At 43.9% G+C, this 60,256-nt stretch overlaps 4 protein-coding genes across 7 annotated transcripts; 3 read left to right on the plus strand and 1 right to left on the minus strand.

Annotated features, from left to right (window-relative positions):
- Positions 1-1,030: 1,030 nt before the first annotated feature.
- On the plus strand, positions 1,031-7,638 carry LOC311147205 (uncharacterized protein). Its single transcript, XM_084183843.1, has 6 exons — positions 1,031-1,915; positions 3,076-3,154; positions 3,980-4,701; positions 5,718-6,039; positions 6,135-6,195; positions 6,617-7,638. Exons 1-6 carry the CDS (start codon positions 1,526-1,528, stop codon positions 6,627-6,629), a joined length of 1,587 nt encoding a protein of 528 aa, XP_084039969.1. The 5' UTR covers positions 1,031-1,525; the 3' UTR covers positions 6,630-7,638.
- A 7,936-nt stretch (positions 7,639-15,574) lies between these two features.
- Positions 15,575-42,141, plus strand: LOC311146877 (anoctamin-8-like). 3 transcript variants are annotated; one of them, XM_084183491.1, is made up of 17 exons: positions 15,575-15,777; positions 18,852-18,962; positions 19,602-19,734; positions 20,543-20,681; positions 20,804-20,900; positions 21,003-21,119; positions 21,469-21,596; positions 22,284-22,445; positions 23,441-23,593; positions 25,235-25,361; positions 31,515-31,570; positions 31,904-31,978; positions 32,083-32,754; positions 33,005-33,196; positions 35,150-35,281; positions 40,252-40,362; positions 40,730-42,141. In XM_084183491.1, the coding sequence occupies exons 1-17, from the start codon at positions 15,621-15,623 to the stop codon at positions 41,405-41,407; spliced, it is 3,240 nt and encodes a 1,079-aa protein (XP_084039617.1). In that variant the 5' UTR covers positions 15,575-15,620; the 3' UTR covers positions 41,408-42,141. The 3 variants fall into 3 exon arrangements, with proteins under 3 accessions (XP_084039617.1, XP_084039618.1, XP_084039619.1); XM_084183493.1 differs by lacking the exon at positions 15,575-15,777 and adding an exon at positions 16,470-16,552; XM_084183492.1 differs by lacking the exon at positions 40,252-40,362 and having other exon boundaries at positions 40,730-42,139.
- Positions 42,142-42,361: 220 nt separating this feature from the next.
- On the minus strand, positions 42,362-48,329 carry LOC311146903 (DET1- and DDB1-associated protein 1-like). 2 transcript variants are annotated; one of them, XR_014614727.1, is made up of 6 exons: positions 47,772-48,329; positions 47,266-47,346; positions 46,976-47,027; positions 46,729-46,790; positions 45,805-46,595; positions 42,362-45,442 (listed from the first exon to the last, which is right to left on the minus strand). XR_014614727.1 is itself a non-coding variant. In XM_084183530.1 (5 exons), the coding sequence occupies exons 1-5, from the start codon at positions 47,778-47,780 to the stop codon at positions 46,491-46,493; spliced, it is 309 nt and encodes a 102-aa protein (XP_084039656.1). In that variant the 5' UTR covers positions 47,781-48,329; the 3' UTR covers positions 42,362-46,490. The 2 variants fall into 2 exon arrangements, 1 of the variants encoding a protein (XP_084039656.1); XM_084183530.1 differs by having other exon boundaries at positions 42,362-46,595.
- A 7,852-nt stretch (positions 48,330-56,181) lies between these two features.
- LOC311146588 (protein ABHD8-like) lies at positions 56,182-58,541 on the plus strand (the record flags this gene model as incomplete). Its single annotated transcript, XM_084183107.1, has 4 exons — positions 56,182-56,972; positions 57,391-57,561; positions 57,867-58,083; positions 58,326-58,541. 4 exons carry the CDS (start codon positions 56,182-56,184, stop codon positions 58,539-58,541), a joined length of 1,395 nt encoding a protein of 464 aa, XP_084039233.1.
- Between the last annotated feature and the right edge of the window lie 1,715 nt (positions 58,542-60,256).

Consider the following 60,256-nt stretch of genomic DNA (forward strand, 5'->3'; position numbering starts at 1 on the left):
ACCACCCATACGTAAAAATGTATGCACACATGACTGTAAGTAGCTTTGGATAAAAGCGTCTGCTAAATGGCTTATTATTACATAACTTTTGGTGTCGTGCACCGGAAACCATGTTCATAATGCCATAGAACAGTTGAGTTTTTCTTGGAAATTAGGTCTTTACAATGTGCCATTTTGAGAAAGGTAGTTATGGAGGAAGATAATACATACAGATCAAATCTTCAGAGCAGAGAATATCTTCAGAACAATGATCAGAACAAAGGTTAATGGAGCGTTTACCTGTTAAGAGTGTGAAAATTAATGTACCTAACCACGCCACATACTTGTTAACAGTGGCCTTTCCTGACCTTACAACTAATCAGAGAGAAGATAAAGGTTGACGTAGTGTTTAGATCAACAAAAATTGACGATCATCATATAAGATACAAAAAACAATAGTGTACCTAATACCTAGGTACACTAATACATCTTAGACTGGTAAAGTCTAGGCACACCTTGTTAAATAGGACTGTTATACCTGAAGAATTTTCCTAAAACTTGCCTAAGATTATAATCTCCTTCAGAGCATGTCATTTCAGGACCACTATCTCTTGTCACGTGCTCACATTGTCATTTAGCAGACGCTCTTTTCCAGAGCAACTTACAGCAGCAATTAGGGTTAAGTGCCTTGCTCAAGGGCACATCACCAGATTTTCAGCTAGTCGGCTCCGGGATTCAAACCAGCAACCTTTCGGTTACTGGTCCATAGCTTTTAACCGCTAGGCTACCTGTCAAACAAAAGGGCAGGGGGCTAAGGTTGGGTGAATGTGGTCTGAACCACCTCCTGTGTGTGTGTGTGTGTGTGTGTGTGTGTGTGTGTGTGTGTGTGTGTGTGTGTGTGTGTGTGTGTGTGTGTGTGTGTGTGTGTGTGTGTGTGTGTGTGTGTGTGTGTGTGTGTGTGTGTGTGTGTGTGTGTGTGTGTGTGTGTGTGTGTGTGTGTGTGTGTGTGTGTGTGTGTGTGTGTGTGTGTGATGTTGTGTTTGTGTGATGTTATATACATGTGTGTATGTGTGATGTTATCCTAACCCCTGACATGATGTCCAGGGGTGGAGAGTGGGTCAAGGAAGGAGTTCCCAGAGTGGGAAGTGTGGCGAGGCGTTTATAAACTCCTGACCATGTTTACACCTCAGACACAATCCCGTCTTCTCACACGATATTACGCTCAGCAGAAGAAACGTCTGGAACTTTACTGTTTGGGCTGTCAGTGTGTGCTACCTTAGGTCAGAAGGGGGATACTATCTCCACTACCAGGGTCTGCCTACGATATCTCACATCTTATTGATTTATTTTTCATTTAATTTGGGAAAGAAGAGTTCAGTGCTTGGGGTTTAACGCTCTCTACTTGGTCCTCAAGAAGTGGACCCCATTTGAACCATCTAATTCTGTCTGGGCTTGGCTGTTTCTCAGTAAGGGTGTTCTGTTCTGTTCTGTATTGTACTGTACTGTTCTGTGCTGTTCTGTATTGTGCCTCAGAGGCTTAACAGCCATGTACAACAGCAGCTACTCCCAGGCCAAGTTTGGCTTAGAGAGCAGGAGGAAGATCCAGAAGCCCAGCGGGAAGAGCTGCGGCTACTACATGAGGCTCGTCTTCTTCTTCTCCTCTCTGATCCAGTCCCTCATCATCGTCAGCCTGGTGCTCTTCCTGGTCTACGGGAGCTCCCCAGACGCGGCGGCCGAGAGCCGGGTCCAGGACCTGGAGAAGAGCTTCAGCCACCTCTCCATTGACAACGTCAACCTCCGGCAGCAGGGAAAGAACCTGACGCAGCTCCTGAACGCCACCCTGACTGACAAGATGCGCAACAACAGGGATATGATGAGTCTGCGTCAAGTGGCAAACAGGTCTGGCATGTTCATCGCCAATCTCAAAGGACTAGTGGTAAGAACTGAGACTGGTTTTGTTATCGATGTTCACAGGTCAATGCTAGAGGGGATTTGTGAGGTTGTGTTGGATTTTTAGGCATGCATATTTTGAAATACTTTGGTGGATCTTCAATATGTGGATTTTGAATATTCATTACAATGACAGCAGCACAGTACATACAGTGGGATCCCAATGATTGGTTTACTGAATATTAAAATGCCAGTTTAGCTGTATTAGTGGATAGGAAAACAAAACATGTGCTAAATGATTTGATTTGAGTGTAATTTAACATAAAATAACACATTACATTCAAGTCTGTTATACATATCATATATCATATAAATAATTTCAGATAATTTCAGATAATTTCAGCAAATATACCTGAAAAGGTTAAAACAGTGTTACAACAGTCATAAACATTAACATTTTACATTTTTACATTTTAGTCATTTAGCAGACGCTCTTATCCAGAGCGACTTACAGTTAGTGAATACATATTTTTTTATACTGGCCCCCCGTGGGAATCGAACCCACAACCCTGGCGTTGCAAACGCCATGCTCTATCAACTGAGCTACATCCCAGCCGGCCATTCCCTCCCCTACCCTGGACGACTTGTGCGCCGCCCATGAGTCTCCCGGTCGCGGCCGGCTACGACAGAGCCTGGATTCGAACCAGGATCTCTAGTGGCACAGCTAGCACTGCGATGCAGTGCCTTAGACCACTGCGCCACTCAGGAGTACTACAATCACTAATCACTGTATATTCAGATTTAAGCTTGACTGTTCATCATTTCTAAAAAATATATTTACAAAACGTTTTAGCAACAGTGTCAACAATAATGTGCATGTACAGATGCCGTATCTTAATTTGATCATCCTGTTGTTGGAGAAATGTTCCTGCACAGCAGAAAATGCAAAAGTGTAGTGTGTTCAAGGTTTGAAAAGGATTGAAAAGGATTCTAAAGTTTGTAATTTCCACTTTAAAATGTCAGTCTTGATTTGACCTAATGAAAAATGGATCAACCTCTACAAAATATGTCCATAATAAAAAAATATGCATATAATACACATTTCCTGTTGCTGCAGATCCTAAATCTGTAGGTGAAACTTTCACTCAAATTGTATTTGGCAGACAAAATGTGGTGCTGATGCATATCTGTTGTTAATATCCACAGTATCAGTGTGAAAACGATAAGGGAAGCTGTCAGCATCAACTTAGCATGAACCAATGCCACAGGGCCATGCCACCAAATGGTAAGACAACTGTAAGACAAACAATGTTTTAATTGCTCTGCTCTGCTCTAGTGTTACATACAGTATTCCTGTTCAGTCGTCCACTCAGAATCTCATTCTAATCATTCACAGCTTTCCTAAACCTATCAGCTTCCCACTGGGCACACACTGGTTGAACCAACATTGTTTCCACATCATTTAAAGGAAATTACGTTGAACCAACGTGGAATAGACGTTGAATTGACGTCTGTGCCCAGTGGGTTTCCTAACAGGTACTTGTGGTCCTCTGTAGCTCAGCTGGTAGAGCACGGCGCTTGTAACGCCAAGGTAGTGGGTTCGATCCCCGGGACCACCCATACACAAAAATGTATGCACGCATGACTGTAAGTCGCTTTGGATAAAAGCGTCTGCTAAATGGCATATTATTATATTATTATTATTATTATACTTATTTGGACAAGAATAAGCATGGTGCAAATTACAACTTTGCAATGATCTTTTGTCTTCACTGTTGTTGTTGTTGTTGTTGTTACCGAAGTGAGAATACAAATAGTTAAATTATAATTACAATTATTTACTTGCCATTCTGAATTCACTTAAAACCAACACAGGCCCGGGATTCAATCCAAGCTGCATTGTAGAGAGCTTGATTTAAAGGTTATTTTCTATTGAGCCTGCATCTGCACTGTGAACGCAATCTCCGCAAATGCAGGAACATTGCCTTTAAAAGGCACAATGTCGACAGTGCTCCTCGGATTGAATCCTGGACAAAATCTGATCTTGGTTCCGAAGTATTAACATAAAAGGTTTTTCTTTCTTCTTTTTGTTCTTCAAAATCTTTTATAGGCAACAACAAGAAAATGCAAGAAAACCAGGTCCAGCAGCTGGAGCAGTTGCTAAAGCTAGTGAGCTCCAACTTCAGTCAGACGGTGCAGTTCATGAGGATGGAGATGGAGAACACAGCCATGGACCGGGACTCCCTCACCCTTGAGGCCATCTCCCTCCAGAGGGACAAGACCTTCCTGCAGAGACAACTGGAGGGCTACAGGAAGAAGTGCAAGGAGGACTTTGTCCAATCCCTGGCCGGCATCTCCGACGTCACTAAAGCCTTCCTGTTGAAGATCGACAACCTCCTGCCCAATGTCAGCCCCTTCCTGCTCACCTGCGAGAAGCAGCTCCACCACCTGGACCAGATCCGCAACAACTGCACCGGTCTGTCCCGCGAGGTGGAGACCAAGTTCCAGCACTACCTGGACAAGGTGGGCTCTCAGATGTCGGAGATCGAGGGCCAAAGCGCCCGGCTGCAGGCGGATAAAGACCAGCTGAAGGAGGACTACGACTGGTGTAGCTACAATCGCAGCGCCATGGCCCTGGAGCACCGCAGGAAGCTTCAGAAGACCCAGGAGAAATACGACCGAGAGACGGAGAGAATGCTGATGGACCGCAGGAGGCTGCAGGGGAACAAGGAGCTGCAGGAGACGGCGATGAAGATGAAGGAGGGTGAGATCAGCATTCTCAAGGACAAGATCAATAACCTCAACAGCTCACTGGCCAACTGTGGCTCCAGGGTAAGGGAATCTCTATTGCGTGGTATTACACCGGGCTTACATCCAGCTCAGAGTGGTGGTAGTCAAACTGAGGCCAGAAATGGCTTCCGTCATTGGTGTGAAAGGATGGAGTTGGGACGCTGGTCAAAAGATCTAATCATGTAAATGAGAGATGCAGGAGTACACGCTTTCATACATTTATGCCTTCATAAATGTCTGAAACTTCTGATCATAAAATGTGTATGATCAGAATAGACACTATGGTACAAGAGGAGGTGTCAATCTCATCAACTTGGCAGGGATCCCACTATGGTACTAGAGGAGGTGTCAATCTCATCAACTTGGCAGGGATCCCACTATGGTACTAGAGGAGGTGCCAATCTCATCAACTTGGAAGGGATCCCACTATGGTACTAGAGGAGGTGTCAATCTCATCAACTTGGAAGGTATCCCACTATGGTATTAGAGGAGGTGTCAATCTCATCAACTTGGCAGGGATCCCACTATGGTACTATAGGAGGTGTCAATCTCATCAACTTGGCAGGGATCCCACTATGGTACTAGAGTAGGTGTCAATCTCATCAACTTGGCAGGGATCCCACTATGGTACTAGAGGAGGTGTCAATCTCATCAACTTGGCAGTGATCCCACTATGGTACTAGAGGAGGTGTCAATCTCCTCAACTTGGCAGGGATCCCACTATGGTACTAGAGGAGGTGTCAATCTCATCAACTTGGCAGGGATCCCACTATGGTACTAGAGGAGGTGTCAATCTCATCAACTTGGCAGGGATCTCACTATGGTACTAGAGGAGGTGTCAGTCTCATTCCAAAGAAACAATGCAGGGAACTCGAAGATAGGTAACGGCCCAACTGGCTGGTAAAGTGCCACAGTCTATAAGATACAACTGGTGGTCATGTTATAATAAACATGATATGTTTGTGTTATTATTATCTTTGAATATGCTAGATAAACTGAAGTATTTTCACATACCGGTAGTAACCAAACATTATTATCTTTGTCTTATTATGTTTCAGACCGGCATGGGTAACTCAGGGATGTCCGGACCAAATCAGACTGGGCCCTGGGGTAGCAGGCATGGGATGGGTGACCCTGGCTCAACTGGGAATGCATTTGGCGGGGAAGGGTTGAGTGCAACAGGGCAAGGTAACAGGGGGTCAACTGCTGGAACAGGATTGGGGGCTGGAACAGGTGGGTGGGGTGCTTCTGCAACAGGAAACGGCAACGCAGGTTTTGGCAACACAGGATTGGGTAGGGCCGGGTCAAGTGCTTTGTCATCATCAGGCGCCGCAAGGATGAACGGATCAGGAATGGACAGCTCGAACGGTTACAGTTTAGGTAAGATATAAAGGCTTGATATAAAAATAACTTCTTATAAACACTGTGATATACTATGGACAACGGCTTATGTTGTTGTTTTGTTGTTTCCACAGCACATATCAATCAACACTTACGAGAGCTGCAGCAGTATTCCAACCCCAACTCCGGCTCAGAGTGAGTTCACATACCCTCTGGGTATTTAAGTGAATCTTTAATAAATGTATTAAGTTCTGTTGTTAAAAATGCCAAAATGTGCATCTTACTAGACCTTTTAATTCAACATGGCTGAGACACATTTTTATTATGACATTAGAATGTAATCTAAATGTTACAAAACAAATGTTGATTTATAATGTGTCATAGAGCTTTAGAGATGAGTTTTAGCTCCATGTTAAGTAGTGGAATTGGCCTATAGAAACTGCAATTGTGGATTCTAAAGATTCCTTAAACATCCTAATAAGCTAAGTTTATGAAATAATTGTAAATTAAATTCTGTAAGGGAGCAAGCCATCGAGGCAAGGACATGAGAGAAGTGCTGCCTGCAGTCTATGCAATGAACTGAACAAGGATCTCTGTTATTTCTTCTTGCCTGCAGAGTATCTGGGTAATCCATGAAATTTCACAGAGGAAAATGGAGGAAAGATGGAACCCTCTGCTCCTTCTATAAAACCCAGTCTCCTCATATTGAGTTCTGGTATGTCAATATATGTATAATATAATTTATACCAACAGCAGCTGCATTGTAATATATAATAAAATAAAATCTGCTGCTACTGTGACATGTATTCAATTTTTTTGAATGTCCTTGATAACTACCCACAAATGTATGTTATTTGAATATGTTTATTTAGTCAGGAGAAAGGCATAAAAGTAGTAAATAAGCTCTTTTCAATGTACTGTATATACTTTTATTAAAAACTAAGGAATACTTCTTGCAAACCCGGTTCTATGAATGAAGTGTGATGACTTCTATGTTTAAGGGACTACTTTGAATGTCACAACTCTGATTTCAGAAAAAAAACTATGTAACCCATCCAAGACGGATATTAATTGTTTGTCCCCATTTGCGTGACCCATTGTGAGTATAATGACGTTACTGACATAATTTACTGGAAGACCATTGGATCCAACCAAGATGTTTATGTTTATCTGTCAACCTGTCAGACCAATTGGGGCAGATGGGAGGGAAAGGTACAGATGTGGGATCTTAATTTGAGCCACTTTGCTAAAGCAGTAAAATAATCCTGCAGCAACGGGAAATGTGAATTATTATGTGGATTATAATTACATTTTTCATTAGGGAAAATCAAGTCTGAAATTCCAAGTGGAAATTCCAAACTTTAGAAGCCTTTTTAAAACTCAAATACACTACAAGTTTGCATTTCCTGCTGTGCTGAGTGATCAAATTAAGATCCTACATCTGTACAAACACCGGTGTATACAAAACCCAAAATTAACAATACCCCCTAGGTTGGCAACAGACCACAGCTTTCCATACACTTAATGAGAACATGAAACAACTATTATAAAAACATTGAGAGACGGAAGGATGAATTATCCATCAAGTCTTCAGTATGTCCTGTCCTTTCCCAAATAAACATCCCCTGAAATAACACCAAACAATGTTTTCTTTTGTTATCGTTTATGGGATATATAAACAATTGGAAATAGCACCCCAGCAATCCCAACTTTAACAGTCTAAAACAGCATTGTTACCTCAATGGGAAAATTCCATAACATGCTTGAATGACATCTAGGGATATGCAGAACCAGATATATTTCATATGTGAATACTACGTGACTGTTTGTGCTAGGCTAAGGTCAGGGTCAGTTCCACTTAAATTTGTCTCAAAGGAAACTCCAAAACGACCCATAAACAATGTATACAGCATTATTCTATTAAATTAGCACAAATTATATCTGGCACACCATCTAGCCTTTACATTGAGAACAATTATAGTAGAACAGCAGAACGACAAATAATGTTTGCTAGGGTTAGGGGAGGGTTTGGCCGGGGCTCATCGCGTCTCCTTGTGGCGGGCCGGGCGCCTACAGGCTGACTTCTGTTGAACAGTGTTTCCTGCGGTGCGGCTGGCTTCCGAGTTAAGCTGGCGGGTGTTAAGGAGCGCGGTTTGGCGGGTCATGTTTCAGAGGACACGTGACTCGACCTTCGCCTCTCCCGAGCCCGTTGGGGAGTTGCAGCGATGAGACAAGATGGTAATTGGGGAGAAAAAGGGGGTAGAAAATACAAAAATAAGAAAGAATGACAATGGGAACAAACTGTTTTTTGGGGGGACAGATCAAGGTATGAAATTAGCAGATAGAATTGAAGTCTATCAAATAACATTACCTGCATAATTTCTAACACCTATTTTCTTATCTATATTTGTTTATTTGTATTTATTTTTTATTATGCCCCTACCCCCCTCTACCCTGGTTGGAGGACTTGGTGGAAAACATTAAAATGTAATATACTGTATATACACTACCGGTCAAAAGTTTTAGAACACCTACTCATACAAGGGTTTTTCTTTATTTTTACAATTTTCTACATTATAGAATAATAGTGAAGACATCAAAACTATGAAATAACACATATGGAATCATGTAGTAACCAAAAAAGTGTTAAACAAATCAAAATATATTTTATATTTGAGATTCTTCAAAGTAGCCACCCTTTGCCTTGATGACAGCTTTGCACACTCTTGTCATTCTCTCAACCAGCTTCATGAGGAATGCTTTTCCAACAGTCTTGAAGGAGTTCCCACATATGCTGAGCACTTGTTCGCTGCTTTTCCTTCACTCTGCGGTCCAACTCATCCCAAACCATCTCAATTGGGTTGAGGTCGGGTGATTGTGGAGGCCAGGTCATCTGATGCAGCACTCCATCACTCTCCTTCTTGGTCAAATAGCCCTTACACTGCCTGGAGGTGTGTTTTGGGTCATTGTCCTGTTGAAAAACAAATGATAGTCCCACTAAGCGCAAACCAGATGGGATGGCGTATCACCGCAGAATGCTGTGGTAGCCATGCTAGTTAAATGTGTCTTGAATTCTAAATAAATCACTGACAGTGTCACCAGCAAAGCACCCCCACACCATAACACCTCCTCCTCCATACTTCACGATGGGAACCACACATGCGGAGATAATCCTTTCACCTACTCTGCGTCTCACAAAGACACGGTGGTTGGACCCAAAAATCTCAAATTTGGACTCATCAGACCAAGGGACAGATTTCCACTGGTTTAATGTCCATTGCTCGTGTTTCTTGGCCCAAGCAAGTCTCTTCTTCTTATTGGTATCCTTTAGTAGTGGTTTCTTTGCAGCAATTCGACCATGAAGGTCTGATTCACACAGTCTCCTCTGAACAGTTGATGTTGAGATGTGTCTGTTACTTGAACTCTGTGAGGTGCAATCTGAGGTGCAGTTAATTGCCCATTTCTGAGGCTGGTAACTCTAATAAACTTATCCTCTGCAACAGAGGCAATTCTGAGTCTTCCTTTCCTGTGGCGGTCCTCATGAGAGCAAGTTTCATCATAGCGTTTGATGGTTTTTGCGACTGCACTTGAAGAAACTTTAAAAGTTCTTGACATTTTCCGGATTGACTGACCTTCATGTCTTAAAGTAATGATGGACTGTCGTTTCTCTTTGCTTATTTTAGCTGTTCTTGCCATAATATGGACTTGGTCACAACACAACTGATTGGCTCAGACGCATTAAGAAGGAAAGAAATTCAACAAATTAACTTTTAACAAGGCACACCTGTTAATTGAAATGCATTCCAGGTGACTACCTCATGATGCTGGTTGAGAGAATGCCAAGAGTGTGCAAAGTTGTCATCAAGGCAAAGGGTGGCTACAATTAAGAATCTCAAATATAAAATGTATTTTGATTTGTTAAACACTTTTTGGTTACTACATGATTCCATATGTGTTATTTCATAGTTTCATCGTTTTATTCTACAATGTAGAAAATAGTAAAAATAAAGAAAAACCATGGAATGAGTAGGTGTGTCCAAACGTTTGACTGGTACTATATATATATATATATATATATATATATATATATACAGTGGGGAGAACAAGTATTTGATACACTGACGATTTTGCAGGTTTTCCTACTTACAAAGCATGTAGAGGTCTGTAATTTTTTATTATAGGTACACTTCAACTGTGAGAGACGGAATCAAAAAAAAAATCCAGAAAATCACATTGTATGATTTTTAAGTAATTAATTTGCATTTTATTGCATGACATAAGTATTTGATACATCAGAAAAGCAGAACTTAATATTTGGTACAGAAACCTTTGTTTGCAATTACAGAGATCATATGTTTCCTGTAGGTCTTGACCAGGTTTGCACACACTGCAGCAGGGATTTTGGCCCACTCCATACAGACCTTCTCCAGATCCTTCAGGTTTCGGGACTGTCGCTGGGCAATACGGACTTTCAGCTCCCTCCAAAGATGTTCTATTGGGTTCAGGTCTGGAGACTGGCTAGGCCACTCCAGGACCTTGAGATGCTTCTTACGGAGACACTCCTTAGTTGCCCTGGCTGTGTGTTTCGGGTCGTTGTCATGCTGAAAGACCCAGCCACGACCCATCTTCAATGCTCTTACTGAGGGAAGGAGGTTGTTGGCCAAGATCTCGCGATACATGGCCCCATCCATCCTCCCTTCAATACAGCGCAGTCGTCCTGTCCCCTTTGCAGAAAAGCATCACCAAAAAAGTTGTTTCCACCTCCGTGCTTCACGGTTGGGATGGTGTTCTTGGGGTTGTACTCATCCTTCTTCTTCCTCCAAACACGGCGAGTGGAGTTTAGACCAAAAAGCTCTATTTTTGTCTCATCAGACCACATGACCTTCTCCCATTCCTCCTCTGGATCATCCAGATGGTCATTGGCAAACTTCAGATGGGCCTGGACATGCGCTGGCTTGAGCAGGGGGACCTTGCGTGCGCTGCAGGATTTTAATCCATGATGGCGTATTGTGTTACTAATGGTTTTCTTTGAGACTGTGGTCCCAGCTCTCTTCAGGTCATTGACCAGGTCCTGCCGTGTAGTTCTGGGCTGATCCCTGACCTTCCTGATGATAATTGATGCCCCACGAGGTGAGATAAATAAATAATAATAATATGCCATTTAGCAGACGCTTTTATCCAAACCGACTTACAGTCATGTGTGCATACATTTTTACGTATGGGTGGTCCCGGGGATCGAACCCACTACCCTGGCGTTACAAGCGCCATGCTCTACCAATTGAGCTACAGAGGACCACAGACCAATCTTGCGTGGAGCCCCAGACCGAGGGTGATTGACCGTCATCTTGAACTTCTTCCATTTTCTAATAATTGCGCCAACAGTTGTTGCCTTCTCACCAAGCTGCTTGCCTATTGTCCTGTAGCCCATCCCAGCCTTGTGCAGGTCTACAATTTTATCCCTGATGTCCTTACACAGCTCTCTGGTCTTGGCCATTGTGGAGAGGTTGGAGTCTGTTTGATTGAGTGTGTGGACAGGTGTCTTTTATACAGGTAACGAGTTCAAACAGGTGCAGTTAATACAGGTAATGAGTGGAGAACAGGAGGGCTTCTTAAAGAAAAACTAACATGTCTGTGAGAGACGGAATTCTTACTGGTTGGTAGGTGATCAAATACTTATGTCATGCAATAAAATGCAAATTAATTACTTAAAAATCATACAATGTGATTTTCTGGATTTTTGTTTTAGATTCAGTCTCTCACAGTTGAAGTGTACCTATGATAAAAATTACAGACCTCTACATGCTTTGTAAGTAGGAAAACCTGCAAAATCAGCAGTGTATCAAATACTTGTTCTCCCCACTGTATATATACCAAAGGACTTTTTGGAAAACATTAACTTTTCTTTCCTAATCACACTGGACTCCCAACTGTATCGGCCAATCAATAAATCCTCCAATCTTAATTCCAATCCTCAGATGTCCACAGACTAAACCATCTTTCCCAGTACACTACCATTTTACTATTTCCTTTTGCAATACATCCCTCTATATTACTGTGATGTCTTACGAGGGTCTTGAACCTCTCTATTTGTACAATTTCTACAGAGATTGCTGAAAAAAAATCATATTTTACCTAAGAGTGTAATCATATTTTCCATTGATTGATTGTGGTTTTTCAGATCGCCTAATAGTATTGTTTATAGGTCCATCTGAACACAGACATTATGAATGAACAACTCCTGGACCTGACTCCAGATGATGTATTTATTCTGTTTCCTCGTGGCAGAGTCTGCCCAAGGCTGACTATTCAATGCCCCATATAATGAGCATTATTTTTGTGGCGAGAATTATATAATAGTTTAATTTATAAAGAACGGATTGATGCGTCAATTGTTGTTTTGTATATCAGTTCAAAAACCCTATGCCATGGTATTGGAACCATAGAATTAGGAATTAGAATAATTAGAGTAATTTAATAGGATCTCTATGATTGGGACATCAAAAATCTGTTCCCAACTAACTTGAATTTTTGCTGCATAAAATTCAAGAAGGGAACCAACCATTAATTGAAAAGCTTAAAGTGGTTTGACTGGGTGCCAATTAATAAATGGTAGAGTTCAGTAAGTGAGACCTCCTTCCTGTCTAAAGGAAAAAGGAAATCCTTTGTTTAACATCAAGTGTTTTTCCAGTCAGGACCATTGGACCTCCAGTTCCCCGTGAGAGAAGCCAAGAGGAGATTGTAGGTCTGTGTTCTGGTCTGATTCCACTTTGGCACACTCCGCCACACTGGACAAAATAGTATATTTCGATCGAAAATGTCTGAGATAGAGACATCCAAACTGCTCACACTATCACAATGCAGATTTTATAAAAAATAACTGAAACTCATCAACAGTACTGTAACTTTGATGTCCATGTGATAGAGTTCACACAGGCGTATGCATGATTGTGCAAATTGCACTGCAGGTTAGCACAAAGCATGCCTGAATACCCTATTAAGTGGATATGTCACAATCAACAACATATGTAAACATTTTGGAGGCATGAAGCAGTGTTTACGGTAGTTAGCAAAACTAGGAGTGTAGGAGCGGTATCTAACTAGGCTAACTGTAAACATAACTCTAGCTACCTAGCTAGCTAACTTGGCTAACTGCGGGTTGGAAATATCCACTTACTCACAGTTAGTTAGCCCTGTGGAGCTCTGCCCAGAGGTGTGCTGTTGGATGCATTCTGTTCATTTTTTGCCTAATGAAGCTAACGTTAGCTAGTAGCTAGTAGACAGATGCTGCTGAAACTAACCAAATAACTCAAATAGGGACTTTAAAACTGGATCAATCAACAACAGCCAACAAAAGTAGAAAACGTTGAAATATGTATTTTAGGTTAAAGTCCCCTTTAAACCTGTGTTTACTCATCTTAATTTGATATATGAAGAATTGCCTACTTATCCCTCTGTCGGTTCAGCGTGATGGGTACTATTTGCAATAATCTATGCTTGTCTTCTACTGTCACCGATCATTTGCTATTGAGCGTCCTCAGGTATCTGAGGCCAATTAGGTTTTTAAAAACGCAGATTGGAGCCACAATGGTGTCTGAGAATGTTGGGTTTGCTCTGGATTTGCTCTATGTCTGGGGCTCTTCTGAGACCCAGAAAGGCCAGGGGGCCACATCTCCCCACTCCACCCAAACCGCAGGAATGGAATGGCCGCTTATTATTGCTACCTCCTTCCTACCCGGGGTTGCAGAACTCTGACCCCTTTTGTCTCTGGCTACTAACGTTCCCTCTTGACCATGAATGCTAATTACACTTCCTATTTGCCTGGCCCCTTTCAGTCCAATGGCCGCCTGACTGGTAAAAACATTAGAGGGCAAAACCTCTCTCTTGCTGATAGTTGAGGCTGAGGTTAAGAGTGGAAGCAGCAGCAGGTGGAAGGAAACATTGGGCCTCGATGGTGTCCCTGGATCTGTCAAACACAACCTGAGCTCACTTTGGCCTCTCATGTCAGGTCAAGCACTCGTCATTCAATCAATCAATCAATTTTATTTTATATAGCCCTTCTTACATCAGCTAATATCTCGAAGTGCTGTACAGAAACCCAGCCTAAAACCCCAAACAGCTAGTAATGCAGGTGTAGAAGCACGGTGGCTAGGAAAAACTCCCTAGAAAGGCGAAAACCTAGGAAGAAACCTAGAGAGGAACCAGGCTATGAGGGGTGGCCAGTCCTCTTCTGGCTGTGCCGGGTGGAGATTATAACAGAACCATGCCAAGATGTTCAAAAATGCATTACTATCAATCACATCTGTAAATTTGAGATTACCCAGTCACGTACGAGTTTTCAGTACTGTAGCGCTGCTCAGAAGCCTAGTATCTTTTCATATCTAATCGTCAAGTTATTGTAAACAATTTCAAAAGTATACTGAATTCCTCACTTGCATTGCCAAATGAATGTTACAATCCTATTCAAATGAAGACTAAACCAACATTTACAATGAATACGTAATACACAATGAAAAGCTTTTTCCTGTACATAGACTCATGACCTCTCCCAAACAAAAGCCCAACAAGATTATCAATCATCCTCAATGGCAAGTCAGTTGGATTTTAGCATGTCACCAGACTAGATTTACTGTACTCTATCAACCCAATTGATTAGCCATCAACCAGAAAGCCTCAATGCCTATGGTATTCTGCCAGAGTAGGGAGAGACAGTGGATTATAGAGCATTTACTCAGCTCAGCAGCAGCACTGCTTTCTGGGCCCATATTCATCTCAGAGTAGGCAAGTGCTGATCTAGGATCAGTTTTGCCTTTAAGATTATAATGAATATGATTATATGGATATGCGGGACCTCAGCACTCTGACTCTGAGACACTTTATGAATACGGGCCCAGATCCTTTACCCAGTGTTCCCTGGAGGAGTTTGGGGGCTAAAGGTAGCAAGCAGCCTGGCACCTCAACAGGATTTCCTGTCTCTTGCCCTGTATACCAACAAGAAGAGTCTCTATCTTTCTCACACATTAACACGACTGCTCTCTAGCGGCCATGACATTGTACTGCAAGATCTGAAAGCGTAATGGAATTGAGAAGTAGGATCTCCTACAAATCGGTGTCCTTCAGTGGATTTCAGAGGGGTCTTTTTAATCACAAGCTATATTTATTGCAAAGGCGGAGTTCTCTCTTCGTGACCATCTATAATAATGGCTTGCAGATCACATCATAATTTTGATGAGATAAAAGTACTCTGAATAGCTTATGTCATTTTGTCTCTACAGTACAATACAATCAGGGCCCGTATTCATAAAGTGTCTCAGAGTAGGATCATCCTTTTAAATCTTATTAATGAATGAGTTACATGGACATGGGGGACCTGATCATAGATCAGCACTCCTAATCTGAGACGCTTTATGAATGCAGGGCCAGACCTTCTCCAAATGAATGGTCGAGAGTGAGAACCTGTTACAACCAAACACTTTCTGCCAGGTTCAGGTCATAGCACGAACAGGTAGCGTAGGCGGGTATCCCTAACCCTGTTCATACAATGCTCATGCAACATCACCTTCCATAGTTGCAGCCCTGTCTTTTCAGCACATCACCCGCACTGAACTGTGAATTAATGCGCCATGATCGTGACGATTGGAGCACCTGATCCCGCCGCTTCTGTAAACAGCACCGCGGACGGCGACAGGGTAGGGGAGAGGATGGAGAAGACGGTGCCCACTGAAGACGACAAGAGAACTAAGCAAGAACAGACATATTCAATGTCGTTCGGTGTCCTGGGTGAGTGTCTTGAGGAATAGAGTATTTGTCGTCATGGGGTGCGTGAATTCAAGATAGATGGTTGTAGGGAGTAAAATTATCAATGCTATTTGTGGTGGTACTAGACTATGATGCGGTATTCTCAAACATTCACGCAAAATGCCATTGACCCCAGTACTTGAGGTTAATCACATACACCGTTCATATTAGGCTACATGCCACGTTTGTTTTTGTTTTTGGTGCGTCGCGTCAGGTAGCATTGTGCGCATTCCGATGAGCAGGGCCGAAAGTGGCGGCTGCCTTTTGTTGTCCCACAGGTGTAGCCTAGCCTATGGGTCCAATGCGACTGCATTTACGTCTATTATATTGTTATGATGTCGGCTATGTATTGTAATAAATAATGGATGTACATTATTTATTTCAGTGTTCTAGCAGTCAAATAAGGGGGTTTAAACGGAAACTGTAAGACTAAAAGTTGAATATTTAATTTAGGAGTTGAGTAGCCTTAAGTGGTTATTTTATTACAACTTTGTCCTGAAAAAACGGCATTGTGCAATGTGCAAACATTAAGCAACCACACACATTTATTACAAGTCCACATTTCTTACGCAAATACTCAGTACACAATATCACAATGTCCCAGAAAGCCTGCAGTTATCAGAACCATCACAGACACATTTTACCGCACTTTGTTTTTGCAAATTCTGTCACAACTTGGTAGAGGCGAGAGCTGACTGACTGGTATTTTTTGCAATGGCTGTGGAAAGTCCTCCAAGAGCAGCAATGCCAAAAAACGGTATGGCACAGGACATGGCTTTATTATGAATTTGGAGATGGAGGTCAACCTGGTCTCAGAGCATTTGGTATTATTCTTTTTATTTTAGGACATTTTTAGCAGACGCTTTTATACAGAGCGACTTACAGTTAGTGAGTGCATACATTTTCTTACTGGCCCCCCGTGGGAAACGAACCCACAACCCTGGCGTTGCAAGCGCCATGCTCTACCAACTGAGCTACACGTAAATCCGAGACACTCCATTTAGTTTGATACATTACGTTTCGTATGGTGTGTATTCATTTGTGGATGTCCATCACCAATTTCGTATGATATGTTTCGAATTACAATTCATAGTATATGTTACGAAGTGCAAAACGCACAATATGTTACAAATTTGCAAAATGTATGCTATGTTACGAATTCTAGCTAGGTGGCTAACGTTAGCTAGCTCGCTAACGTTAGCTAGGCTAGGGGTTAGGGTTAAGTTTAGGAGTTAGGTTAAAGGGTTAAGGTTAGGGGAAGGGTTAGGGTTAGGCAAAGGGTTAGGGGAAGGGTTAGCTAACATGCTAAGTAGTTGCAAAGTAGCTAAAAAGTAGTAAGTAGTTGAAAAGTTGCTAATTAGCAAAAATGCTAAAGTTGTCCGTGGTGAGATTCGAACTCGCAACCTTTGGGTTGTGGGGGATAATGACGCGATGCTCAGAGCCCGTATCCATAAAGCGTCTTAGAGGACAGTCCTGATCTAGGATCAGTTTTGCCTTTTCGATTATAAATTGGCACTGCTACTCTGAGACGCCTAATGAATACAGGCCCAGATGTGCTATTGGATGAGGGGACATGGGGATAACCCACATTCAATAGGCTTTGGACTGCATTTCTACCATTTTTACTGTCATACTAGTATCCTCCATTCAGTACACACACACACAAAATTGGCCTGTGATTTATGTTGGGCAAAATTGTGTTGATCATAAAATAAAAGTGTTGGTTAGGAAAAGAGCACCACAGTAAAGTCAGTAGGTACAATCACAAAGGAACATGACCCCATTTTCTATATCTGCTGATAGATGGCTTTTGACATGTTGCTACTAGTAGACCTAGCAGTCCCAGCACGATAGCAGTACCTAGTATAGTGCTGTCATCGGTTTAAACAGTGTTGACAGTGAAGATAAAAGTATACAATTTAGTTGTGTAAGAATGGGGAAGGATAGAGTAGTTGATGCTGTTCATAACAAAAGCACGATAGTGGCACCTGGTTAGAGTGACAAGATTAATTTCACTGCACAATCTAGACATGGCTCACAAGTTAGGGGAGGGAAAGTGAAATGGGGATACCTAGTCAGTTGCACAACTGAATGCATTCCACCGAAATGTGTCTTCTGCATTTAACCCAACCCTTCGGAATCAGCCTAGTGGTGTGTGTGGGTGTAAATGTGTAAGAGAGACAGAAAGAGAGAGACAGAGAGAGAGAACATGAGAGAGAGACACAGAGAGAGAGAAAGTGAGAGAGAGACAGAGAGAGAGACCGAGAGAGAGAAAGTGAGAGAGACACAGAGAGAGAGAAAGTGAGAGAGAGAGAGAGATGGCAGGGAATGTTAGAGGACAGGACAGGACATGTCGGTAACAGGACAGTTATGGGATTGTCAGTCAACGATTCTCGTTGTTATTGTGTGTCACATGGTTTGACCTGGTTAAGTTGGACGCTTTACTCGGCAGAGCCTGTGGTTAGTACCTCCCATGTAGTGGTTGATTTTCAAGAGCAGTGCTCCCAAGCTACCATACAAGTACTGCAGCTTAGTAGAGCAAACACTGTGAGCGTAATGTTCTGTTGTACAAACAACTTAAATACACAGAGCTTGTGTTGTACAAGAGGAGCTGATCCCTTTTTTAATCATGCCAATGTAGGAAATGATCATGTCTGATACTTTCTGATTTGGGATGATCTCTGCCCATTTCTGACTTTCAGACAGGGGAAAGCAGTAACAAACTGCTTTGGCCTTGTTGATGGGCAGGTGAAGCTGACAGTGAGGATTTGACATTTTGGCAGAATCCTCCCTCTCTCCTTCTGTCACCCATGTCCCCATTACACCGCACTGACTGATGTGAAATATTCTCTCTCTCTCTCTCTCTCTCTCTCTCTCTCTCTCTCTCTCTCTGTCTCTCTGTCTCTGTCTCTCTCTCTCTCTGTGTGTCTCTCTCTCTCTCTCTCTCTCTCTCTCTCTCTCTCTCTCTCTCTCTCTCTCTCTCTCTCTCTCTCTCTCTCTCTCTCTCTCTCTCTCTCTCTCTCTCTCTCTCCTTCCCTCTACCTCTTCCCCTTTAGATAAATTGTTTGGGAAACGCCTCTCGCAGGCCAGACAGTACATCATGTCCCATAAATCCTGGCTGAAAATGGTGCCCACGGAAGACTGTGATATACTAATGACATTCTCAGGTACGCTAAATCACCACATTCACCTTCCACGGTTCAGTCCCTTCAACCATGATGGGAAACTTAGAGGGGGAGTCTTATTGGCCGATGTGGGCAATGAGCCAATCACTCGTTGACGTGACACAGAACAGTCTACAGGGACTATTGAATAAAATCTAATACCTGTATGTTTGTTTCAGAGTCAGGCACTCTATGATTCTGTACACATGCTGTGTGGGTTTACACAAATGGATCAATCTCATTAGTCAAAGCACATTTCCCACATGGATCGCAAATCAAATTGGGTTGGATATTAATTATTGCACTCATTCTTGCAGGATGGGATGAAATGAATACCCCATAAACACTAGGGCGGTTACCTAATTGATTGTATTGACCTTTTCATGGCTCCACCCTCCCACGGTTACCGTTGCTACCTCTGTCAAGCTTTGAAGAATGTTGTCGTTGCAGCCTCCTTATTTGAATGTTCCAAGAGTCTGTGATCAGTCTGATGAATGACTAGAATGTGAAGTGTAAAAAAAAATGTAAACGTTGAATGATTGCGATTAATGGCAATTGGGCTGTGGCTGTAAATAGACTCAGACTCTTAAATAAATTAAATACAAAAGCTGACATAGAAACTGACCATTTCCTCCTTTGTAGACACCATAGACGACCACACCTTGCTATGGCTGCTGAACCATATCCGACTGGGAATCCCACAAGTTACAATCCAGATCCGACAGCATCAACACACACGGGGCTATGCATTCTTCATTACAACCACATTTGAGAAGTAAGACACTCCACTTCTTACCTGACATTTAAGTCAGAAATGTAATGGTTAAATGTTAATTATATAGTAGTTACCTAATAAGTACTATTTTGTTTCTCTGTGATTGTTTGAAACAAGCACCACCACGTACCATTTGGCATCCGAAGTACTCACATTGTTAACGCATCATTTGTAAACATCACATTCGTAAATAGTGGCCTGGTTCCAGATCCGTTTAAAAAAAATTATTTGTATTTATTTTACCTTTATTTTAACCAGGTAAGCCAGTTGAGAACAAGTTCTCATTTACAACTGCGACCTGGCCAAGATAAAGCAAAGCAGTGTGATAAAAACAACAACACAGAGTTACATATGGGGTAAACAAAACATATAGTCAAAAATACAACATAAAATATATATACAGTGTGTGCAAATGTAGCAAGTTATGGAGGTAAGGCAATACCTTACCTGTTTGTGCTGTGTTGCAATGGTTCAAATAAAATAAAATAAAATTGTATTTGTCACATGCGCCAAATACAACAGGTGTAGACATTACAGTAAAATGCTTACTTACAAGCTCTTAACAATAATGCATTTTTAAGAAAAATAAGTGTTAAGTAAAAAATTGATAAGTAAAAAATAAAAATACAAAATAATTAAAGAGCAGCGGTAATGGTTGGTTTGACAATGACCATAGGAGGAGTTGGCAAGACAGAACAGTTAGATATGGGACCAGGTAAACAGCATCTGACACAGGACTGTTAAATAAAATGTAAATGTAAATGTAAAGCTTGTATCCTACTCTCCCCCCTTCTCTTCCTCTCCTCAGCTTGCTGCGTGGTGCAGAGCTGACGGGGATGTGCAAAGTGGTCAAACCACAGTATGGAGGTGGAACACGTAGGTTTTCCTGTGAAGAGGATAATATTTACGAGAACATAGAGAGCGAGCTGTGCTTTTTCACCTCACAGGTTCGTATCAGTTATGGCTATGATCTCCAAACATATTTAAACGTCTCTGATATATGTCCTGTTGCTGATTTTTACCTTGTTTCCTCAAACTCTGTGGTTGTTCGATCTTATATTTTCTTCAGGAGCGTCAGAGCATCATCAAGTACTGGCTGGACAACCTGCGAGCCAAACAAGGGGAAGTCCTTCACAACTTCTACTTCCTTGAGGGACAACCAATCAGTAAACAGTTGTTTTTGTATTTCATCATTGCCTGACTCTACAGCATCACAATAACATCTAAGACAGCTTTGTTATTGACTGATAACTATGTGTTCATCTCAGTTCCAGAGCTGATGGCCAGAGGAGTAATCTATCAAGTGTTTCCTCTACACGAGCAACGGATCCTCGGTCAGCTGATGACGTCATGGGTCCAAGCTGTCTGTGAGAGACAGCCTTTGGGTGAGCAGCACCTGTTGTAGGTCCTCTGTAGCTCAATTGGTAGAGCATGGCGCTTGTAACGCCAGGGTAGTGGGTTCGATCCCTGGGACCACCCATACGTAAAAATGTATGCACACATGACTGTAAGTCGCTTTGGATAAAAGTGTCTGCTAAATGGCATATTATTATTATTAATTGTTACAATTAAATGCTAATTCTATCATAGAATAAGAGAATATCATTTGCACTACATAAACAATATCAATGGAAAAATACACATTTCTTAAAAATATAATTTACTAACTAAAGCCAATGACCCATTGTGTCTGTCTTTGTCTGCCATGTTGTTGGTGTCATGTCTGTGTGTCAGATGACGTCTGTGATTACTTTGGGGTGAAGATTGGCATGTACTTTGCCTGGCTGGGTTTCTACACCAACTCCATGCTGTACCCTGCAGTCATCGGCTTCCTACTGTGGATCCTGGCTGAGGCTGACCAGGTAGGTGGTGCAGCATCACATTACCTAATGGAGACCTCACACTGGTCAATATACCTGTCAAAAGTACAATCTTAGAAAAAAGGGTTGGCTGTCCCCATAGGATAATCTTTTTGGTTCCAGGTACAAGCCTTTTTGGCTCTAGGTAGAACCCTTTTGGGTTCCATGTAGAGCCCTCTGTGGAAAGGGTTCTACATGGAACCCAAAAGGGTTCTACCTGGAACAAAAAGGGATATACCTGGAACCAAATAGGGTTCGTCAACCCTTTTAGGTTCTAAGTAGCACCTTTTTTTTCTGAGACTGTATCATACACAATGTAGTTTAGCCTAGTCCCTAATCTGACAATTACATAGGAGTTTGCAAGATAGCACAAACAGATCTAGAACTAGGCTACATGTAGCTATCATACACAATAGGAATTCACAGTTTTACAATACAAATGACTCACTTGTTGGAATCTATGTGTATGTGTTTTCTCTCTCAATCACTACCTTAAAATACATGTGAAAAATATGGATGTGTTGGCCTATACTACAAAACTATATTTCACCTACCATAGCACCATAGCACTTACCATCTCGGTGCTCTGTGATACATGTCCAGTGTTATTTTTAGTTGATAGATAGTATAAAGATTCCCCTAATCTGTATGTATCTCATGTGGCTCACCCACTTCTCCACTCCCCCACAGACCAGCCAGGACATCTGCTGTGTGGTGTTTGCCCTCTTCAACGTGGTGTGGGCGACACTCTTCCTAGAGAGGTGGAAGCGGAGAGAGGCCGAGCTAGCATACAGGTGGGGGACACTGGATATCCCTGCCGAGTCCCTTGAAGATCCTAGACCCCAGTTTCGGGTGAGCATCCTGTTATTGCATCCTATTCATTCAGAGTTAGGCCGAGATTCAGTCTGGGCGCGTTGTACAGCGTTTGTTATTTAAAGATACTTTCCGATTGAGCCGAAATCTGCCCTGTTTACCGTGAATGTCTGCAAACGTTGAGAACATTGCCTTTAAAAGACACATTGTTCGACAGCGCTCTACAACGCATCATGGATTGAATCCCGGTCTTAGATTACTACCAGTGCTGTTTGGTTCCTTCAGGACTATTGGACAGAGGACATATTCCATCAGCAACCTCATACAGCTTTCCCAGGGTCAGAGTTTACGGGTCTACAGGGATAAGTAATCATGAGCTGTAGGCTTGGAGAGTGTGGTGTGAATTCCAAGGGTTGGGGGCAGGGTTCATGCCTCCTGGGGTTTCTAAAGGGGCAGTTGTCTCTGTCCCCTATCAGGCCCGGCTAGCTCAGTCGGTAGCGCATGAGACTCTTAATCTCAGGGTCGTGGGTTTGAGCCCCACGTTGGGTGCAAAATGTTTTAGCTGGTGTTCCTGATGTCCTCAATTACTGGTCATATCTCAATTTGGCAACGTTCATGATGCCTCCTGTGCACTCTACAGAGGGAGTTGTCAATATTCCTTCCCGGCCAAGCTAGTCGTGGGTTTGAGCCCCTCGTTGGGTTTTAATGGGTGTTCTTGAGGTTCTCAACTACTGTCATATCTTAGGGGGACACATGGCTCTTGTGGTTTCTAAAGTTCCCATGTGGCTCGGTTGGTAGAGGATAGCGCCAGGGTTGTGGGTTCGATTCCCACAGGGGAATATATGCACATTTATGTACTCAGTACTGTAAGTCGCTCTGGATCAGAGCGTCTGCTAAAATGTAAAGGGGGAGCTGTCTGTTCCTGGCTAGCTCAGTTGGTAGCCCATGAAACTCTTAATATCAGGGTTGTGGGTTCGAGCCCCACGTTGGGCGCTAGCATTTTAGTTGGTGTTGGACATGTGTGTGTTTTTCAGGGTGTGAAGCGGTGTAGCCCCATAACAGGCTGTGAGGAGTTTTACTACCCACCCTGGAAGAGGACGATGTTCAGGTGGATGGTCAGCCTCCCCATCTGTCTCCTCTGTCTCTGCTTTGTCTTCCTGGCCATGCTCGTCTGTCTGGAGATGCAGGTAAGAGACAGAAATCTATATTGACATTTAAAGGCAATGGTAAACGCTGCATATGTCGGCACAATAGGAAATTACCTTTCAATTTCAACCGTGCTACAATGAAGATATTTTGCGCTACGGATTGAATCGAGCCCTTAGCCATCGTAATCAAACATGTCCACTATTGAAGTATTGAAAGAAGGTTGAGGCGGCAGCTTAATTCTCTTTAATAATATTTATTGCTGACACGATTTCAAAGGAAGCTCCTTCGTCAGAACACTAAGTAGTGTTAGAGATCGATTCAATCCGTATCGCGGAAGTTCAGAAGTATAGCGCAAAATAAATGTCAAGGTAATTTCCGATTGAGCTGACATACAGTGCATTCGGAAAGTATTCAGACCCCTTGACTTTTTCCACATTTTGTTACGTTACAGCCTTATTCTAAAATGGATCAAATAAAAATAAGTCCTCATCAATCTACACACAATACCCCATAATGACAAAGCGAAAACAGGTTTTTAGAAATGTTTGCAAATGTATTTAAAAAAAAACAGAAATACCTTATTTACATAAGTATTCAGACCCTTTGCTATGAGACTCGAAATTGAGCTCAGGCGCATCCTGTTTCTATTGATCATCCTTGAGATGTTTCTACAACTTAATTGGAGTCCACCTGTGGTAAATTCAATTGATTGGACATGATTTGGAAAGGCACACACCTGTCTATATAAGGTCCCACAGTTGACAGTGCATGTCAGAGCAAAAACCAAGCCATGAGGTCGAAGGAATTGTCCGTAGAGCTCCGAGACAGGATTGTGTCGAGGCAGCATTGAAGGTCCCCAAGAACACAGTGGCCTCCATCATTCTTAAATGGAAGAAGTTTGGAACCAAGAAGACTCTTCCTGGAGCTGACCGCCCGGCCAAACTGAGCAATCGGGGGAGAAGGGCCTTGGTCAGGGAGGTGACCAAGAACCCAATGGTCACTCTGACAGAACTCCAGAGTTCCTCTGTGGAGATGGGAGAATCTTCCAGAAGGACAACCATCTCTGCAGCACTCCACCAATCAGGCCTTTATGGTAGAGTGGCCAGACGGAAGCCACTCCTCAGTAAAAGGCACATGACAGCCCGCTTGGAGTTTTCCAAAAGGCACCTAAAGGACTCTCAGATCATGAGAAATGAGATGGTCTGGTCTGATGAAACCAAGATTGAACTCTTTGGCCTGAATGCCAAGCGTCACGTCTGGAGGAAACCTGGCACCATCCCTACGGTGAAGCATGGTGGTGGAAGCATGGTGGTGGTAGCATCATGCTGTGGAGATGTATTTCAGCGGCAGGGACTGGGAGACTAGTAACAAAATGTGGAAAAAGTGAAGGGGTCTGAATACTTTCCGAATGCACTGTATGCAGCGTTTACCGTGAATTAAGTCTCCACTAACGCGGGAACATTTCCTTTCAATTACAATCGCTCTATAGGAGCCTTTAGTGTCAGTTATCATGAGTGTATACTGTACATTCTGCCGTTTAAATCACAAGGAACCCAATTCACTTTTCAGCCATAGGCGTTTTTAAGATCAAAGAGAATGGCTCAAGGGTTGATTTACCTGTCTTTCTGTAATTAAATATTTCAATTTTTTGGTTTATCTCTTCTCCTTTCTTTTTATAGGAGTTTGTGATGGAAATTAAGGAGTTACCCAGTATCACAAGATTCATTCCTAAAATTTTGCTGGCCATCGTTGTGACTGTATGTGGTGAGGTGTATAGGAAGATCGCCCATTGGCTCAATGATATGGGTAAGCTGTCCAGCTGAGATTCACTAATATGAGCACCAGGTGAGGAATGATCGGAGCAGTGAGGTAGCCTCAAAAACCCGACCCTAGGCAACTGTCAAGGGGTGCTGAAGGTGGGTGTGGTGCATGAATCAAGCGCAGGACGCAGAAGCTCAGTCCAAAAGACTTTAGTGCAATATTCACGTAGAAAATAAGCACAATAAGCCCGAAGGCGAAATAACGGCGCACACAGGCGTCAAACAAACGGCGCACTAACATGTGCGAAAAACCTCTCCAAAACACTGGAGGGAAGTACGTAGCTCCAACAGTGGCCTGAGTGGCGCAGTGGTCTAAGGCACTGCATCGCAGTGCTAACTGTGCCACTAGAGATCCTGGTTCGAATCCAGGCTCTGTCGCAGCCGGCCGCGACCGGGAGACTCATGGGCGGCGCACAATTGGCCCAGCGTCGTCCAGGGTAGGGGAGGGAATGGCCGGCAGGGATGTAGCTCAGTTGATAGAGCATGGCGTTTGCAACGCCAGGGTTGTGGGTTCGTTTCCCACGGGGGGCCAGTATAAAAAAAATATTTAAAAAATGTATTCACTAACTGTAAGTCGCTCTGGATAAGAGCGTCTGCTAAATGACTAAAATGTAAATGTAAAACAGAAGAGCAATCACACACAAAGACAAACACACACAACGAGAACTAAATAGGACACTAACGAGGACTAACAAGACACAGGTGTACAACATCAAGACAAAACCAAACGAACACTAAACATAGATCGGTGGCAGCTAGTACTCCGGGGACGACGACCGCCGAAGCCTGCCCGAACCAGGAGGAGGAGCAGCCTCGGCCGAAACCGTGACAGTACCCCCCCCCTTGACGCGCGGCTCCAGCCGTGCGCCGACCCCGGCCTCGGGGACGACCAGGAGGACGCGGAGCAGGGCGCGCGGGATGGTCCCGGTGGAACTCCGACAGGAGAGATGGGTCTAGGATGTCCCTCCGCGGCACCCAGCACCGCTCCTCTGGGCCGTACCCCTCCCACTCCACGAGATACTGGAGACCCCCCCATCCGGCGTCTTGAGTCCAAGATGGACCGAACGGTGTACGCCGGAGCCCCCTCGATGTCCAGTGGGGGCGGAGGAGTCTCCCCTATCTCATTGTCCTGGAGTGGACCAGCTACCACCGGCCTGAGAAGAGACACATGGAACGAGGGGTTAATATTCTTATACTCAACAGGTAGATGTAACCTATAACACACCTCGTTCAATCTTCTCAGGACTTTAAAGGGCCCCACAAACCGCCGACCCAGCTTCCGGCAGGGCAGGCGGAGGGGCAGGTTTCTGGTAGAGAGCCAGACTCGATCTCCGGGTGCGTACACCGGCCCCTCACTGCGGTGGAGATCGGCGCTCGCCTTGTGACGAAGGACGGCCCACTGCAGGTGGACGTGGGCAGCGTTCCACGTCTCTTCCGAGCGCCTCATCCAATCATCCACCGCAGGGGCCTCGATCTGGCTCTGCTGCCAAGGTGCCAGAACCGGCTGGTAACCTAACACACATTGGAAGGGGGTTAGGTTGGTAGAGGAGTGGCGGAGAGAGTTCTGGGCCATCTCGGCCCAGGGAATGTACCGTGCCCACTCCTCCGGCCGGCCCTGGCAATACGACCTCAGAAACCTACCCACATCCTGGTTGACACGTTCTACCTGCCCGTTACTCTCCGGGTGGTACCCTGAGGTAAGGCTAACCGAGACCCCCAACCGCTCCATGAACGCTCTCCAAACACGGGAGGTAAACTGGGGGCCTCGATCAGACACTATATCCTCGGGTACCCCGTAATGCCGGAAGACGTGGGTAAATAGGGCCTCAGCGGTCTGTAGGGCAGTAGGAAGACCCGACATAGGGAGAAGACGACAGGCCTTAGAGAACCGGTCCACAACGACCAGGATGGTGGTATTCCCCTGAGAGAGGGGAAGGCCTGTCACAAAATCCACCGAGAGGTGGGACCATGGTAGTTGTGGAACGGGCAGGGGTTGTAACTTACCCCTGGGCAGATGTCGGGGCGCCTTACACTGGGCGCACACCGAGCAGGAGGAGACATAAACCCTCACATCCCTAGCCAAAGTGGGCCACCAGTATTTAGTGCTAAGGCAATGCACTGTCCGGCCAATACCCGGATGTCCAGAGGAGGGTGACGTGTGAGCCCAGTAAATGAGTCGATCCCGAATCTCGAGCGGAACGTACTTCCGACCCTCAGGACACTGTGGAGGGCTGGGGTCGGTACGCAACGCTCGCTCGATTTCGGCATCGACCTCCCACACCACCGGTGCCACAAGGCAAGACTCCGGTAGTATGGGAGTAGGCTCAACGGACCTCTCCTCCGTGTCATACCGCCGGGACAGCGCATCTGCCTTACCATTCTGGGACCCAGGGATGTACGTGATTTTAAATACGAACCTGGTGAGAAACATACTCCATCGAGCCTGGCGAGGGTTCAGTCTCCTCGCTGCCCGGATGTACTCCAGGTTCCGATGGTCAGTCAAAATGAGGAAAGGGTGTTGAGCCCCCTCAAGCCAATGCCTCCACACCTTAAGGGCTTGAACTACAGCTAACAGCTCCCTGTCCCCAACGTCATAGTTACGCTCCGCCGGGCTGAGCTTTTTTGAGTAAAAAGCACAGGGGCGGAGTTTAGGTGGCGTGCCGGACCGTTGAGAGAGAACGGCCCCTATACCAGCCTCAGACGCGTCTACCTCAACCTGAAAGGGTAATGCGGGATCCGGATGCGCCAGCACCGGAGCCGACGTAAACAGGTCCTTCAGTCTCCTAAAGGCCCTGTCCGCATCAGCTGACCACTGCAGGCGCACCGGACCCCCTTTCAGAAGGGACGTGATGGGAGCTGCCACCTGTCCAATACCCCGGATAAACCTCCGGTAGTAATTCGCAAAGCCCAAGAACTGCTGCACCTCTTTTACAGTGGTTGGAGTTTGCCAATTACGCACAGCGGACACACGATCCACCTCCATTCTCACCCCTGACGCGGACAACCGATAACCCAAAAAGGAGACCGACTCCTGGAAAAACAGACATTTCTCTGCCTTGACATATAGGTCGTGCTCCAACAGCCTCCTCAATACACGACGCACCAGGGTTGTATGCTCGGCTCGGGTAGACGAGTACACCAGAATGTCATCAATGTACACGACCACCCCTTGTCCCTGCATATCCCGGAAAATGTCATCTACGAAGGATTGGAAGACTGATGGAGCATTCATCAACCCATATGGCATGACGAGATATTCGAAATGACCTGACGCTGTCTTCCATTCGTCGCCCTCTCTAATGCGCACCAAGTTATACGCGGTCCAGAGATCCAATTTTGTGAAAAACCGCGCTCCATGCAATGACTCTGTCATGGTCGCAATCAGAGGGAGTGGATAACTGTATTTCACAGTAATCTGATTGAGACCACGGTAATCAATGCACGGGCGCAACCCTCCATCTTTCTTCTTCACAAAAAAGAAGCTTGAGGAGGCGGGAGAAGTGGAGGGCCGAATGTATCCCTGTCTCAAAGATTCGGCTATGTAAGTCTCCATAGCTTTTCTCTCCTCTTGAGACAAAGGATACACGTGGCTCCGTGTGAGCGCTGCTCCTGCCTGGAGATCAATCGCACAATCCCCCTGTCAATGAGGAGGCAACTGCGTCGCCCTAGTTTTACTAAACACGAGAGCTAAATCCCCATATTCAGGCGGAATGTGCAGTGCGGGCACTTGGTTTGGACTTTCCACCGAAGTCGCCCCCACGGAAACACCCAGACATCGCCCCTCGCACTGAGCAGACCACCCATCGAGAGCCCTCTGTTGCCACGAAATAGCAGGGTTATGGGTGCTTAACCAGGGAATTCCCAGCACCACTGGGTACGCAGGAGAGTCGATCAGATACAGCTGTATAGTCTCTTCATGACCCCCCTGCGCACACATCCTAAGTGGTGCTGTGATCTCCCTAATCAACCCCGACCCCAACGGGCGGCTATCTAAGGCATGAACGGGAAAAGGTTTGTCAACAGGTAGGAGAGGGATCCCTAAATCTAAACAAAACTTCCGATCAACAAAATTCCCAGCTGCGCCTGAATCTACTAGCGCCTTATGCTGGGAATGAGGTGCAACCTGTGGAAAACACACAGGTATACAAAAGTGCGCAACAGAAAGCTCTGGGTAAGTGGGACGTCTACTCACCTGGGAGGCCCCCCCAGTGCGTGGCCTGTTGTCTTCTCCCCCGGAGAACCCTCCCCAGCACCTGGCCGCAGTGTGCCCTCCACGACCGCACTTGGTGCAGGAGACAGGCCCCCTCAGGCTCCTCCTCCTCCTTTCTCTAGCGCCGGCACCCCCGAGCTCCATAGGGCTCGGCTCGGAGGTGCCGGAGGGCGGAATGGACGGAACCCCCTCGGGACGTCCACGGGTGGCCAGCAGGGTGTCCAGACGGATGGACTTATCGACCAACTGGTCGAAGGTGAGATGGGTATCCCTGCAGGCCAACTCACGTTGAACGTCCTCCCGTAGGCTACATCGAAAATGGTCGATGAGGGCCCGTTCATTCCACCCTGCGTCCGCCGCTAGAGTCCGGAACTCTAGAGCAAACGCCTGTGCGCTCCTCCTCCCCTGTCTCAGGTGGACTAGACGCTCCCCCGCCGCTTTGCCCTCCGGTGGATGGTCGAACACGGCCTTGAAGCGGCGGGAGAACTCGGCGTAGGAGATGGTGTTGGCGTCCATCTTCCTCCACTCGGCGTTAGCCCACTCCAACGCCTTGCCCGTGAGACAGGAGATGAGGGCGGAAACGCTCTCGTGTCCCGAGGGCACCGGGTGTACAGTGGCCAGGTAGAGCTCCACCTGCAGGAGGAACCCCTGACACCCGGCAGCTGTTCCGTCATACGCCCTCGGGAGCGAGAGCCGAATCCCCCTGGGTTCCGGACCTGGGACTGGTGGACCGGCCGATGGGGTTGGCAGGGTAGGTGGAGGTGTGGGTACCCAGCTGGCCTCCCATCGGTGCAGGGTGTTGATGACGTCCTGTAGAGCGGTCCCCAGTTGTCGTATCTGGTCATCTTGGCCGCGAACATGCTCCTCGAGCGACTCAGGCGTAACTGCAGATCCTGCTGATTCCATTTTGGTGTGTGATTCTGTCAAGGGGTGCTGAAGGTGGGTGTGGTGCATGAATCAAGCGCAGGACGCAGAAGCTCAGTCCAAAAGACTTTAGTGCAATATTCACGTAGAAAATAAGCACAATAAGCCCGAAGGCGAAATAACGGCGCACACAGGCGTCAAACAAACGGCGCACTAACATGTGCGAAAAACTTCTCCAAAACACTGGAGGGAAGTACGTAGCTCCAACACAAAACAGAAGAGCAATCACACACAAAGACAAACACACACAACGAGAACTAAATAGGACACTAACGAGGACTAACAAGACACAGGTGTACAACATCAAGACAAAACCAAACGAACACGAAACATAGATCGGTGGCAGCTAGTACTCCGGGGACGACGACCGCCGAAGCCTGCCCGAACCAGGAGGAGGAGCAGCCTCGGCCGAAACCGTGACAGCAACAGTGACTAGGGTCTGGTTTCAATTATGGACTCTTTATGGCATAGACCTACATCACTACTTTATCCTCTTAAATAAAATACAAAATAGTAGCTAGCAAGATGGAGATCACAGAGGTTATTTTTAATGAGTGCATTTTCCGAGTGGCTAGTTTACATCAACTACCTTAACTAAAACAACTGCAACGGTTTTGCCTGCAAACTTTGGTTTTGAATCGCGACGTTCGAGCATGTCTGCCTCGTGGTTTTTATGGGAGAGTCCCCAGATTTTTTCCCCCCCCTGATCGACGTAGGCAGTGACGTAGTTCCTCTATGCCAAAAGAGTCCATGATTGAAACCGGGCCCTAGTCACTGTGTTGCCTAGGGTGGGGTTTTCCAGGCTAGCAGTGAGGGTCCATCTCAGAGCAGGAGTACTGATCTAGGATCAGGTCCCTCCCTGTCCATGTCATCTACAAGACAAACGCTTTATGAATACTGGCTCTGATCTCTTCAGGTTTAATACAAAGTGATCACACAGGTTTGTTCAGTAATCAGTGTCAAATGGAGCGATGTATTTTGATGATTCTTATCACTTTCTTACAGAGAACTACAGACTTCAGAGTGCCTATGAGAATAATCTCATCATTAAAATGTTTTTTGTAAGTTAGACTTTTCATTCTTTTATTAACTGTTCTCTATTATCCAAAGGGGTGTATTATTGACTAATACTTTTGTATGTTTAGAAATGTCTTGCAAAGCTGTCATCAAGGCAAAGGGTGGAATCTCAAATGTAAAATATATGTTGATTTGTTTAACACTTTTTTGGTTACTACATGATTCCATATGTGTTATTTCATAGTTTTGATGTCTTCACTATTATTCTACAGAATAAAGAAAAACCCTTGAATGAGTAGGTGTGTCCAAGCTTTTGACTGGTAGTGTATGTTTAGAAATGTCTTGTCTCATTCAGATTCATTCTCTTCATTTTGCAGTTTGAGTTTATAAATTCTTACCTTAGCCTTTTCTACATCGGATTCTACCTCAAGGACATGGAACGACTAAAGGAGGTAAAAGCTGTGAATTAGATTTGAACAATGGAAAACATGATTGAACAAACTTATTCTCCTTAAAGAACAACAATAAAAGAATCACTCACACTGTCTCTTCACAGATGCTAGCCACTCTCCTGATCTTCCGCCAGTTCCTCCAGAACATCAAGGAGGTGCTCCAGCCTTATCTGTACGAGCACCACAAACTAGGAGTATTTACCCCCAAGGTCGTGTGGGAGGTTCTCCAGGCCATAGTGATCAAGTACAGCCGCCTGGCTCTAGGAAAGGCCCAGGCTTCATGGACTATCCAATCCCTGCTAGGCCCCAAAGGCATTGTCACACATCCTGTGAATGGACAGACAGAACAGAACAAGAGAGGAGATCTAAAGGCTGGCTACAGGTTCACAGAGGAAGAGTGGGACATAAATGACACACTGAGGCAGCGGAAGATTAGCTTCAATGAGAAGGTGGATGTTGCTAGGGACGTTGCCATGGCGACCCAGCCTGAGGACAGCTTCCCCGAGGACAGTCCCACGATGGTGGAGGAGGGCATGGATCCTTCCAGCATCTTTGAGATAGGTGACGATGACAGTGACTATGAGTCCTCTGAGACCAAGGAGACCAAGGAGACTAGTGTCTCCCCACCAACTGAGTGTGACACGGTAGTATGCCAGAGACTGAAAAGTCCAATCCCAGAGAAAGAGTCCACAAAGTCCTGGATTGACCCGCCTGAGGAGCCTAAGTCTGTCATCGTCACCCAAGCGGAGATCGAGAGCTGCATGCAGACATATGAGGTGTGTCTTAGTTGTCAGATCTGTTGCTATGAACTTGATCTGCTGCCTATCAGTGCAACACAGGTCATTATGTTTATATTGTACACATGTTTAGTTGCATTTGAATGGACTTTAGTTATTAGTTGGTGCATACGAAGCCCGGCATACAGTGCATTCAGATTTGAAGTAAAAAAGTGATTTAAACACAAATGCTATTCTATGACAACCCCAGCAGTTATGTGACTTTGATTTTTGACCTCTGATCCAACAGGACACCCTGCAGGACTACCAGGAGATGTTCATCCAGTTTGGCTATGTCGTGCTCTTCTCCTCTGCCTTCCCATTGGCTGCCATGTGTGCCCTCATCAACAACATTATCGAGATCCGGAGTGACGCCTTGAAGCTCTGTACTGGCCTGCAGAGGCCCTTTGGCCAGAGGGTGGAGAGCATCGGACAGTGGCAGGTTAGTGGTCGCTCACATCTGGGCTCATATTCAAAAGACATCTCAGAGTAGGAGTGCTGGTCTAGGGTCAGCTGCCCCTTGTGCCATGTAATCTTATTCATTATGATCTAAAAGGCAAAAATCGTCATAGATCAACACTCCTATTCTCCAATTATGAGTTTATCCTGGTACAGTATGTCCCAGGACATATATTCAAATACATTTAGGCATATACAGTGGGGGAAAAAAGTATTTAGTCAGCCACCAATTGTGCAAGTTCTCCCACTTAAAAAGATGAGAGAGGCCTGTAATTTTCATCATAGGTACACGTCAACTATGACAGACAAATCGTGGAAAAGAATTCCAGAAAATCACATTGTAGGATTTTTTATGAATTTATTTGCAAAATATGGTGGAAAATAAGTATTTGGTCACCTACAAACAAGCAAGATTTCTGGCTCTCACAGACCTGTAACTTCTTCTTTAAGAGGCTCCTCTGTCCTCCACTCGTTACCTGTATTAATGGCACCTGTTTGAACTTGTTATCAGTATAAAAGACACCTGTCCACAACCTCAAACAGTCACACTCCAAACTCCACTATGGCCAAGACCAAAGAGCTGTCAAAGGACACCAGAAACAAAATTGTAGACCTTCACCAGGCTGGGAAGACTGAATCTGCAATAGGTAAGCAGCTTGGTTTGAAGAAATCAACTGTGGGAGCAATTATTAGGAAATGGAAGACATACAAGACCACTGATAATCTCCCTCAATCTGGGGCTCCACGCAAGATCTCACCCCGTGGGGTCAAAATGATCACAAGAACGGTGAGTAAAAATCCCAGAACCACACGGGGGGACCTAGTGAATGACCTGCAGAGAGCTGGGACCAAAGTAACAAAGCGTACCATCAGTAACACACTACGCCGCCAAGGACTCAAATCCTGCAGTGCCAGACGTGTCCCCCTGCTTAAGCCAGTACATGTCCAGGCCCGTCTGAAGTTTTCTAGAGTGCATTTGGATGATCCAGAAGAGGATTAGGAGAATGTCATATGGTTAGATGAAACCAAAATAGAACTTTTTGGTAAAAACTAAACTCGTCGTGTTTGGAATGCTGAGTTGCATCCAAAGAACACCATACCTACTGTGAAGAATGGGGTTGGAAACATCATGCTTTGGGGCTGTTTTTCTGCAAAGGGACCAGGACGACTGATCCGTGTAAAGTAAAGAATGAATGGGGCCATGTATCGTGAGATTTTGAGTGAAAACCTCCTTCCATCAGCAAGGGCATTGAAGATGAAACGTGGCTGGGTCTTTCAGCATGACAATGATCCCAAACACACCGCCCGGGCAACGAAGGAGTGGCTTCGTAAGAAGCATTTCAAGGTCCTGAAGTGGCCTAGCCAGTCTCCAGATCTCAACCCCATAGAAAATCTTTGGAGGGAGTTGAAAGTCCATGTTGCCCAGCGACAGCCCCAAAACATCACTGCTCTAGAGGAGATCTGCATGGAGGAATGGGCCAAAATACCAGCAACAGTGTGTGAAAACCTTGTGAACACTTACAGAAAACGTTTGACCTGTGTCATTGCCAACAAAGGGTATATAACAAAGTATTGAGAAACTTTTGTTATTGACCAAATACTTATTTTCCACCATAATTTGCAAATAAATTCATTAATAATCCTACAATGTGATTTTCTGGATATTTTTTTCTCATTTTGTCTGTCATAGTTGACGTGTACCTATGATGAAAATTACAGGCCTCTCTCATCTTTTTAAGTGAGAGAACATGCACAATTGGTGGCTGACTAAATACTTTTTTTCCCCCACTGTATTTACCCCACCTGCAATTAAGCTTAAACTCAGAGAACCATTTTAAAATCATGCAGTTCTTTAAAAAAGCATGACAACAGCTATTTCATTCATAAAGATAATTTCCCTCTGAGATATTTTAATCTCTTCTCTTTCTGTGTGCAGACTGCAATGGAGGTCATGGGCTTGATAGCCATCATGGTGAACTGTTATCTCATTGGCCAGTGTGGTCAGCTGCAGCGTCTCTTCCCCTGGCTGAGCCCAGAGATGGTCATCATCTCCATTGTGGTACTGGAGGTAAAACACAATGCAGTGGACAGCCATAATGGATGGCTTCACCGTGACAAGCGGTAGACCGATGCCACAAATACAAACAACAATCGCAGCAATTGTGGTACTATTTATATAGCACCTTTCTCAAAACCAAGGAGGCTGTACATAAATCACACAGAGTACAGGCTATAAAACAATGCGGGGGGGGGGGGGGGGGGGCATTGTTTTTACCTCGGTCTACCGCCTTCACACAAATACGGAATTTTGTTTAGAATATAAATTGCAGCATTGTACAATAATGTAGATCCATATTGGGCTGTCATTTAAAATTGAGAAAGACATGACAGGTAATTGAGAAGAACAAGAGCTGCTGAAAGGCAGGCGCCCAACGTGGGGCTCAGACTCACGACCCTGCGATTAACAGTCTGAGCTAGCCAGGCTCCCTTTACACAACATACAGCTGATCAAGCAGCTCCCTTTACACAACATACAGCTGATCAAGCAGCTCCCTTTACACAACATACAGCTGATCAAGCAGCTCCCTTTACACAACATACAGCTGATCAAGCAGCTCCCTTTACACAACATACAGCTGATCAAGCAGCTCCCTTTACACAACATACAGCTGATCAAGCAGCTCCCTTTACACAACATACAGCTGATCAAGCAGCTCCCTCTACACAACATACAGCTTATCAAGCAGCTCCCTTTACACAACATACAGCTGATCAAGCAGCTCCCTCTACACAACATACAGCTGATCAAGCAGCTCCCTTTACACAACATACAGCTGATCAAGCAGCTCCCTTTACACAACATACAGCTGATCAAGCAGCTCCCTCTACACAACATACAGCTGATCAAGCAGCTCCCTTTACACAACATACAGCTGATCAAGCAGCTCCCTTTACACAACATACAGCTGATCAAGCAGCTCCCTTTACACAACATACAGCTGATCAAGCAGCTCCCTTTACACAACATACAGCTGATCAAGCAGCTCCCTTTACACAACATACAGCTGATCAAGCAGCTCCCTTTACACAACATACAGCTGATCAAGCAGCTCCCTCTACACAACATACAGCTGATCAAGCAGCTCCCTTTACACAACATACAGCTGATCAAGCAGCTCCCTTTACACAACATACAGCTGATCAAGCAGCTCCCTTTACACAACATACAGCTGATCAAGCAGCTCCCTTTACACAACATACAGCTGATCAAGCAGCTCCCTTTACACAACATACAGCTGATCAAACAGCTCCCTTTACACAACATACAGCTGATCAAGCAGCTCCCTTTACACAACATACAGCTGATCAAGCAGCTCCCTTTACACAACATACAGCTGATCAAGCAGCTCCCTTTACACAACATACAGCTGATCAAGCAGCTCCCTTTACACAACATACAGCTGATCAAGCAGCTCCCTCTACACAACATACAGCTGATCAAGCAGCTCCCTCTACACAACATACAGCTGATCAAGCAGCTCCCTTTACACAACATACAGCTGATCAAGCAGCTCCCTCTACACAACATACAGCTGATCAAACAGCTCCCTTTACACAACATACAGCTGATCAAGCAGCTCCCTTTACACAACATACAGCTGATCAAGCAGCTCCCTCTACACAACATACAGCTGATCAAGCAGCTCCCTCTACACAACATACAGCTTATCAAGCAGCTCCCTTTACACAACATACAGCTGATCAAGCAGCTCCCTTTACACAACATACAGCTGATCAAGCAGCTCCCTTTACACAACATACAGCTGATCAAGCAGCTCCCTTTACACAACATACAGCTGATCAAGCAGCTCCCTTTACACAACATACAGCTGATCAAGCAGCTCCCTCTACACAACATACAGCTGATCAAGCAGCTCCCTTTACACAACATACAGCTGATCAAGCAGCTCCCTTTACACAACATACAGCTGATCAAGCAGCTCCCTTTACACAACATACAGCTGATCAAGCAGCTCCCTTTACACAACATACAGCTGATCAAGCAGCTCCCTTTACACAACATACAGCTGATCAAACAGCTCCCTTTACACAACATACAGCTGATCAAGCAGCTCCCTTTACACAACATACAGCTGATCAAGCAGCTCCCTTTACACAACATACAGCTGATCAAGCAGCTCCCTTTACACAACATACAGCTGATCAAGCAGCTCCCTTTACACAACATACAGCTGATCAAGCAGCTCCCTCTACACAACATACAGCTGATCAAGCAGCTCCCTCTACACAACATACAGCTGATCAAGCAGCTCCCTTTACACAACATACAGCTGATCAAGCAGCTCCCTCTACACAACATACAGCTGATCAAACAGCTCCCTTTACACAACATACAGCTGATCAAGCAGCTCCCTTTACACAACATACAGCTGATCAAGCAGCTCCCTCTACACAACATACAGCTGATCAAGCAGCTCCCTCTACACAACATACAGCTTATCAAGCAGCTCCCTTTACACAACATACAGCTGATCAAGCAGCTCCCTTTACACAACATACAGCTGATCAAGCAGCTCCCTTTACACAACATACAGCTGATCAAGCAGCTCCCTCTACACAACATACAGCTGATCAAGCAGCTCCCTTTACACAACATACAGCTGATCAAGCAGCTCCCTCTACACAACATACAGCTGATCAAGCAGCTCCCTCTACACAACATACAGCTGATCAAGCAGCTCCCTTTACACAACATACAGCTGATCAAGCAGCTCCCTCTACACAACATACAGCTGATCAAGCAGCTCCCTCTACACAACATACAGCTGATCAAGCAGCTCCCTCTACACAACATACAGCTGATCAAGCAGCTCCCTCTACACAACATACAGCTGATCAAGCAGCTCCCTTTACACAACATACAGCTGATCAAGCAGCTCCCTTTACACAACATACAGCTGATCAAGCAGCTCCCTCTACACAACATACAGCTGATCAAGCAGCTCCCTCTACACAACATACAGCTGATCAAGCAGCTCCCTCTACACAACATACAGCTGATCAAGCAGCTCCCTCTACACAACATACAGCTGATCAAGCAGCTCCCTCTACACAACATACAGCTGATCAAGCAGCTCCCTTTACACAACATACAGCTGATCAAGCAGCTCCCTTTACACAACATACAGCTGATCAAGCAGCTCCCTCTACACAACATACAGCTGATCAAGCAGCTCCCTTTACACAACATACAGCTGATCAAGCAGCTCCCTTTACACAACATACAGCTGATCAAGCAGCTCCCTTTACACAACATACAGCTGATCAAGCAGCTCCCTTTACACAACATACAGCTGATCAAGCAGCTCCCTTTACACAACATACAGCTGATCAAGCAGCTCCCTTTACACAACATACAGCTGATCAAGCAGCTCCCTCTACACAACATACAGCTGATCAAGCAGCTCCCTCTACACAACATACAGCTGATCAAGCAGCTCCCTCTACACAACATACAGCTGATCAAGCAGCTCCCTCTACACAACATACAGCTGATCAAGCAGCTCCCTTTACACAACATACAGCTGATCAAGCAGCTCCCTCTACACAACATACAGCTGATCAAGCAGCTCCCTCTACACAACATACAGCTGATCAAGCAGCTCCCTTTACACAACATACAGCTGATCAAGCAGCTCCCTCTACACAACATACAGCTGATCAAGCAGCTCCCTTTACACAACATACAGCTGATCAAGCAGCTCCCTTTACACAACATACAGCTGATCAAGCAGCTCCCTCTACACAACATACAGCTGATCAAGCAGCTCCCTTTACACAACATACAGCTGATCAAGCAGCTCCCTTTACACAACATACAGCTGATCAAGCAGCTCCCTTTACACAACATACAGCTGATCAAGCAGCTCCCTCTACACAACATACAGCTGATCAAGCAGCTCCCTTTACACAACATACAGCTGATCAAGCAGCTCCCTTTACACAACATACAGCTGATCAAGCAGCTCCCTTTACACAACATACAGCTGATCAAGCAGCTCCCTCTACACAACATACAGCTGATCAAGCAGCTCCCTTTACACAACATACAGCTGATCAAGCAGCTCCCTTTACACAACATACAGCTGATCAAGCAGCTCCCTTTACACAACATACAGCTGATCAAGCAGCTCCCTTTACACAACATACAGCTGATCAAGCAGCTCCCTCTACACAACATACAGCTGATCAAGCAGCTCCCTTTACACAACATACAGCTGATCAAGCAGCTCCCTTTACACAACATACAGCTGATCAAGCAGCTCCCTCTACACAACATACAGCTGATCAAGCAGCTCCCTTTACACAACATACAGCTGATCAAGCAGCTCCCTTTACACAACATACAGCTGATCAAGCAGCTCCCTCTACACAACATACAGCTGATCAAGCAGCTCCCTTTACACAACATACAGCTGATCAAGCAGCTCCCTTTACACAACATACAGCTGATCAAGCAGCTCCCTCTACACAACATACAGCTGATCAAGCAGCTCCCTTTACACAACATACAGCTGATCAAGCAGCTCCCTTTACACAACATACAGCTGATCAAGCAGCTCCCTTTACACAACATACAGCTGATCAAGCAGCTCCCTCTACACAACATACAGCTGATCAAGCAGCTCCCTTTACACAACATACAGCTGATCAAGCAGCTCCCTTTACACAACATACAGCTGATCAAGCAGCTCCCTTTACTCAACATACAGCTGATCAAGCAGCTCCCTTTACACAACATACAGCTGATCAAGCAGCTCCCTCTACACAACATACAGCTGATCAAGCAGCTCCCTCTACACACCACACACAGCTGATCAAGCAGCTCCCTCTACACACCACACACAGCATGGCATCGTCACACTCTTTCCACTCTGGTATAGATGAATCTACACTTTTCTGTGTTTTTATGTCACTGTTTGCTCAGTCTGTCCTTTGTTGTTTTGGGATTGACAGCATTTTGCCATCCTCCTCAAATACGTCATCCACGTGGCCATCCCTGATATCCCTGGATGGGTCGCAGACGAGATGGCCAAACTAGAGTACCGTAGAAGGGAGGCTTTTAAGGTACAGTGGCATAGGTTGTGTCCTTTATGTGTCTTTTCTTTGCATTTTTTTAAATCTTTGAATCGTGTATGCCTGCATTAGGCTTCATACAGCCACTTTAGTATGTCAGAGTCCATCAGGGCATCCTTTTGTACTGAATGTATCAAAAGGATATGCCTCTGACACTTCACTTGAACCCTCCAGTAACGTTGGCCTACATAACACTGTCATTATAATTTAATGACTTAACAGATTTCATACAGTCATAAAAGCTGATGTCAGCATATGGCGTCTAACTTCACACAATCATGACACAAACCAAAGCTAGTCATAGATAGTGTCTGCTCTCTTTCTGACACATATTGTATATTACCTTGTTCGTATGCAGAAGCATGAGCATCAGGCCCAGCAGCACTTCCAGCAGCAGCTGAGGAGGCGGCGTGAGGAGGAGCTGCAGCGTCAGGCGGAGCTCCAGGCTGAGGCCCGGCAGGAGAGCGAGTACCACAAGGCCGACCACCAGCACCAGCACCACCACGACAAGACCCAGGGCAAGCCTGGGGACAAGCCCAAGAGACCCAGCTCTCTGCTGGGTAACAACAACGTGATGAAGCTCAAGCAGATCTTCCCCCAGCAAGGAAAGTTCTCTACGGGCACGGCCCGATCCCCTCAGTCCCCAACCGGGGCAGAAGCAAAACTACCAGGTTTCCTCAGCTTCAAGTTCCGAAAGTCTCCGGAGTTGAAGAAGGAGCCGTTGTCAGTAACACCAGCACCGGGGACAGTGGTGACGGCTGCTTCCGTGAACCAGGAGAGGTCCCAATCCCCCAGCAGGACCTTCAGCCCAGGGAAGCTGTTCAGCTTCAGCAGGTCAGAGGGCGCAGTGGTGTGTGCGAACGGGGCTCAACCGTCCAAACTAGGTGATGCTGGCCCCCAGGCCACTCTTAACACTCAGCCCACCAGGCAGGACCTGAACACAACTCCGTCAGGCGAGGTGCTACCCTTGTCTGACAGCGAGAAGGGAGAAACGAGACAATCTAGCGATACTGACAACTCTGGCTCCAAGTGTTAATCCTTAATCATGGCAACATTGAAAATGTAAGAAAGGGATGCAGAGTACGATAAATTGTTATCCTTGTTAAAATGTCACCATGTTAGATGCAGAGTACGATAAATTGTTATCCTTGTTAAAATGTCACCATGTTAGATGCAGAGTATGATAAATTGTTATCCTTGTTAAAATGTCACCATGTTAGATGCACTTCCTGTAGGTCATCCTGAACAAGCTAAATGATGAAATGTAAGGTCAGAATGCAGCATGTTTTGGGATAATTCTCCACAATCCAAATGACAGTAAATATAGGCTATATCTGTTCTATATACTGACTGTATAAGTGGATACTATGTACAAATTGTAACAGTTTACCCCCTTGAATGAAGCCCAAGTTCCGTAATTAAATAGTTATAAGACTGCATGACTTGTGGTTCTGATAATCATAAAGCATTCCTGTTAGATCTGGATGGCAGTTTCCATTAAAGATTTTGTCAATCCATTAATCAGATTTGATGTCTTAAAAGCATGGCACATCATCTGCATACCTGAAATAAATGTATTCAGTTATTCAGCACCTTACAAGCCATCTTATATTCCTGCAATAGTACAGAATAAGTACATTCACTGTGACTGTGAGAGATATTCTATTTTTCTTAACTTTGTTTTTCTATGAATTATTTTATTACATGAAGTAGTGAATGTACCTCAATGATGCAAAACGCACTTCAATAAACTTCATCATGAGACCACAGAAAATGTAATGCATCACGTTTTTAACACATTTCATTGAGTGAGTTACCATGCCAACTTTATCACGTAGCCTGCCTATTCTTGCCGTCTGTATTTATATTCATTTACTAGCCACCTTTGCGTGTAAACAAAATATGTTTTGGTGAATTCCAATATTATAAGAAGGAAACACAAACCTCATGGAGGCTCAGTAGACAGTAGAAACAAACGTTCAACAGCAAATTGACACAATACCCAGATCACTTTATTGAGACGAATGATCCAAAGTATTAAACCCAAATTGAAACATAAAATACTCTTAAAAGCACATCTTTGCAGAGGGTCATTGCCATATGAGATCAAGGTGCTGTTTTTTTAGCTTGCTGCAGTTGGTTTTAAAGAGAAACACTCAACAAACGTTTGCCCATTGGACAAATATATGTAAAGAAGTCAATGGTGAAAATATATGACCTCAAAATTGCAGGAGTAAGGTCCCCAGACAAGTGCTTTTATATGGCATGGCCCCACATTCACACAGTTTAAATCACAGCACACAATGTCTATACAGGTCATCACACCGTTTACTGTTGAGAACTGAATGACAAAACACTTGTCTACCTGTGGAAAGAACTCTCAACATTAACACATGCCTTGCAAAAGTATTCATCCCCCTTGGCGTTTTACCTATTTTGTTGCATTACAACCTGTAATTGATTTTTATTTGGATTTCATGTAATGGACATACACAAAATAGTCCAAATTGGTGAAGTGAAATGAAAAAATTAACTTGTTTCAAAAAATTCTAAAAAATAAATAACAGAAAAGTGGTGCGTGCACATGTATTCACCCCCTTTGCTATGAAGCCCCTAAATAAGATCTGGTGCAACCAATTACCTTCAGAAGTCACATAATTAGTTAAATAAAGTCCACCTGTGTGCAATCTAAGTGTCACATGATCTCAGTATATATACACCTGTTCTGAAAGGCCCCAGAGTCTGCAACACCACTAAGCAAGCGGCACCATGAAGACCATGGAGCACTCCAAACAGGTCAGGGACAAAGTTGTGGAGAAGTACAGATCAGGGTTGGGTTATAAAAAAATATCCAAACCTTTGAACATCCCACAAACCACCATTAAATCCATTATTAAAAAATTGAAAGAATATGGCACCACAACAAACCTGCCAAGAGAGGGCCGCCCACCAAAACTCACGTACCAGGCAAGGAGGGTATTAATCAGAGAGGCAACAAAGAGACCAAAGATAACCTTGAAGGAGCTGCAAAGCTCCACAGCGGAGATTGGGGTATCTGTCCATAGGACCACTTTAAGCCGTACACTCCACATAGCTGGGCTTTATGAAGAGTGGCCAGAACAAAGCCATTGCTTAAAGAAAAAAATAAGCAAACATGTTTGGTGTTCGCCAAAAGGCATGTGGGAGACTCCCCAAACATATGAAAGAAGGTACTCTGGTCAGACGAGACTAAAATTGAGCTTTTTGGCCATCAAGGAAAACGCTATGTCTGGAGCAAACCCAACACCTCTCATCACCCCGAGAACACCATCCCCACAGTGAAGCATGGTGGTGGCAGCATCATGCTGTGGGGATGTTTTTCATCGGCAGGGACTGGGAAACTGGTCAGAATTGAAAAGAATGATGGATGGCGCTAAATACAGGGAAATTCTTGAGGGAAACCTGTTTCAGTCTTCCAGAGATTTGAGACTGGGACGGAAGGTTTACCTTCCAGCAGGACAATGACGCTAAGCATACTGCTAAAGCAACACTTGAGTGGTTTAAGGGGAAACATTTACATTTCTTGGAATAGCCTAGTCAAAGCCCATACCTCAATCCATTTGAGAATCTGTTGTATGACTTAAAAGATTGCTGTACACCAGCAGAACCCATCCAACTTTACATTTAAGTAATTTAGCAGACGCTCTTATCGAGAGCGACTTACAAATTGGTGCATTCAACTTAGGATAGCCAGTGGGACAACCACCACTGGGGGAGGTGGGGTGTAGAAGGATTACTGTTATACTAACTTGAAGGAGCTGGAGCAGTTTTCCTTGAAGAATGGGCAAAAATCCCAGTGGCTAGATGTGCCAAGCTTATAGAGACATACCCCAAGAGACTTGCAACTGTAATTGCTGCAAAAGGTGGCTTTGGGGGGGGGGGGAATAGTTATGCACGCTCAAGTTCCGTTTTTTTGTCTTATTTCTTGTTTGTCTCAAAAGAAACAAATATTTTGCATCTTCAAAGTGGTAGGCATGTTGTGTAAATCAAATGATACAAACCCCCTAATCAATTTTAATTCCAGGTTGTAAGGCAACAAAATAGGAACAATGCCAAGGGGGGGGGGGGGGGGTGAATACTTTCGCAAGCCACTGTAGCTTCACCAAGGAACATAATGGTAGCTGATCGTCAGCCAGCCTCAAGATCAACTCAAACAAGATGAGCTGACACCACCTTAAACATATGGCCTGCAAAGTTTATACTGTACATGCATTCAAACAATTTGGTGTCGCTGTTTCGGGTAAGATACAATGATCCAATGATCTAAAGGTTCAGGACCCTGCAAGTCCTTGAACTATTACTTGATAATAGTCTGAAGAAGCAAACCATGTATACACAAACTTTATAAGCCATAGTTTTGGACAGGATTAACGACTCACTAGACAATACCAGATCTTTGTAAATAGCAGCAGAATGATAGAGAGAGTGGATCAGGAACAATACTCTCCGCTTGTGTATTTACAGTTGTCGATTATGTTACAAACACAACTATGCCCCACAACAGTTTAACAGGATGCCTTATACGGCAGAACACTTTGAAACAAGGTTCTATACACCTGAATGGCACATTTATCCCACATATTGACTAAAGCAAGACATATATACTATAGGTTCACACAGATCGATCATGCCAAGTTGCAACTTAGCAGCTATGGTTTTACTTGTGGAGCCATCAAAATACCTGAGCCAAGTTTAGTCTTGGCAGCTAGCTATATGTTTACTTGTGGAGCCATGCCATTTTAACAGTCATAAGTGTTATAATATCCACAAACACTTATCTGTATCAATATAATTCTAGATGTGATGACAATCTAGCTGCTAGAGTCTAGGGGGAAACAAAGTTTTGACAAACACATCGAGCATCATGTGTTATGTATTGGCTACAACATTGGTCTGTTTTTATACTGTATAGAGAGCAATAGTAATGGCGTCTTTTTGTAGGCACTAACTCAGTCATGGTTCTTTGGCCAAAGCCTATGAGAAAATGAATATGGTTTTTGGAGGAGTTTTGGATAAATGCCGAAAATAAGGTCTGTGGTAAACACAGACTTAGATCTTATACGTTTTGTTCTATGAGATAATATTGATCAGCTAACGTCACTTTTTGTGAATTTTGAAGCATTTATGTAAATAAAACAAGCACGTAAAGACTTCATAATTCATAAAGGTCATGTAAACTTACTCATTATCTCATAGAACAAAATGTTTAAAATCTCCTAAGCCTGTGTTTACCACAGACCTTATTTTCAGCGTTTATCCCAAAACCCCATTCTTTCCCCCCATAGGAATGGCCAAACGAAACCAGAGGTAACTCATTTCCATTTTTTACGACTACAAGCTGGCGAGCTCTAAAGGTTTGCATTTGGTATGCCTTTAAATGAGCCCCAATATGACCCTGTGGGATCATTCTCCATATCCACACCATCAACCCACTCATTAACAGTGTGTGTATTTCCTCCACTGACATCACAATGTAAACAGAGGGAGGGTCCTTAAATGACCAAGAAACACATTTCCATTAAGGCAATTAATCACCAGGAGAGACATCAACACCTTCAGGAATACAGCCTTTTGAGACAGCATACCCCATAAGAACAACCTGAGACTATTTCAATCTAAAGTCTATACACATATTCTATTCACTCCAAGCCCAGAAGGATGTATATAAATGGCATGCAATTTAATTGATTAAATGGACATGACTTTAAAACATGCAGGTCAAAGTACAGGTAAACTAATGAAAGCAAACAGAGCAATAGAAATGCTCCTCATGTAAAAACATGGTCAAGCAACAGGGTGGGGTGGTAATGTTATTGTGCCTTTCATTATCAAGGCAGAGCTTTTCAGCTATGTGCCGATCGAAGACTTATAAAAGATAAGTGTTAACGGACAGTTAAGGGAAAATAAAGAAAAATGCAAAAGTAAATAAAATACAAAGAGAAAACTGTCAGCATCCCAAGATCATGTTGAACAATGTAGGCAGTGGTCTGTCCTGTCTGTCAAATGCACTTTGCTTGTGTGCTTCTTTATCCATAATTGTGTGTGTGTGTGTGTGTGTTGCATGTTGCTGACACAGCACTCTACGAGTCCTCATTCAACTCCTGACTGTCCGTTCTGGCAATTTTCCGCGGGGGTGCAGTGTTCTCCCCCTCAGTGTGCTCCTGCTCTCTCTTTTTGGCCGCATTCTGTCGAGACATAAGACATGGAGAGGGGTTGGAAAACTAGCTAACATACATTAAACAACAATACAGTGCCCATATCGTGTAAAGGAACAATGCATTAAGACTTTCCAAGGTATCAACTTTCCCAATACTTTACCTTTTTGTCCCACTGTTGGTGAAGGTATCTCAATAGAATATTTGTCTTCTCTGTGACAATGACTTGAAGGAAATATATAGATCAGATCAAAACCAATATAAATCACAAAGAATGTGTTTATGTTGTAACTATAGATCAATAATGTGTAACCTTTATTACTCAAACTCCACACTATTCCAATCCGAAGTACACATCAGCACAGATACTGTGGCAACAGAGTACCATTTGAATTTGTGGGGACACTCACTCTGTTCTGATGGATACTCCCGAGTTGGAAGATACACAGAGGGCCTCCGGTTCTGAAACAAAGACCGAAATCAGTGACAAAGAGTCTAAATGAAGTATGTGTCCACTAACTGAAAGTCTCAAACATCAGGTGAGAAATATAACAATAAAGATCAGCTACGTGATGCATTTTTTGGCACAATATCTATTTTGGCCTTTTCATGATCTCCAGTACAGGTGAAACACCAAAACAATCCCATTCATTTGAGATTGCTTTGACATACAGAAATGATAAGGCAGGATAACACTTACTGAAGTTTTGCAGACAGAGTCTGCGTGAAATCGGCTGAAATTGCTTTTGTTGAAGACAGGTAGTCCTTTTAAAAAATCTGCCTGTTTAGGAAAAAAGGCAAGTGTGAGAAATTAGCCACGCTGACATACACTATTCAAACTTTTGAGGATACTTCAAGTCTGAACAGTAGGATTGGGAAATATCTTCCTGGTCAGCCAACTGAGCAATTATTGTACAAATGACATAGCTAGTTACCTAGCTAATAAATAAGATGAGTAGCTAGTGAGGGACAACATATTGGCCTATATCATGAAACATGTTTATTTTCTAGCTGTCATATCCAGTTAGTTAACTAAGCCAGTTGAGGATCCAAAAGTAAACACATTGCCTAACTTAGCGAACTAACGTTAGCGAGTTCAAATTCAAAACATGGTAGCCAACTAACGTTAGTTAGCAGTCAACCCGACCCCCCATAGCGGACTTGTTTAGCTTGATAACTACCTAAAAGAAAAGAAAGAGACGTTACCTTATCCATGGTGGCTTTTGACCCCAGGAAGACAACACACAGACACAAAAGTTGCTAGCTAATGTTAGCTGATGCGCGTGGAAAATATGCTTGCAACAACACGAACCTGCTTAGCTAGCTAGCAAAATGCGCTATTCGGCGTTGGCTTTCTCAAATATTCAAGATTACACAAAGTACAAGGAATATGTGCATCAATTCCAAGTCATTTCCAAATATTTCATAAACTAGCAAAGACCACCAGCTAGCTAACTAGCCAAGCTTGTCTGTCCAGCAAGCAACTCGCTTACGTTAGCTAGCTACTATTATAGCCAGTGTTTTGTCGTAGCTAAGAAAGCACTGGTTGTTTACAAATTCGCTTAGACTATGCTACAATCAAATAAAGACATGTGTTATTTGTAAAATTACGTTTGACTTCGACGCTAATCAAACTGTGTTGCATCGAATAACCAAGCATACTGTTCTTGATTGCTAGCTAGCACTTAATTTAGCATAACAAGAGCTGAGGTATAAGTTAACAAGTCATTCTACTCCATTTTTGTTGCTAGTCCGTGTATAGGCGTTCCTCGTCGTCTTGCCTGATGCTCCATTGGCTACAGGAGAGGATGGACAATCGTAGAATGACACAGGACAATGTTCATTGGGTCACTAGTGTTTCCGTGAGAAACCAACCCGCCAATGGGAAGAGGCGCTTGACACCTACTGCAGATGCCTTCACATGTAACGTGATGGCAACGAGGTGGTGAGAAACGTGCAGTAGCAACAAATTCATTATTTTTAATTTCAAGTATCATGTCAAATGTGTAATTTCCTAACATGTAGATATTATTCACAAAAATATTGATATGTATTGTGTTACCGATCTTGCATCATCTCTAACCCCAATGACTTGAACCAACTACACACACACTCATGCAAAAAAAAAAGTGTATTTATTTATTCAGAAACTCACAGAGTGCTTTTATTTGAGCAAGACAAAGACTTGAATGACAAACGTGTATTAGCTTTAAAATTGATGAAGGTCAGAAGGTGTATCTATTTTCGCAGTAACTTAATAGCGCAGATGTTTATAGCCCAGCACCTATTTATTAAAGTACAATATTCAAATTCTGGACCTAGTTCAACCCCACCACTGTATGTTGACATGTGCAACTTTGGGTCTTTTATCATAACTTTCATCCTGCATGACTTAACAAGGTCATATGCCATTTCAAATTCACTGATGGTAACAGCAAGGCTCTGCACTACTTCTTAGCTTCTGTGAGATAGTTGCTGAAATACATGATGGGAAAACATTTGTCAAAGTGTGTAAAATATATATCCATTTACATGGACAAACATCAGCCTTCACATACCCAATAACTGACATCCAGCTCTACACAAAACTGGGCCAGTAAGTCTTGAAGTTGTTAGGCATCTTCTTCAACAGTGGTGGCAAAACCTGGGTACGTCAATAAGTTAACCGAAAAATGTTTGTCCATTGGGTGCTTAGTGTGACAGGGATTTTCGACCTTTCAGCATTCTACGGAGAATCACCTCGATGCCACCCTGAGTGCTGATCCTCTTGATCCAGCCGTGGGTCCTCTTCCGCTTTATATTCTTGGGCTGATACTCTGTGCCCCGCTTCCCTGTGCGAATCTGTTGGTGGTGCCAGGGGAGTTGCTGAAACACCCCAGCCCCCTCTGCCTGTGATGTGAGAGGTCCACACCGAGAGGTCTGTGGAGGTACACAGGCCTGGGACAGCACCCAACCACTCAGAGCTCGTGGCTGGGGGCCACTGGATCCTGGAAGCTGTGGTGCAACAATCCTGTTGGATAATAAGCGTACGTTATTAGTTTTATGATTTAACCATGTAAACTATTCAGCAGAGTGCGAACGCATTCAAGTTTCAGGAAAATATGGTTGTTGGTTTGTGAAAATGTATAGTTAGCTATCTAAGTTTGATTTTTAAAGCAGACTTTGTCATGAGGGTTAGTTAGCATCAGTTCATGGATAGCTAGTTCACTTAACATTCAAACATTATTTAAAGTAAAATCCAAGCATGTAAGCAACACATTTGATGTGGTAAGACATGGAGGGTGGCAACAACATCATTCCCAGAGAGTTAGCCAGATTACGTTAGCTAACTAAGTGTAGCTAGCTAGCTACCTAGCCTACGTGGAACCTGAACATTTCATGCCATGAGGACTTCTAAAACATACACTTTTCATATTAATTTCAAGATCGTAGCTAATTACCTGGTGGGGCATATCACTCCATGAAACCTGGAAAATGACGACCTGATAATATTCATTTTAGACGGTTTTATCACTGACTTAGCTAGCTAGGCCACTGAGGTACGCGCTAGGCACAACAACATGAATGTCATCGAAATGCAAAATCACCCTCGTTCCATTCAGAGCTACGATTGGCTATCGTTTTTCATCCAATCGAAGTGCTAGTCACAAGCGTTTGAACGCAAAGATGTTGGTTTGAAATGGAGATAATCCACTTCATGGCATCAGCCGCAGAGGCAAAAAAGTCTGGAGATAGACAACATTTTAGACAAGTACATTGGTATTTTAGTATTTGTATTTGAATGTAATTTATTTTTATTTTTTATCTATTTCATAAACATATTACAACATATATATATATATATATATATATTTTTTACCACCATATATTTCGATATTTTACTTATAGTGACATATTTTCTATAGCCTGTTCTAGCCTATAGCCAGAGATTCGAATATGATTGTATTACACACGTGGGAGTGTAGTTGTTTTGTGCTTTTTATGCTAAATTAAATACAACTTTATATGCGTCTGCTAAATGACGTAAATGTAAAATGTAAATGTCTTTGACAATTCAGATGATAATTAAGGTGTGAAACTTCAGGGGGTTGTAGGCAACCTTTTTCATGACCCCCAGCACCAGCTTGACATGCAGGTGCTTTTCTAATTCTCTTAAATGTATTTTATGGACCATTTCTGCCTTGGAACAGGAAGAATAATGCAATTCCACCTGTAGCAGTGGAGAGGCTGGTGGAGGACAGTTATTTCTCTGATTCCTCTGTGTCCTCTTGGAGAAGGCTGCAGGCTGCTACAGTCAATCAATCAATCAATCACATTTTATTTATAAAGCCCTTTTTACATCAGCAGATGTCACAAAGTGCTATACAGAAACCCAGCCTAAAACCCCAAACAGCAAGCAATGCAGATGTAGAAGGACTCCCCTTGATGGAGCGTAGTGTTCTAGGTGGTCAGCGCCTCATCACTGACATGCAGTGTGCCATCCTGAGGGGCCACAGAACTCACTGGCAGCTCTCTGGAGGAGATGGAGGGAACCCCACAAATGTTATCTGTGTTGGTGAGGTTTAGCTCCTCTAGAAGAATTTGAATAGCTGCCTTATCAAGGACCTGGCCAATGATCTGGTTGACCAGACAGATGAAGGAGTCATGTAGAGTCCCAGATGCTGCAGTGTTGATTCTGCTCATCTCACTCATATCTTTTACATTCCACATTTGTTCTACATTTCTATTTGATCTGTATGGGTTCATCCATTCATTCACCCATCTAGCCACATGTCACATTTACTTATATAATTATCAACACACACACACACACACACACACACACACACACACACACACACACACACACACACACACACACCTATGGCATGGGAATCTCTGAGTTGATCATTTCCCCACCCGGCCTTAGCAACAGGAATACAAGACATCCTATTGGCTTTAGTAGAACCAATGTTTGTAGCCTATTCGCTATATTTCTTGTCATTCAAAAGCAGAAGGAAGCTGAGAGGAGAATTCCGTGGATGCGGAAAACAACAAGGACAAAAGGGTTGGTAGAATCTCGCCCGTGTGCGCAGCGCCGAAGGATGCTGATCGAAAAAGCATTGCTATCTGTCATTACTATGGTCATTTTAAAATTGCAATTGGCACACCTTCCTAGTGTGCATTACTTCGATGTAAAGCCTTATTCCATTGGTTTGATTAGTAAGATGTAAACCATCTGTAGATAAAGCCAATTATCAACTTCTCCAGCATGCAGGTTGCTTTTGAATTATACTAATATTGCAACCAATGCAACAGATTTTTCAGCTGCAGTTAATTATAAACAACCTATTGACTATCGTCCTATGGGAGAGGAGCATCATATTTCTCATAATCCTTAATCATCATCAGTAAGGTAAGAATTTAAATAGGCATATGCACCAGTAAACGGTATTACTATATGTAGTTTCATATTGATACCATATCTGAAACAGTATATTTGATGTTTCATAATGGGAATTCAGATAAATAGATGTCAATCATGATGCATTAATGCGCAACACATCCACTCAATATTGATTTATGTTGTTGGCATATACTGTATCTAGCTCATGGTCCACTTACCATATATATAGGCTACTGTAGTGGCAATTTGGCAAATGGTTAAATCTTTCATAACAGTTATGAAAAAATAGTTGAAAAAATAATTATCGCATGCTCAATTGGATTACCTGAATTTGACTGCGCTCAATGGTTCATTATGTGTTTATAGGTAGTACTAACATAACTAGTTATAAATTGCACATTTGCATTTCTTTACATGACTTGATACATTATTGTAATCGTAGATTCAATGGTCCTCCAAACCGGGTATTTTGAATACTGTACATATGCATCATAATGTATCAGGCTACTTGTAGGCCTAGAGTGTTGGTGGAACACTAGAGCACATAATGTACCAAATGTGTGTTAAACATGTCGCTTGAATAATCAACCTAATTCTGCATTGCAGATCAAATAGTAAAATGGCTGAGTAACATGGGTGAGAGAATTTAGAGGCAGTCCACTTGGAAACTCCTTCATTTACATTTTAGTCAATTAGCAAGACGCTCTTATGCAGAGCGACTTACAGTAGTGAGTGCATACATTTTCGTACTTTTTTCGTACTGGGCCCCTATGGGAATCGAACCCAAAACCCTGGCGTTGCAAGCGCCATGCTCGAGAATTCATATTCAAATCTCACATTAACTTTCGACCTTAATACGTGGGATTAAGTGTCAGGGAACGTTGAGTCGGATGGTCCTTTGCATTTAAGGTCGTTTTCACGCATAGGTTTGAGCTGTAGTTCGATTCAGAGTTCGACTATTGTTATTATCATTTGTATTTTTTATCATTTGGTCCGGTTGGTTTCACATTGCCAAATGTAAACGAACTAACATTCCTAAACAAAACCGCGTGTCCATGCAAGTCATCTGTTTATTAGACAAAAATGCTCACGTTAAAACCGTTTATGATTATCATGAAGCATCTCTTGTCCCAATCTTCATATTACTTTCGCTTTGGTCTGACGGGAGGAAACAGCACTGCGACGTGAAACCGCTATATTCAGTAGCCTATATCCCTGGTATAGCCCCGGTATCCCCTAATCTGCATCGGATGCGCTCTTAAATGCGCTGCTACTCACAGAACGTTTCAGAGATCTCAGGTTATGATGCTGCGTGTATTTCATTAAATGCTCGCAGTCAAACAAACAATAACAATGCGCGACTCTGGTTATTTTCCTGTGTTTGGTCCGGACTGCGTTCTCACCTGCAGCGAACCGCACCACGGTACGAATTGAATCGGACCGAGTATACCCTTTTTGAGCGAACCACGGTGCGTTGTTTAGTGCGCTCCCATGTGCGGATAGAGTGTTCACACGAGTGTAGCGCAAGTCTCTTCCCAGTTTATCAGTCATGCGCAGGTTTATTGCAAGGGTGGCCACCTTATCGCCTGGAGGGAAGTCCACCTCCAACATACTTTCTGGTCAGTCTTGTATCATGCCTGATACGATCAGATTATATAATAACCTCAATATGATATGTTATTACATAAGGGAGATACAGTATATGCCTGTATGTCATGGCTTTCATAGTGCTAACACACATATTATCCAGTATCCTGAACCCTAAACAAAAATGCAATGATTTAGAGGCCATCATGTTAAATATATACACATTTAGATGTGTCTATTGAATGTTGTGATGGTAGCAGTTGTTCATATGATTAATGACGCACTCACTGCTCCTAGCGGCTCACCATTTTGATCCACCAAGGAAAGGCAATCACAACTTTCACTTGACTCCTGGAAGAAACAGGATAGTACAGGATGCACCGACCTTCACAACACTCAATAAATTATCTCTCTCTTTCTCACTCAATTTCACTCAATTTCTCTCTCCTTCCTTCTTTCTCGCACCTTCTCCGTCCCTGCTTCCCTCTCCTTACCCATCTGCCCTCTCCTTCACTCTCTCTCTCATCTCACTCACTCTCTCCATCCCTCTCCCCCTCAGCCAAACATTGTGTGTGCCATTTCAATACGATAATGAACTCCCCTGTGTGTGTGGAGGCAGGGATAGAGTGAGCAATAAGCTGCACCTCATGCAGAGGCATCATTTACCAGGATCAATGGCCCCTCCTCTCTCCCCATTACCTGCTTTCTGATGTCCCATCTGTATATTAAACCAAACTTCATTAACTTGCCTTCGCCAAACCTGCACTTTCAAAATCGTTAAGCTTAACAAAACATGTCTTTGGCAAAAGAAGCCTCTCATTTCCCAGTGCACCTCATTTTCTTAATAAAGTTCGCTAGGTCAGCGTCAGCGATTAGCATACACATCTGGGTCGGGAATTGGAATATACGTACACAGCAGTTTTAGCTGCTCCTATTCAGCATTTTAATAGCAAGCGTTACACAGATGGACATTTCAATTCCATGTAATAGTAAAGAGATAGAACAATGAATGCACCAGCGGGTATTAATCATTTACACACATCTCCCCTTATTGTGAATATATCATGTATAAAGCTAGAATATGAATCCGGGATTGAAGGTGATTGGAGGTGGGTAGTGAGTGAGAGAAGGGGGAACTTGAGTCATAGTTTCACCCTTCCCCTCAGAGCTCTGCCATTATTATTGTGTGTGTGTGTGTGTGTGTGTGCGTGCGTGTTTGTGTTTGTGGCTTGACATTTATATAAGTCAATGGTGTGACTTTGGTGTGAATAACAGGAGATAAATATATATGTTGATTAAAGCCAGTGTGTCAGGTCAGCTTTTATAGGAAGGGTTTGTACAAACTCATCATTAGAGAAGCCTCCCTGCTGTGTAGGCTACACTTTTCTGAGAATTGAAAATAGCTGTGTCAGCTTTCCCCAGACCTCACTGACAGTAGCTATGAGCATGATTTAATAATATCAGTGAACGTTATTGACTGGAAATGCAATTCAATCAAATGTATTGCATGGCATCATAATTTGTAAGCATAAATAGATCATAAACTCCAGCTTTACATAAGATAATTGAACGATAGACCAGCAGTTTAAATTCTGTTTAGTTAGCAGAGACACAGTTACTGTACATAGGAAACAATGAAATCTGGATCCAAGTTCCAGCACATATTGTAGATATGCCACTTCCGTTCTGCTTACTGTTGATCATCTGTGTGTCTGTATTTAAACAGTGTGACATAAAATACTCCCAATACCTGACTGCCAAAAACCTCTTGAGCCATGATTGGACATAACCGTCTTCGGAAATCGTCGTCTGCTGGTGTACTGAAAACCAAACACCATTGGCACATGTAATAAATACAGTCAGTAAGCAGTTGGCATGAACCCAGCTGTGCCATTGCTAACGTTCTATTTATACCCTAGGGTCCAGGAGCCATTTTGGAAGAGCCTTGTCTATTCTTAGTTTGTGTCTAGGTCATTATGTGAATTGATTCTGCTTCTCCACACTGAGGCTCAGTACGAAGTGGGTATTGTTTTTACTGTTATCTATGGACTGACTTTGAACCCAATGTTATGCTGGTCATTTAAGACAGTGCTTTTTTAAATTGAAAGCTTAATGATTGAGAAAACCTAGGGTGTTTATCATGGAGCAAATGCCATGTACAAACAACTGTTTTGTAGTTTCCAGTGGGATCTTTTAGCTCAATGAGCTTTGTTGTCTGTTAAGCCTACCAGATCCTTCCTATTATGTGTTTTGACCAGTGGAGGGTGCTGAGGGGAGGACAGCTCCTTTTTAGGTTGTTATACTATGTTTGTTGTGTATATACAGTAAATTATAATCAGAGACTTTGTCACCACTCAGATTATGTTACCTCCAGTGGAGGCTGCTGAGGGGAGGACGGCTCATAATAATGGCTGGAACGGAGCATCTAACACATGGAAACCATGTTTGATGTATTTGATACCATTCCACCTATTCTGTTTCCAGCCATTACCACGAGACCGTTTCTCCCCAATTGAGGTGCCACCAGCCTCCTGTGGTTACCTCATGTTCTTACCACAGTCCTTACTACCTATCCGTTTGAAAATGTCATATTTTCAGCTCATTGGCATTCCTCATGGATGTTTGTCTCTGCAGGCAGGCACCATGCTGACCAGCATTACAGATGGGATCCTGTGCTGTCTGACTGGGAAGGCTGCCAGCCTGGTGATGCCCGTCGAGTCTTCCGAGCCAGCTGACACCTTCGAGTTTGTGGAGGTGAAGCCTGGGAGAGTCCTCAGGGTTCACCACATCATGCCCGAGCGCCTGGCGCCAGTAGTGACGGAGGAGGACCAGGTAAAGGAGCCAGAGCAGGAGAAGGGCAGTGGAAATAGCAACAGCAGCAGCAGTGTGCACTGCAAGCGCAAGATCACTGTCTACCGCAACGGCCAGCTAGTCATTGAGAACCTGGGTGACGTGCTGCACTCTGAGATCGTCCAGTGCCAGGATGGAGACATGGAGCCCTGCAGCACCGTGGAGGTGGAACTGGCCGACTATAAGGAAGTACCCACCTCTCCTGAACCCAAACCCGTGCCTCCCCTGTCCATGGTTGGGGAGCAGAAACCCGCGCCCCCGCCTCGCCGGCGCCGCCGCAAGCCCAAGCGCATGGTGATGATTGACTCGGAGAGGGAGATCTCCAGCTGCAAGGGGACGCACTCGGACGTGGCGCTCTTTTTCGTGCACGGGGTAGGCGGCTCGCTGGACATCTGGGGCAGCCAGCTGGACTTCTTCTCGCGGCTGGGGTATGAGGTCATCGCCCCTGACCTGGCGGGCCACGGGGCCAGCACGGCCCCCCACATCGCGGCGGCCTACACCTTCTACGCCCTGGCCGAAGACATGCGGGCCATCTTCAAGAGATACGCCCGTAAACGCAACATCCTCATTGGGCACTCCTATGGGTAAGTATGCTTGATATACCACAGCTGTCAGCCAATCAGCATTCAGGTCTTGAACCACCCAGTTTATAACAGTAAATGAATAACAGTATTTGAACATGCCCTGAAACACATCATAAACTGGTAATGACAATGTCTGATGAAGAAGAACCAATCAGAGAGCAGCGTTATGACGATGTCACAATGAAGGGACCAATTAGAGAGCAGGGTTATGATGATGTCATGACGAAGGGACCAATCAAAGAACAGGGTTATGACGATGTCATGATGAAGGGACCAATCAGAGGGCAGGATTATGACGATGTCATGATGAAGGGACCAATCAGAGGGCAGGGTTATGACGTTGTGATGATGAAGGGACCAATTAGACAGCAGGTTCCCAAGACATTGTTTTTACACGTTTGATTATATCCCTTTTCAGGGTATCGTTCTGTACCTTCCTGGCCCATGAGTATCCAGACCAGGTTCACAAGGTAGTGATGATCAATGGAGGAGGGCCTACAGCTCTGGAGCCCAGCCTCTGTTCCATCTTCCAGCTTCCTTCCTGTGTTCTGCACTGCCTGTCCCCTTTCCTGGCCTGGAGCTTTCTCAAGTAAGGAAATCATCTCATCTATTTGTTGACAAAACAATATTGAAGTGCAGACAAAGCCAAAACACATTGCCAGACAAAATAACATTTGTAGAGAAAATAACAACACATCGCTTTACAAATAGAACAACAACCTATCGCTGTAGACAAAACAAAACTAAGACACTCTTCATACAGAAAGTATACTGTAGTGTACACTGTCAATGCTTAGCTACTACTGCATACAAAGAGGAAGAGGAATTTACTGTAACACATTATTTAGAATGTCAAGTAATACTGATGGCTATGAGTCTTTCCAACATGTTCAGGGCTGGGTTTGCCCATCAGGGAGCCAAAGAGAAGCAGCTGCTGAAGCAGGGCAATGCCTTCAACGTGAATCCGTTCGTGCTGCGTGCCATGATGAGCGGTCAGTACTGGCCCGAGGGGGACGAGGTGTACCACGCTGAGCTTACCGTGCCCATCCTGTTGGTGCACGGCATGTACGACAAGTTTGTGCCTATTGATGAGGACCAACGCATGGCAGAGGTAAGGAGACATAAATGAATGAAAACCAATCCATGTTGAGTCAGGCAGCTCTACTACCCATATATAACAGGTCAATTATATCAATTGCTTTTGAAGTTGTTATGAAAGAGGAATTAAATTAAATTATTATATGAATTATGGACAGTCCCTATCATATAACAAGCCCGTCATATTCAATGACTAATATCATATTGTAAAAATGTTATGTGTCTTGATTGTAACTATTATCCTTTTAATTTCAGATCCTGCTGTTTGCTTTCCTGAAAGTCATCGAGGAGGGCAGTCACATGGTGATGATGGAGTGCCCTGACACAGTCAACACCCTCCTGCACGAGTTTTTCCTATGGGAGCCTGACATGTCCAAAAAGAACGCAGCCAAGACTGATCCTGACAAGACTGTTATAGTCAATGGTGTTGTCGCCCAGACACCAAAACCAAACAAGCCCATGGACAAATAACCAATAGAGAGTCTCATTTTACATGAGCAAACCCAATCCGAGGGCCTGTCTTTGGCAGGTGGCACATGGTCTTAAGGCTGCTCGCAGGCTGAGAGCTGTTATTAACAGGGCCGGAGTTTGTTGTGGAAGTGGAGGGGAGGCAACTGGTGCTCCAAGCTAGAGTTGGCATTTGAATAGGACTTAGCACTGTGGCAAGAAGAAAGGAAAGGATGGAAGGAAGAGGAATCTGATGCAACGACAGAGATGCGTGTTTCTGTTTCCCCTTTGACAGCTGTCTGTGCTTCATCATGTGGTGTATGTAATCAGACAGACCTCGGGTCCAGAGGATGTTATTAAAACAAAATATCCATTCGTAATTCTCTCAAGTACCAAACTCGGTTGGTGAGTGGGTTATTATGAACTGAAGTGAGGAGGGCATGATCATTAAGTGGTGTGTGGATCGCCTTGCTACCTATCATCCATTATCTTGTGAGTAATATATCACTGCTGATTGGTGTCCTGATGAAATGATGATCTTATAAAACTGGGTCCATATTATGGATTCACTTCAAAGGGGAAAATAATGAACTTGGAAAACTGTGAAACTATCCAGACAATACAAGTCAATGAGTGGCTGTGGTGTATTATGGGAGTAAGATTGCTCATGCCACATTGCGATCCAGTTTGCATGAGGTCATCATTGTAATCATCCCCTACTGAGCAGGTTATAGACTAAAGTGTTGACTGGATGGAAGTGGTGAATGGATTGGTAATTGTTATGGCAAATATACATGCAATAAGTTACTACAAGACATACACCACACACCTAAACAAATGGGCCATACAAGTTCAACAACCTCATAAAATATTATCAAGCCAAAGTAAAGATGTTAAAACATATCCTTGAGCAAACTAAATATCTGTCAGTTACAGTCAGTATCTGTCAACCTTGTCGTACACTGTGCATTCATTCATGCTTGGGTACAGGTTCGTTTTTGAAACATAATGATTAATTGATGCACAACATGGAGTGGAGTATTTTGCCTCAAGAACATTTAGCCGTGTTGTCCGATATGATGCATTTAGAACCCTATGCTTACTGTGTGTCTACGTCATGAACTATCTAACCTAACTGGACCATTTGAAGTTGCTGCATGAACAGGCTTTTAAGATATGTCAGAATTTTCTTGTCAACATGCTTTGACAGTCGAGAAATCCAAAAACCTCCACTGTCCTCTGAGAGTATAATCTAAGCGGCATTATGGACAGAGGAGAAGTTGGACCAAAGCTTTAGTGATAGGCAATCCAAATAATGTAAGAGTATTCTATAACAATTATTTTGAAATACTGATGCTAGTTATTCAACTTCCAATAGTGCAACTAATTTTGCCTCTGAATTTGATGTAACAACATTAAGAATGATGTTGTTCTTCTGTCTACCAGATAGTAAAGCAAAGCATTTTCCTCCACTGCCCTCCAGTCAATCTGTTTGTGCTTGCAATGTCAAAGGTCACCCATGATAATAACCTAAAGGACATATGTTTTCAGGTTTCTCATTTGTGAACGTTTTCTTGTCTCATAATGAGAGTGTGTCATTAATCTGTGACTAAGAAGTATGAAGCACAGTAACACAATTATCTGGTTCGATGTCTCCGACTGCTGCACACTGCTTAGTGCATATGCATTATTCTGAGAAAGGATGCGAGATGATTATGCAATTTGAAACGAGATGAGTT

The sequence above is a fragment of the Coregonus lavaretus genome (genome assembly GCF_964263955.1).
Source record: "Coregonus lavaretus genome assembly, chromosome: 19".
NCBI lineage: Eukaryota > Metazoa > Chordata > Actinopteri > Salmoniformes > Salmonidae > Coregonus > Coregonus lavaretus.

Coding starts and splice junctions, on each gene's coding strand:
- LOC311147205 (XM_084183843.1), top strand. CDS start 1,526: ATGTACAACAGCAGCTACTCCCAGGCCAAGTTTGGCTTAGAGAGCAGG. Junction 3,155..3,979: donor CAGGGCCATGCCACCAAATG/GTAAGACAACTG, acceptor AATCTTTTATAG/GCAACAACAAGAAAATGCAA. Junction 4,702..5,717: donor TGGCCAACTGTGGCTCCAGG/GTAAGGGAATCT, acceptor ATTATGTTTCAG/ACCGGCATGGGTAACTCAGG.
- LOC311146877 (XM_084183491.1), top strand. CDS start 15,621: ATGATCGTGACGATTGGAGCACCTGATCCCGCCGCTTCTGTAAACAGC. Junction 15,778..18,851: donor AATGTCGTTCGGTGTCCTGG/GTGAGTGTCTTG, acceptor CTTCCCCTTTAG/ATAAATTGTTTGGGAAACGC. Junction 31,979..32,082: donor ACATGGAACGACTAAAGGAG/GTAAAAGCTGTG, acceptor GTCTCTTCACAG/ATGCTAGCCACTCTCCTGAT.
- LOC311146903 (XM_084183530.1), bottom strand. Junction 47,028..47,265: donor ACTCTGTCTGCAAAACTTCA/GTAAGTGTTATC, acceptor TCTTTGTTTCAG/AACCGGAGGCCCTCTGTGTA. Junction 46,791..46,975: donor GGAGTATCCATCAGAACAGA/GTGAGTGTCCCC, acceptor ATTTCCTTCAAG/TCATTGTCACAGAGAAGACA.